Raw genomic sequence first — 72,089 nt, forward strand, 5'->3', positions numbered from 1 at the left:
TATTAACTGTAAGAAACACTCAGGACAGTATTTATAGTCGGAATCTATATAAATTTGTTGTTGAAAGGATAAGACAGCAATGCCGTTACATCCACCTATCTCAGACACTGGGTTTAATCAGTAAAAAGGCACAAGGTCAGTCATAGCAACAGCAGCAATTAATCTGTCACCTCTCTGCACAAACAATACATTTAATATGTTTACCTTTTTTTTAAATAAATGTATAAAAATAAGTCATGTTAGAAACCCCAACGTCTCACCCCTCGGGGAAAAAAAAAATAAAATTTTTTTTTTTTATATATATTATCTTTGTTTCCAAAGTAAGGGACAAGTTACTTGGCATGAGTACGTGCTAGAATACAGCTCACCATTAAACTGCTCAGGGATGGCCTGGCAGTTGGGGGAGTTCAATTCTTGGAGGTGATTGGTTAAATTAAAAGGAAGACCATAGAAAGAATATCACCCAAGCTTTAAAAAACAAACAACAAAACAAACCTCAGTTTGCTTAGAAAAAGAAAAAAAACAAAACAAACGGCAAAATAGAGAAATAGAGTAACTGGCACGTCAGACATTGTGGCTCAAATGTTGCACAACGTCACGGTTCCAGCAGTAAGTAGCATTGTCCTCCATTTTATTTTGGCACCATTATTGTGAGTATTTTTTTTTTTTTAATAGAACCCTTTTTTTATAACTGACCAGTGTTATGGCTCATCCTTGTTTCTGTAATTATGCAGTTATACCCAACCTTGTGGGTGCCATATCCAGCAATTTGAATTACTGGAAGTCTTGCGAACTCCGGAAGCAAACCTCCATAGAGAAGTACAGTAGATGGGAAAGCCAACGTCATCGATCTAGAGTATCTCTACAGTGGTTTCACTCTTCAAAATAATATCTGGCCAAGAGTAGCCCGATGCATGAGGATTCCACAGTTGCTTAGCTACAGAAAAATAAAAAACAACACACATATACACAAATAGAACAGGGCCATTTATGTTGTAGAGAGGAAGTAAAACAACAAACAAACAAACAAAAAAAAATTATATATATATATATCATGAAAAGTTCCTCCTGAACCTAAGACCATGTAACATTCCATAGGCAAGAGGTGAGATGCAACAGACCATCCCAATCATGAGAAAACAAGGTGAATAGATTTAGTTGACCCTTCAATGTACTCATTTTTGTCAATGTGCAACATCCTCAGGAGAGGCCATTAATTGCCAACTCAGACTTGGGAGAAAATTGTAAAAAATAATTTCCACCGAAGAATCACGTCATCTAATTACAGATGAAATTACTTTAATTTAGCAGCTTCCGGAAACTCTGTAGCGCACTCCACGTTGACATCCCTTTGCCAAACTGATATATCAGCATGTGCAGGAATTCAATAAAACAGCAGAAAAATTGTTCCGTACTCTGTAATCCGCTTTTGCACAGTCTATCCATATACATGTACAGTTATCTGGTCGATGGCAAAAGGATGCAGATATAGAGATGATGTGGCCAGAGATTCTTAATCCTTCTATTTGTCAAGAGGAATCGGGCCCTCTTTGTATTATAAAGGAAAAACAATTCTTAATGTGCAAATTGTGGTAGGAAGATAAGGCTTAACCAGAGGACAAGTAGCCCGAAAGTCTATCTGGGGCAATACAGTCAGATTACTCTCCTTCAGTCCTTCAGGCAACACCACGAGTTAGGTGTCTTTGGGCTTCTTGAGATCAGCAGATCTGCTGTGGGAAACAATGTCGTCTTCTCAGCTCAAAAAAAAAAAAAAGTTTCCTTAAGATCCGTCCAAGACTCACATCTTAATACACTGATTCTGTCTGCTCTTTCTTTTCTTACAACGGGGACACGGCTTCTTACCAGTCTTGCAGTACAGGTGGAATACTGCTTTACAGTCTGCGCATCTAGGAAAAAACAAAGTGTACTTAGAAGGGGTCTGTAAGCCCTGCAGTGTGTACAACAAATATTATAAACCTCTCCAACAAATCGAGGGCACCTTGAAAGGGTTAAGCACACATTCATACTGTGTTTATTTTCAAGTAATTTATATTTAATGTCTTCTAAGCTTCTGTTGACCTTAGACCTTTCTCTATCAGGACAAGCCGTGGGCAGAATGAAATGGCCTTTCCCATAAAAAGAAAAGATAAACCCACTTCTAAAATGAACAGGGCATAGATCCTTGCCACTAGCATACATTAAGATATAGATATATACACATAGAAAAAAAAAAACGAGTCTCCGAGTCAAACACAAAAATTGTGCACGTTCCCATTAAAAATAATGGGCATACGTTTGCTCATAGCCTCACCTTGTTGTTGTTTCTAGCTGGAATGGGTAGATGATCTCATCCTTGTTACAGATCATGCAGATAAAACCTTTCTGACTGCACAGAACGCACTCGAAGATATGGTCGCTGGCAAACTCCAAGACTGTTTGCATGATTCTTTCAAAAACACCAGTTGTGACCTGCAGACAAAGAACGATATCAAGGTTTGGATTGCAAATACATGGAATCCTGAGTTATATATAAATCCAGAATGGCAAAGGCATTCAGGATCCGCTCACATGGGCATAAGCACACCAAGCAAGGTCTGAGGAAATAGATACTTTGATGTGACGAGATCCTATCAACCTATAGTGTTGTAGATACCTGAAGCTTGACACCAACAAATAGACAAACGGTCACGATTATTCAATTGGTTCCCAAGGTGATTTTTACACTCCGAGACATCTGTAAGCCAATAATTTGTAATGGTACTGCCACTCTTAGGCCCCATTTAAATCAAATGAAAGGCATACTTGTGTGGCCAGGGTAGTGGGAAAAGATGCTGTATGCCAGCACAAGAGTACCCTGCACAGGGTTATCAGAGAAATGTTTTAGTCAGACTTGGTCGTTAAAGGAACACTAAAGAGACAGGTACACAAACCTATTCCTGACCCTATAGTGTTAAAACCAACATCTAGTCTCGCCCATCCCTTTGAGACACTAAATGTAGTAGTCTGCAGCTGCTGGCTCTGCCCCTGATCTGTCTGCTTGGCTGACATCAGAAGTGATTCATCATGCTTTCCCCACAGGATTGGCTGAGACTGTCAAGGAGGCAGATCAGGGGCAGAGCCAGCACAAGCCAAACACAGCCCTGGCCAATCAGCAGCTTCTCACAGAGAAACATTGAATCAATGCATCTCTATGAGGAAAGTTTAGTGCCTGCATGCAGAGGGTGGAGACATTAAAGGTCAGTCACACTGTGCAGCACTGCCCCAGGAAGCACCTACAGCAGCAATCCAAGGAGTGACCAGTGGAGTTATCACTAGGCTGTAATCTAAACACTGCATTTTCTCTGAATATACATGCATTCTCCCCCCCAAAATTAATAAATAAATCACTGCATGTTAAGATGTGCTATCCACGACAAAAATACCAAAATCCCATCTACCATACCTGCTTCAAATCCAGCATACTGTAGGTATGAATACAGTCCAAAAGGTAGTTCCGATGATTCAGCCTATAAAAAAGAAAAAGAAAACTATAAAAACTATCAAAAAAATAAATAAAGAGCTAGAATATCAGAATGTTGCCAATATCGATTGCTAAATGCACAGAGTATGACTTGTTTCTGCACGTGGTTCAGCCACATGCAATATCTTTCAAAAGCAGGTCAGCTGTTCAGGATGGAACTTGCTAAAAGGAACACTGCAATTTATTAAATGGTCACTAGGTGGTGATCAAGCACAGAGTATAAACAAGTGAAAATGTTATACATCTGAAAAAGGATGTAGGGAGGAAAAAAAAAAATAGCAGAATGAGCGGTTGCTGGCAGGCATGTGTGCAAGCTTTTTAGATGATATAAAAAGCAATTATGTGACCACACAGTTAAATAAGCAAGAATAAGACTGGGGCAGGAGATGTGAGCTCTGCTCTAATAAAATAAAAAACTAAAAAGTACTCTATTATAGATTTTGCAAAAAATATACACACTATTAAATAGCAAGCATTGTTGGGTGGCTTAAGTAACGTGTGTTGTGGGTACGACTAGACACCGGCACAAAATTGCTGATATATCTGTGTAAGCAGCGGTTAAAGCAGAAGCGCTATACATATCGATTCCATGCTCCATCACCACTTCTATAAGCAGAAGTAGTCATGGAGGTTGGAGTAACCCTTAAACCAGTGGTTCCCAAACCAGAGCTCCCCCTCACCAGTCCAGGATTTAGAAATTAACAAGTTGTGACTTAGGTATTTTTAGAAAAAAACAAAAAAAAACACCTTACCTCAACGGGGTAATCTCTACATCCTGGACTGGTGAGGGGGAGCTCTGGTTTGGGAACCCCTTCCTTAAAACCAAGGAGAACTAACCCATATCAAAACAATTTTACAAACTTTTAGAAAAGTTAATTTTTAAAAACATCTGCCCTTTACTTGCCTTTGAAGATCAAAACGTATGATGAATCAAAGTCTACCAAATCAGAGACAAGAGACTAATGTTAAGTCATCCTGTGAGATAATATCCGTCCTGGACAATCTAACTGTTCTACTCACTTGGGCCATCACTTTATATTCCTATTTTCACAAGCACTCATGAAGGTCAATATACAGACTAAGGCAAATCTCTCACCTCTTGTTCAGATGGTCTATCGCGCCACTGCGACAAGTTATCAGAAACTCCGCTAACAGCCGTAGCCGCTCTCGGTCGTATTTCAGCTCATGCATAACCCCCGTGTGGCTATAGAGCTGCTCGTTTAAGTACTGCACGTTAAATAGGGGCTCATTTTCCACCATACTCAGGAAGTTCATTGCTTGTACGGATACCTGGTGAAATAAAAAAAAAAAATATTACACATTAAGAAGGTATTAGAATGCTTTTACACAGAAAACAAAATGTAAATGTAATATGGACTGACAGTGAGAAATAAATATACCCAATGGGATGAAATAACAGTAGGGCTGCGTCACATACAAGGGAGCGACTTATTAAATGAAACCGAAAAGATATAACTGGTATGTGAGCGCTCCAATTAATTATGCAGATCTACATAAAAATCAAGATGAAAATATCAATAAACTTAAAAATGACCAATCTCGCCGAGATCACCACAATGACCACCATAAACCACAATTGAATGTACTGGGTGAGTCTTATCTGAATCAGAATACTCTACACATATATATAAGAGTATAACAAAATATAATTTATTGTATAATAAACCAATCATAAAAAATGAAACAACATCTCAAAACGTCCAGTATCAGATGTAATCGTGATGAATAGTAAGGGGCCCCTTATTCATATTCTTGTCGACAAAGGACTGATGTAAAAAATCAGAGATGTGCACATTAGCATAAAAACTATATGTGAACTCAAAAAAGTTCAAGCAGTAGGCTCCAGTCCAGTCCGTGAAAAAATATATAAGTGGATAAACGGATAGTGCCCAGACGACCAAGCCGTCTTACGGAGAGGGAGCTCAAACACCAGCCAAACACCCTGGTCAAGACTAAGAGGGAAGCGATAGGGATGGCCCCAAAGGTGAAAAATCACATCCAGATATGGAAAACTATGGGGATATCACTTCAGCAACTTACCCTATCCGTCCGACCATCATTAGTTATATCATTAGAATGCTTTTACTCTCCTATTCTCTTTATTAACCCCTTGAGGACCAAACTTCTTGAATAAAAGGGAATCATGACATGTCACACATGTCATGTGTCCTTAAGGGGTTAAAGGAACACTATAGTCACCTAAATTACTTTAGCTAAATAAAGCTGTTTTAGTGTATAGATCATTCCCCTGCAATATCACTGCTCAATTCACTGTCATTTAGGAGTTAAATCACTTTGTTTCTGTTTATGCAGCCCTAGCCACACCTTCCCTGGTTATGATTGACAGAGCCTGCATGAAAAAAAAACTGGTTTCACTTTCAAACAGATGTAATTTACCTTAAATAATTGTATTTCAATCTCTAAATTGAACTTTAATCACATACAGGAGGCTCTTGCAGGGTCTAGCAAGATATTAACATAGCAGGGGATAAGAAAATCTTAATTAAACAGAACTTGCAATAAAGAAAGCCTAAATAGGGCTCTCTTTACAGGAAGTGTTTATGGAAGGCTGTGCAAATCACATGCAGGGAGGTGTGACTAGGGTTCATAAACAAAGGGGTTTAACTCCTAAATGGCAGAGGATTGAGCAGTGAGTCTGCATGGGCATGTTCTATACACCAAAACTGCGTCATTAAGCTAAAGTTGTTCAGGTGATTATAGTGTCCCTTTAAGACACAAAGTAATATAAACCCCACAGTTGAAGAAAAATCTAAATTAAAATAAACACAATATATATTATCTTTGAAATAACGTGAACGATAGTCTGGAATAGAGAAGCAGAATGGCGACAATATATCGAACTCTAAATCTGAAAACCTTGTCTAAATTAGAAGTACTACTATTTAGTTTTTTTTTTCCCCCACAACCAAGTTTTACTAGAAAGTCACATCTCTCCACAGTAAAGGAGGAGACTATATTTAAAAGAAGAAAAATCACAACAGGACAGTCTTAAATTAGAGGGGCAAAGGTTTAATAATATCAGGAAGTATTACTTTACTGAGAGGGTAGGGGATGCATGGAATAGCCTTCCAGCTGAAGTGGTAGAGGTTAACACAGCAAAGGAGTTTAAGCATGCGTGGGATAGGCATAAGGCTATCCTAACTATTAGTAAAGGCCAGGGACTAATGAAAGTATTTTGAAATATTGGGCAGGCTAGATGGGTCGAATGGTTCTTATCTGCCGTCACATTCAATGTTTCTATCTTACCAAGGTTAAAAAATGTTTTACTAAATTACCAAATGCGGAATACAGCAGTTGTATGCAGAGATGTCATTAATGTAGCACATTGAGCTATTTAGAAAATGCAAATTTGTATATTTCTACCCATATTGTGCTTCCGCTTGGTTATCTGTTAAAAATCAGCCAAATCCCTGCAGAACTTGACTGAGTTAATTAATCTCAAATACTCAAAATGCAATGGAATTCCTTACTTCTGCAGAATTGTGCATATAACCAAGTTCTATAATGCTACACCCAATAACTGATCTCAAAATCCCTGCAAACTGTATTCTTCTCCAAGGTCAGTATTGGGGAAGGAAATTCGGCTGCCATTCAGTTTCAATTTGAATGATCTACAATAGCAGATTTATTTGACCTAATTTAGCATTTTGTTGATCGTGAATACAGTAAACTTTAGGGAAATTTTATCAACGAACGGTACAGATTGGAGCCAAATGAAAGTAGCTGAGCTTGTGATAGCAAATTTGACATGTAGCGAATATATGTTTCCAAGTATATGTTCATCTTTCCAAGAAACAAAAACAGCATTTAGAAACAAATCTTCCATTTAAATAGTTCCGGTCAAGTCATTTCTAAACGCCAACGTGCTGGCCAGCTTTTCTCCATTTTAGCTTTTTTGCATAGCACATTTTAAATTGTGTATTTAAGTCTTGGAGATCACACCATGTGTTTGCAGCATACAGGACAAATAAAATATATTTGATTAATTTCAGTTAAAAAAAAAAAAAAAAAATGAAATTCTAAGCAAATTTATGTAATTTTTCTTTATCAATCCGATGCCTGTCTTGGTTACAGAACATGAAAATATGAAATAATTATACAATAGAACATTACAGGACAATGTTCAAGAAATCTTTTTAGAAAATTTTTAAGATCTTATCAAAAAGTATTTTAAATAGCCTAAATTAATCTATTGAGGCCAGAAAATGAGCAGAATTCATTTCCAGCAGCAGGACTTTGTGCATGTGATCAGCACATATTTCGTACATGTGCCATGATGGTAGTAGAAGTCAGTCAATACAGGAATAAGAGCCACCTACCGGTCGTTCCGTGTGATCCCAGTTATGCACAATCCTAGACGGAATGATGGTCAGCTGATCATGATGACAAGACGCACAATAATAAAGACTCGAAAACTCACATAGCTTTGCCTTTCCAAATTGAAAACCAATCTTTCTTTGGCAACCTGCAGGGAGTGGAAACCAAAAATACATTTAGAATGGAAAAGAATTAGTCAATTCCTATACATCACAAAAAAAATTGGAGAAAACAAAAACAAAAAACACTTAACTAAAAAGAGAAGGTATAACAAGATAATTGTCAGTTTTAGGGGCAAAATAGCCAACTTTGACAAATTTTCAGGCTCAGTTTTACATGACCTGATACGTCAGAGGTTTACGGACCTGCACATTTGAAGTCCTGAGCATCCAGACCCCTCTCAATTGGAATGTACATCAAGTACTGGAAAAGGTGATGCTCCCTGATGTTTGATTTTATATGAAAGTTTCCATCCCCAGGTACGAAAGCAGAGTCTTCTTCCCATTCAAGATAGGCTGCTCGCACAAGCTCTCTCCAAGTCCTGGCCTCTAGGGGACTCTCTGCTTGGAGCTGCAGGGTACCTTTGGAGGTTACAAGTCGAAAGCAGGATGCACTACCCAAGCTGGCATCTGGAAGAACATCTTTAATCATCTCAATGCTATAAGATTCAAATAACGCTTTCTCTGAGGGTTTGGGTATAAAGCACCGCAAGACTCGCTCGGATAAAGAAAAAATGAACTGTGTCCACCTTTTTTGGATTTTCATGTAAAGAATAGCCTCTTTCTGTGCATCTAGCTCCACTTCAAATGGAGAAATCCAATTAAACACCTCAGATGAAGGTAGACTTTCATCAGTGGAAGATGTTCTGCTTTTTGGGAGATCTGGGGATTCTGGTCTTTTTAAAACCTCCCAAATCTCATCTTTGTTGGGTCGCAATATGTGTATAGCTTCTTCAATCCTTTCCACCCAGTCCTGTGCCTCATCTTGCGAAGAAGCCCGCAAGCATAACTTTCTACCAGGAAAATGCAACTCAAATCTCCCATCGCTTTGGGCGGGTCCCACTGATTCACACTTTAGCAGGGTACAGTTTTCTAAGCATAGCCTCTCCTCTGCACTAATAAAGATCCGAAGTTCGTAGACCGTTAGCTCACAATGGAAACTCTTGTACAAACCCAAGGCATTCCTGCGTTCCAGGTAACCCATCATCATAAGACCTTGGAAAGGGTTAGGGACACCTGTAGAAAAAGGTGCATTTTTAAACACACATTGTGCAAATTATCAGCAGAATTCAATTTGCACTAATGATTAATAGCTCAGTTCATATTTAAAAAAAAAAAAAAAAAAAAAATTATATATATATATATATATATATATATATATATACACACACACACACACACACACACACACACACATATATATATACACACACACACACACACACACACACTACTTGATATTTCCTGTACCTGGTCGCCGCCTGTGAATGACTTCAAAGGCTGCTCTGAGCTGATCATTCTCTTGATCTGAGAGCTTGATAGCCAGGTCTACCACTGGTATATCCAAGTCATCTTCTGTAATCCAACTAACGCTTTTCTGGGGACAAGTAAAGACATTTTTGTTAAATAAAACAAAAACAAAGCATAAACCAGATGCAGCTTCTAACCAAGAGAAAAGTTCTGCTTCCTATGTTCAAAGACGAGCTTTTACATATAATTTATTGAAACGCTCTTGCAATAAGTCGCTAAGGAGCTAATCAGCTCAACTGAGGAACACTCAGGTTCTGAATGGCTGCTGGTTGCATACTATTTCCGAGTAATCATCTTAATCAAGATAACTTCAGTTTAAAAATAACCCTCTATACCGAATGGTAACATTTAAAGTTAAACTTACTATAGCGTAAATAGATGAAAAGTATAATCTCTCAAACGTTCACGAGATTAAAGACACAATGCACTCCTGCAAGAACAGTGACATTTGGGCGTACACATTTTTAAAAATAAAAAGCTTTTGCACTACAAACAGGGTTTTTGCTTCACCTCTACACAACACTTGCATATAAATCTGGAAGAAAGTTTCATGTTAGAACACTCCAAGTGCTATAACCATTACTGCATGCTGTAGTGAATATTAGTCATACAGTCTTAGAACGCTTGGCTTCTTACTCAAGGTCTCCCTAGCACCTCTCGCCGCCTTCTCTGAGTAACTAGGAGAGCCGGAACCTGCTGCTACGGAGCTTTTATGGGATTGCTCAGTGTCTGAGAGCATCAGCTGATTGTCCTGCAACACCAGGTTTAGCTCGAAACGGAGAGATCACAGGTTAGAAGTCAAACCACCCTTAAAACGTTGTGTTTCCCTACAAAAGGAGGAGTGTGCCAGGGAAGCCCTGGTACAATAACCACTACATCAAACAGCAGTGCTTAACGTGCTTTGAGTGTTCCTTTAAAATATTTATGGTGTCTGACTCATGAAAAATCCAGTACTCACTGAGATTTCAGCAACAAAAGGACAAGGCTCAGGTTCGAGCAGCAAGCTCTTTCCATTGTTACAGACGGCCTCATTAGAAACGCTGATAGGATCACGGAGGGGTTTGGTGGGCAGGGCTTTCGACGCAGAGGTTTCACAAGTCGAAGGCGTTTCATTAGCACATGTAAGCGGATTTTCAGGCTGTGGCTTTAATGAAGTAGTTGACTGAAGGTTTTTGTTCTCCGCAATTTTGCTTTCACATTTCTGATAAAGTGATTTCAACTTCTCTGTGCCGATTCGGATGGTTTCATGGAAGGAACTGCTTAGCATGGGACTAAAAAAAGCTTTATCGGATCCTGGGGAAATAAGATCAATATCCCTATGGAAGAGAAAGAGAAACCACATTACATTGTTTGTCTGTCTTGAAAACCTTTTACCTTATATATTAATCATTGGTATAAATTCTAAAACCATCTTTGACCAATGCAAGCTACACTTGTATACCCATTGTACAGCACTACGGAATCTGATGGCGCTATATAAATAATAATAAAGTTTTAGTTTGGTTTTACTTTTGCCATGGAAAATAAAGACATATTTGAAAAAAATATGTAAAAAGATCCCCCCGCCTCTTACATTTACCCCACTCATTGAGCTTTCGATCACTTTTGTTTTTTCCCAATGTACAATGAAATCCACGGTACGGAGCATGCTGGCTCCCTGACATCCAATATGGGTTATTCTGATCACGTCACAGCATTGCTTGTAATCTTTGAACAAACACATGAATTCTAGCAGTGGAGAAATGCACTGAGCAAAGACGCACCGACTTTGTTGCTGGCAAAAGGAATAGGTTGAATAATCTAAAAGAACACCAACACTGGCAAGGTAAGCTCAGGTCGAAAAAAAGGAGAGGGAGAAAGTATGTTTAACATTTGCATATTACTGATGCTATTCTACTATTTGCAAGGGCAGTCTAAATCCAAAAAGCAGGTTGGTCTCCTTTGGGTCTAAAAACCGTAAACCCACCAGTGTTTTGACCTTCTCGGTACTCCGTAAGTGAAGCGGATGTCCCTGTGGGCCTTTTTGTTTATATGATCCAATAAAGTAAACTTCGTGATGACTCTGTTGCTTCTCCTAACGACCTTTTGGGGATTGTGAATCTCTGTCATATTGTCCCAATGTTGTATCCCTGTTACTCCTTTTTACAATTTTGTGTCCTGTGTGCAGCATAGCTTTATTTTTGAACATCTGTTATAAGGGATACTACAGGCACTTAATAAAACAATGTTGGTGTATATTATTACTACTGGCATTTATATAGCACAAACGTATTCTGCAGCTTTTTGCAATATTAGATCATGCCACTGTAGTCTCACTGCTCAATTCTCTGCATTTAGGAGGCAAGTTCCATTTCGTTTCTGTTTATGCAGCCCTAGCCTCACCTCCCCTGTCAGTGACTGACACAGCCTGCATGAAAAAGGATTTCTTTGTCAATAAGATCTAAGACTTGCTTTAGACGTTTTGCTCTGTAAATTGAACTATAACTACATACAGAAGGCTCCTGCAGGGAATAGGGGGATATTAACAGCAGGAGATAAGACTTTTTAAATTAAACAGAATTTGCAATAAAGGAAGTGTAAACATTAGATGACTTTACAGGAAGATTACAGGAAGTGTTTAGGAAGGCTGTGCAAGTCACATGCAGGGAGGTGTGACTAGGGTTCACAAACAAACTGAATTAACTCCTAAATGGCAGATAACGGAACAGTGAGACTACAGGATCATGATATATACAGTAACACTGCTTCCTTAAGTAAAGTGTGTTTTGGTCCCTATAATGTCCCTTTAAAGTTGGAAACTACTATTCCTTTGCAAAGTTTTTAGTGCCTACAGTGTCCTTTTAAGGCAAACTCACACCACCTTTAACTGTAGAAAGGATAATTCTAGACTACATTTCAGATGTAATGATTTAGTAAATTGTGCCACAATCCAATTCAGTCCTGGACCACCTAGGGCACATTCTATATAGGAGAAGGAGATACAAGAATCGAAATGAAAAATTGTGTTTAAGCATTGCAAAAAAAACAAAAAATATATATTTTTTTAAACTACAAACTAAGAAGTCGTATTAGGTTTATGAAAAGGGAAGTTCTCGCCATGTACATGACAAGTTACTATAATATTATGCAATATTAGCACATTCTAGATTTTTCTCATAATATTTTACATATCCCGGCTGAGTTGTTTTCGTATTCAGTTATATACTGCTGCTTAACCAACAGATGTGCTTTAGTAGAGCTTAAGCTTAAATAATGAAATATTAACAGGATTATACATTAAAATTAAAAAAAAACTAAACTTCTCAAGTCAATTTTGTACTCCGCTTGGTTACCATGGCTGTATATTTGAAACTCACTCTGAATTCCCACATTATTAAATAACCGGGTAAAATCAAGTCTGAAGTTTGAAAGAATCAAGTTTCAAGATTTTAGAAGTGGTTTCACAAAACCGTAGCTCTCCGTGGTATCAGAAAAATACTCCCCTGTCCCTCGGACACTTCACTATACGAAAATCAATACGTGGATAATGAGAATGAGGAAGTGTTAATTCCACATTATCAAGGCAGCAGAGGACGGGGAGACAAACCCCCTCCTCGCAATGGTTTGACATAAAAGCAGAATATGACATTCAGAGAATGTAGGTGACATAACCACTACACTAAGCTGTAAACAGTGGTTGTGTTGCTTACAGTTTCCCTTTAAAAAGCAAAATTTCAGTTAAAGAGACACTCCATGCACTTTTTTTGACGACAGTGTACTTTTTAATTTCTGTAATAATAAAACTACATCTGACTTTGATGAGAAGTTAACTAATGAGTAAACGGCTCTGTCATTCAGACAGCAGCATCATGTGCTTATAAGTAAGTTTGTTTTTCCATAAACAATATAGAATACATGATATCATTAGAAGATGGACAGTGAGGCTAGCAAGTCACTGTACAGGTTTAACACTGCATTGTGCATTCATTTCCTGAATACAGTTATTAAATTATTTGCACAGCCAGAGAGGAATGATTGATAAATAAAGCTAAAAATACTAACTCGAGCAATGGGTAGCATGGCCTGTGTATAAGAAATACAAATAAAAATGATCAAGATACAAACTCACTCTGACTGAGATTTTTGGGACTCGTCTGTCTCTGTTGTGTCCGCTTCACAGGAGGAGAGTTCTGGACTCCTAGGTTGTACAGGAGTTGTGCCTGCTTGTTCATTGACTTGTCCGTCAGAGCCAGCGCTGGAGGACAGTTGAGATGACGAACTGTTGGTGTCCATATTGATAGAAGAAGATTCATTGGTCTCCTTACTTTGCTGTAGCATGGAACTGTTGGTATCATCAGAGCTGGATGACTGAGACATGGAATCCAAAGATTTTCGCCTATTGAGAGTCTCGGGAGTTTCTTCCACATGTTGGACATCTTCTACCCAGAGTCCAGATAAAATAAGCGGGGTGGTTGTCCACTCACATAGAAGAGCGGATTTATAGGACAGCTTGAAAGGCAAAGCAGATAAACCCTGCAGGTAACTCAGCACCACATCACAATCTTCGGCATCCAACAGCAAAGAGCATGGTTGGTAAAAGTCCATCAGCCGACTCTTCTCTCTTCGCAATGTGATGAAATAGCATTCCACAAGACCTTCATTGAGAGCGATACGTAGCCACGAGCGACACCTACCCACATCGGTGCTCAGAAAAGGCACATTTTCAATTTCCTTAATAACATTGCTGCAGAAAAGGAAAACAGATGGCATTGAGATTAAAATTTAGGCTTGCAATAGAAATGTTGCAAGCACATCAAGGATATATGAGAAAGTCAATGGGGACAAGTCACTACAAAACCATGTGTAAAAAAAAACACAAAAAAAAACGGTTTGGTTGCATGTACTGCCTAATAGCACCATAACAACTACAAATGTGTGTAGTGGTTATGGTGTTTGGAATGAGCCATAAAGGGACACTATAGTCACCAGAAACACTAGTCCTGGTGTCGATAGTCTGTCACTGCAGGATTTTCAATGTAAACACTTCAGAGAAAAGGCAGTAGCAGTCACTCATATGGCCGCTAGAGGTGCTCCCTATCTTAGGGCATTACTGGTGTTCAGTCGTGGGGACACACTGAACGTTCCCATAGAGATGCAATGATTAAATGCATTATTATGAGGAGATGCCGATTGGTGCAGCCTCCCAATGTTTTCCTACGGGAAAACATTGTATTGGCTGAGATCATAAAGATTGACGATCTCAGCTATGGTGGCAGAGCCAGCTGCGGAGAGTCACCTTTTCAGCGCAATCGGAGAGGGGCCAGTCACCTAAACAGCCACACAAACGTTTGCATCCCTGACGCTATAGTGTTAATTTGAACAGGAAAACAAAATTATCTTCAGTGACAAATAACAAAAAAAGATTATATGGGAAGTGAAAGAAGTTGATTGCACAAATAGTTGAACCTAAAGTGGATGATCATGCAAGAGACATGCTAACATTTGACAATCTCACACAGCGAAGGCAAACAACGTACTTATCTACGTTGGTGACTGCTAACCTCCACATATTGCTGAACTGCATTTCCCATGATGCTCAGGCAGCATCATTGGCGAGACATGACTACAAAGATATCTATAACTGTTCTAAGCCCTTGCTCTAGAGGTACATGCAAGCACACACCTTACAACACTTGCGGCTCAATCTCAGACCAAGAAGCAAATGTCAGGTATTGCATAGAATGTTGCCTACATTTTTTTCACTAGAACAGTATTTGGATTACATTGAAGGGGACCTTGTCATTCACAATTTCTGTGAATGGCACTCCCAAATCAGGGTTCTTTACTATAGTGTGTACTGGGGGGTGAGGGGGGGGGATGTAAAGAATTTATAATTTTAGTTTAGTAGCTAAAGGGAAAACAGTTTTATTTTTTCCAATATGGCTGTTTATAACTTCTATAACAACTTCTAAAGTAAAAGCATGATTACTATTAGGTGACAATAATTACCAATACATTTAGTTAAAGGAACACGCCAATCACAATAACTACTACATCTCACTGCAGTTGTTATGGTGGCAGGGGTGCCCTGATGCCCTCCCAGTGTTATTAGTCAAAATGTTTAAGTATGGTTTGATAAAGAACCTGGGCCAACCTCATCCACTGCAGCGATGAACTTCGTCCAATCATGCAGGGCTCAGCCGATGCTCTCAGCCAATGAGAACGGCAACAAGCACAACCCAGGAAGATTGTCAAACTGTCCTTAAATGGTTTGACTACTCAAACTAGGAGGGTCACCGGGCCAATGGCTCCTTTAAAAATGGAGCGCGTAATACAGAACTTGTCAGAAGAAAGCAGCATTGAACCTATACCATATTTTTCAAACACTAGTTCTTTTTAACGTAGAAAAGATACAATTTATCCAGGAGCTTTTACAATAAACAGAAGAGAATGCCTTATAGTTACACAATAAAATTCTAATTTCTAAAAATGAGGAAATTCTTAAAATGCAAATGTGTGTACTCAGGCAGACAAAGTTATACTCAGTATAAAATCACAGCATTATGTTTCATAGCAGCAAATAGTCCAAGTATAAATATATAAGTCCCAAATTGGATGAATAATATATACCAGTCTTTTAGAGTGTGTATCATAAACCACCTTTGATCTGCTGGATGAAATAGCAAGATCAACTGGGGTATTTATGAATTTATATACTTTCAATACAAGAAAGATCAAGTGCAAAAGTAGAAAATTAGTGATAATTCAAAAAAATAGATCCAAAATGTCAGTAAATAAACCAAAACATAAAAATGGAAATGGAAATAAAATAAGGGCTAATTAGTATTGCTGACTAACAGCCAAAATGCTTAGTCTCTCACCGAAAAAAAAAAAAATAAAAAAATAAAAAAAAAAAAATAAAAAAAAAAAAAATAAAAAAATCTGGGCTGACAGCCTGAAAGTGATAATTGTGGCTGTAGCAATCAAAGATAAAAAATATATTGTGTTAAAGTCGTGACAGGATCCGTGTATAATCCGTGTAATGCCAATAAAAGATAAAAACTTGTAGGTGAAAAATAGAGTGTTATTTTATTTAATTAAAAAAGGTAAATCATCTAAATATAGGTGAATAAAATATTATAGAACTGATCCAAAAAAGAAGAAAGCAAAATTGGCTAAATAACCTGACTGATGATACTGGATGGCTGTGGATGATATTCGTCTTCTACCAAGTGGGTGTTGCAGCAACCGGTGAGGACGGCGTCAGCAGTCTTGGTTAGTCCACCTCCGACCTCACATCGATAGGTGAGCCATCTCGGTGATGTTAGGCAGAAACAGTAGATAGCCAACAGATGCTTTCTCCAAACAGGCCTTAGTTCTCAAACCTTTCCAATGTGGATTGTAGCCTTATTTTATTGTGTAACTATAAGGCATTCTCTTCTGTTTATTGTAAAAGCTCCTGGATAAATTGTATCTTTTCTACGTTAATCCTTGGGATTTGGTGAAACCCCACTCACTCCAGTTTTTTGAGCTTCCACGTATTACTCTGTCTTGTTCCCTCTTACTTTCTGATAGCCATTACTTTTGTCTTTCAGTTTTGTTTATTTACTAGTTCTTTTTACACTGACTTTTTTGCGTGTTCATGGATGAAACCCAACACATAGTATTTTCAGATACTTTTGGACTAGAGTTAACAAGTGAAGTATGCACCTGCACAGAGATATAAAAGCAGGGGGAGGGAGGTTTATCGAATGAGGTTGTTCACTAAAGTGAGAATTCAAAGTGAATTTAAAATTTTACGGAGAGATAGCCAAACTGGAAGCATGGCTGAATTAGAGAATTTTTCCGTTTTGGCTATTATTACCTTGACTTAATTCACTGTAAATTTGCACTTTGGTGAAGAATCAGAGATTAAGAGCTGCGGTCAAACTAGCTAATAAAGCAAGACAATAAATCGTATTTGCTTACGTCTGGGGGGGGGGGGGGTGCCTTAATCCAAATAGGTCAATAGGATACATGTTTGCATTCCTAACATTACATATAAACCTTTAAAATAATTCTAGAGGTGAAATATGAAAAGTGTCGGGGAGAGACTTAGTGTCAATTAGTAGCAATCATTACTGTGATCTGCCTGAAAAATACTTGTCAGCGAGATTTATCTCGTAACAAAGAAAACTACATTAGAATGCATCTTATCACCTCCAGCCAACACGCATGGAGATGGCTAATGATTCCAGAATAGAAAACAGCACTCGCTGCGCACACAGGCTGAACCCACTAAACTGCTTAACACAGGAATGAGGGCTTAACCCCTTAAGGACCAAACTTCTGGAATAAAAGGGAATCATGACATGCCACACACGTCATGTGTCCTTAAGGGGTTAAAGTTGTGGAAGTGGATATGCAAAGCTACTGGTTAACTTAATAACTGTATTTAAAATGCTTCTATTTCACTACTTCAAAATAAACCATACTGTCTTGTTAGCAATAATGAAAATACAAAAAAATAAAGATTGTCAAAAAAAATAAAAATGCATCTTATCGAAGGCACAGAAAGAAAAAAAAACAAACGCTTATCTTTAAAAACGACATTTCTGACAAAAATGAGGCATTATCTGTAATAAACAGACAGGAAAGATCTGCACTGAACCTTATAAAACCACTAGCATTACAATCATATAGAAAGATCACTTGATTTGTATCTAGATAACGGAATATATACATCGAATTTTAAAACCATTAAATGACTGTATAACAGCTCTTGTCATCACAGTATTTTGTCTATGATTTAGCTCTCTCATGTGTCATCAGTCATTTCCAAATTCTGGAAGAAAAAGAATTACCATGTCTTCTTTTAGACTACTCTAAGGGAAAAGGTATATTGACTGACCGATGTGTGATGCCCTTTAAAAGGGCCCAGAAAGCCGGCTGGGGTATGGGTATGTGGGTGCCTCTGTTTCTGCCACCTCGTTTAATGTACTTGGGTTTCAGTCCATGAATGAAAGCCGCTTCCAAGGCTATACAGAGGCCATTGGCATCGTCGTCTTCGCTGGTGACCACATCATCTGTTGTGATATAGCGAATCTGGAGAGACCTGATACAGCTGGATAACTTCTTGGTGATCCTCTGTGATAGACAAAGAGCAGAGAGAAAATATCATTAGACTTTAAATTATTATTAGTATATTATTTATATAGCGTCATCAGATTCCGTAGCGCTGTACAAAGGTTGGACTAACAGACATTTAATTGTAACCAGACAACTCGACGTACAGGAACAGAGACCTGCTCAATGAGCTTACATGCTGGAGGGAGTGGGGTATAGTGACACAAAGGGTAAAAGTAGGGGTACGAAGTAAGATGTTAGAAAAGTCTTCGCTTAGGGCTTAATAGGTAATTGTTGACAATTGCAGGAGAGGAGTCATGGAAGGTGGGGGATGAAAACCTGCTAACAGATTAATTGATATGCTTTCTTGAAGAAGTGAGTTTTCAATGATTTTTTTGAATGAGTGGAGACTGGGTGAAATTCTTACGGAGGAGGGAAGGGAGTTCCACAGAAGAGGTGCAGCCCTGGAAAAGTCTTGGAGGCGAGCGTTAGAGGTGGGATTACGGACAGATGATATACGTAGGTCTTTGGCAGAGCGGGCCTTGACGGGACATAACTTGTGTATGAGGGAGGATAGGTAGGTTGGAGCAGCATTATGTAGGGACTTGTAAGCAAGCACCAGAATTTTAAATTGAGCCCTATATCCAACTGGGAGCCAATGCTAAAACATGATGATTGCTCACACAGTAAAACCTTGATTAAGCACTCCTTGGAGCCCTTAAAATAGATAGACTTAGAGAGTAATTTTTTTTTTTTTTTTTTTTTTTTTTAACACGACATTCCATACTCCTCTGAGACTCAGGAACGCGGTGCTGGACATACACTTTTATTATGCCAATAGCCTGCAGCAAAATTGCTAGCAGATGTACTGTATAAGTTCAGCCAGTATAGCAGTGCATGCTCCCCTACTGCCCCAAAAAGGGAGTAAATTTGACCCCATAGTTCCTCTTTAAAGCAACATAATTGATAGTAGGAAAATCCGAGACCATCATGTGGTTATTAAAGGGATAAAGATTAAGTGAGAAATTATATATCTATATATATATCACAACCACATGCCATAGTGCTGTACAGGAGTGACAAGTAAAGTTTAACAAGCAGGAACAAGAGAGCACCCTGCTCAAGCAAGCGTGAGGTATGCAGTATTTAAAGTATGACATCTGGTATTCGTAAAATGGAAAGTGAAAATGACTTAGCGCAGGCAATGGGGACAAGTTTGGAGGATAGACAGGGTGGAGTGCTACGCTGTGTAATTGAGCTTAGACTCAATTAAACTTGTGCACAAACATTTCTTTCAAACTGGGAATCCCACGATTTACCCGGGATGTAAAGCAGGTAGGACAAGGTCTCGAATATAGTGAAAAAAAAACCATGAAATTGTAACCAACTGTTACTCCAACCATCATGATAATTTTAGCCTTTTGAAGTGGTTATGGTGATAGGAGTCTGTATGTGCCGCATTCTTAAAGGGATACTATAATGCCAGAAATACAAAGCTACATTCCTGGCACTAGAACTCCCTCTGCCGCCCCCCCCCCTCTCCCTCCCCCTCCCCCTCCCTCCCCTCTTGCCACCCCCTCTCCTTTAACCACCCTGCCCGGCAAATAAACTGTTAAAAACCCTTTACTTACCTAATCCCAATGCCAAAGTCCCTTAACAATACTCCTGCTCCGTCCCGCGATGAGTGGGCTCTAACACGCATGCGCGGCAAGTGCATTAGACCTCCCTGTACGAAAGCATTGAATCAACGCTTTCCTAATGGGAAAGATCTGACGCTGGAGGTCCTCATGCACAGCGTGACAACATCCAGCGTCAGATACCGGACCAAAGGTCCGTTTCAATCCAGGAAGCCCTCTAGTGGCTGACTTAGTGCTGCAATGTAAACAATAGTGGAAATTGTACCCAGACCACTTCAATGAGATGAAAGTCTGGTCTGAGTGCCTATAGTGTCCCTTTAGCCAGTGAAATTATGAAAATCTCTATGAGAACATTTGATTGGACCACAGACAGGGAAGGACTGATTCAGCCAGATGTCGGATGGGTAGCAGATGTTAATTTTCAAATTTTATTTTATAGAATTTTCATTTTCATTCGGTGGGAGGGAAGGAACACCACCCTTAACTAAGGATCAGTCAATTAAGTAATTAAGAAAATTAAACCAACAATAATAAAGGGTTGGAGTAACCGTTTTAAAATGATCAGAATAGAAAGTTATACTCGCACCGTTCTAGATTCGAAAAAAATACCACTTTTTGTTCAGCTGCTGGATTGTTAGAACAGTTAGAGGAGACTAATGGAGATATCAGTTGACCATTTGGTCAGACAAACAGGACAGATGGCAGTAGTTTATCTGGAAGGCTGGGGGAGGGGTGGGGGGTAGCTGTAATCACATGCAAAGAACTCAGAGGCAGGAGGAATTAAAACAAAGCAGGAAGCCTGAATAGAAAAAAAACAGCAGAACAATGGGGAGTAGATCCTTTTGTTTGCTTATGTAGAATGTCTATTTTAGAGGTGGTACTGCCAGCACTCATGTTTCACACCATTTCAGAACTAGCACATTTGCCAAGAGACATTTAAAACTCCTTCTTAAATAGTAGACGGGGTGGAGAGCTTTGTCTAATCCTGTGAAATTAACTCATTTTTAATTACACAGAACATACACACCTGGGTATACGTGTACAGAACTTTTACGATATACTACACCCTATATTAAATTACAAAACAGAGCTGGAGCTTCATTTGACGTATTTTATTCCACGACCCACAAAAGCTGTCAAGTTGTTTTTCAACATCACTACTTGGCGAAAGGCGGTGATTAGTGGATAAATCAGTAGGCCTTTATAACTGTTGCAGAATAAAATTTAGCTCTGCTAACTTATTTTGTTAAATGGCAACCAAGTCACAAGGCGTTAAAAAAAATAAAAAAAAGATACTCTTTTTAAAAACCTATTACACTGAACACTTGTTTTTACGACTTACTAATTCATGCAAATTATTTTTAACGCCTTTACAAGCACATCTTTACACATTTAAAAAAAACAAAAAACTTTTTGCAACAAAATTAGAATCAGGCTCCTGGCGTAACAAAAGGCAATTTTCACACACACAAAAAAAATATAAAAATAAAATAAAATATATATATAAAAAAGTGCATCAGCAATTCAATTCTCCAATTCGGAAGAATGAGATCAGTTTGATTTTTCCAATAAAGTGATAATAGTCAGGAATTCAAAATGAACTATAGACTATAAGACAAAACAGCAGAACAGGAAAGATTCCCCAAGAGAGCTATGTTTTAAAATTCCGTTTGAATTCCTGACAATTTACACTTTAATAATTAACACCGAGAGTGTCTCTCACTGTTTAACAACTGAGACTCCTTGTTTGCTTTAAGATTGAAAGGAACAGGTTTTAGTCAGCAGAAAAAAGGGAAAGAAATGCATGTTATTTCTTTTCACCCCTCCAGGTGAGCTGTAAAAATAAATTGCTTCCATAATAGAAGCAAAGGTCTAGTCCGGCGTGGCTTTCCCTAGCTCTTGTATTCCATTTGCACATTTGGATTCAAAATAATGTCTTGATTTTATATTGTTAGCTAAGTTTTTTTTTTTTTTTTTATTTAGAAATTTTTTTTTTTTTTTTTACAGGTTTGACATTTTAATATTAAAAAAAATAATTTAAAAAAAAAAGTGTTTTAAAATATATTAAATCATTGTACTCTTAATCTTCCTCAATAAAAACAAGTTAAAAGAAAAAAAAAAAAAATCAGCCATCAATAAATAAATATTAAATCATTTGTAAAGCTCATTCAGTAATATTAAATTGTGGCCCAAGTTTGATAACATTCCAAACTTGTTTTCCAAACTTTTTCGAGTTTGATCTGAGGTAAATCAGCAAGAAACTGAAGATGTGGTAGAAATACCATTCCAATGACACTCAGCAATTATCATAAAGGTTTGCTTCTGGCTGAGCAGCACAGGAGTTGCAGTTCAAACATAACTAAAGCAACAGACAAATGTGGAACCCACTTGTGCCATCTTGCTACAGTTTAATCTCTAATAAAATGGGCTGTCGTTAACCGCTATCTCGTTACAGTCACTGTATTAATCAGTCACAGAACTGGTTTTCCAAACGAACCATAAACATTTTCAGTTTACCTGTCTCACTTCTCGGGCTCCGGATTCATTCTCCGGAGAAAAAGGCGAATACATCTTACAGCCTTTCAGGACGAGCGGTGTTCACATGACAACTGCGAAAGCAAAAATGAGAAAAGAAACAAAATAAATATGTTAAATTAGTCATCAATAGGAAGTAACTCAGCCTATATACTTGCTGCACTAAGAACATTTCATACATTTTCAAACACAAGGTTACGGGTTTAGCAGTTTGCAATGCAATGGAGAGAACAAAGTGTGTCCAGAACACTAGTGACGAGGGGGAATGGGTGCTTGGGGCTGGATCACAGACCAAGAGAGGAGGAAGGGTTATTTTGGCTTAGAAAATCCCTGAATGCGGGGGCAGGTAGGTACTATGTATGTGAATAGCACAGGGTGTGTGCTGTAGGCATTACAATGGGAAGGAACAGAAGAGACGAAAATCGTGCATATTTCTTTCTAACAAGGACAAAGGTGGCAAACTTCTTAAAAACAGGATCTACTGCATCAGGAGACCTCACTGCTGCCTTGGGTCATGGAAGAAACTGTGCAATTTAGATGATAACACAGCCCAAAGTTCAAGCCATGGATACATACTGAAAATCATGAAAAGTGAACAATTAACCCCTTAAGGACGGAGACCATTGGACACATTCTGACCACAACAAACCCTAGAATTTTAGCTATGTCTGTTCAACCATAATTTACCCCTCATTTATTAGATATCGTTTTGTTCAGGAGAAACCGGACTTTCATTTCACCAAAAAAAAAAAAAAAAAAAAAAAAAAAAGTGTGAGAAATTAAATGTTCTTTTCCAAGTTCTGCATGGCATTTTACAATGGAATTTCATAATACGGTTAGCTTTTCCTGCAATAAAATGCTCATATTTGTATACTGTGATGTTCCATTGGTAGAACGAGGCCCCCAATGTACAGATTTCATGGGGTTTTGGAAAGTTACACGGTCAAATATGTTTTTTAATAGTACGCCATGTAATTGGTAATTTAGGAGTTAACATACCTCACTTGAATAAAAGTAGCACTGACATTGCAGATAATAGATTGCAAAAGCCATTGATAGTGCTTTATTGCACGACTGCTGCACTCTCAAGTTATGACAGACTTCAGTAACCCTTAAAGCCGCACAAACACAAACCAGTGGAGTGTTTAATAAAAAACAAACAGATTGTCAACTGAAACAGCAAAGCAACCATCCATAGACCAAGAGTACTGCACAGTAAGACGTTTCTGCAACAAGTGCTTAATAAGGCCAGGGACTAATGAGAGTATTTAGAAAATTGGGCAGACTAGATGGGCCGAATGGTTCTCATCTGCCGTCACATTCTATGTTTCATGTGGTTCGGCCACTCACGATTATCCCAGAAAGTTAAATAACCAAGTCAGTCCAGAATTTGAATAAAAGGAGAGAAAACGAATAGCAGAATGTATATATTTTTTCTTATTAAAAAAGGTTTTTGTGTTGATTAGAAAAAAAAAAAAAAAATTCAAAATAAAGTTACCCGAGCTCCAAGCCAAATCCCTATGCACATTTCAAAAAGAGTTTGTTTTTTTTATTACTTCAATGACCATTATGCAGGGGGTAGGTGCTATATATGTGAGCTTACACTTCAATTACCATTAAAGTGTAAGCTCATCTGCCACGTCAAGGCAAAACCTCTAATGGGAGTCCTACGCTAACAGTTCACATTGCATCTTTCAGCTAAAAGGGCAAAATCTCTAATGAGACATGAAGGGGTGTTTTTATGAACCCCTACACGCGGCAGCACTGCAACACGGCTGTGTAACACAAAAGCAAATACAAAATGAAGCCTTAAACTCCCACTACCCCTGGGCAGCACCAATGGCTCCAGTGCACACCAGCCCAAATACATAGAACAAAAACAAAAAAGAGTTACCTGCGCCCTACCCCAAATCAATATGCACATTTAAATAACGGGAGGTTTTTTTTTTTTAGTATTGCTCCAATGGCCATTCAAGTGATGCTTTAAAAAAAAAAAAAAATGGGCTGGTGAATACTGTAGCCATTGCTGCTGCCCAGGAGTAGTGGGAGTGTAATCAAATGGCTTTATTATGCGTGTTAGTAATTGTTTAGATTTGACAAGGGAGCTGCAAATTGTAGGGAAAAAACACAAAGCAACCTACAGCTAGGTTATCTTTCCATGGTTGGCAGTTTCACTCGATCCTCTGGAATTGCAGTGTCAATTCTCAACAATTCCTAGAAGGGTGAGCAAAGTGCACAAAACAGAGCTCCACGTGTCACACCTACAGCGGAGGGCAGTATGTCTCCATGTGGGTCATTACAGACACAAACTTGTGAAAAGAGAATTGTTTTTATGTAGAAAACAAGAGGTTTCATGGCGCTGTACAATGGCATAACTAAAAGGACACAAATCGTACCAGCACATTTGGACTTAACCCCAGAATGCCCCCACTTTGACAGATTTTGTCATTCTGAAGACTGAGACAATCAAATTCTTAAATTCTGCATGGAATTTGGATTTCTCAGCAGGCGTTTAACAGAAACATATTAGCATTCGGGCTTATATCTGGAATGTGCATCATGGTGTTTCCAAACTGCAGTTTTTAGGTCAGATTTTTCCTGGTGTCATATAATGACTTCCATTTCAAGAGTCAAATTGCACTTCCTCCTCAAGCTCATAGAATCCAATAGAACCGGTTTACCTTTCAGACAGGAGAAACTATGGGACAGGTACACCCTCTCTCAGTGCAGCCATATTTATTCTAAATTCCCAATTATAACGTCTCTGTAACTACAGACTTTACTGTATCGCCCCTAAACCAAAATATATTTAATGTATATGTAAAGAACATAAAACCTAATAAAGATTTAGTACACCATTTATTTTACATCAAGGACACTTTATCAAATAAAAGTAAACAAAATTAAAACAATTATATCGGTACAATAGCAACTGTCAAGGAGTGAAATGTCTTAGGCAAGTGGACAGTCAGTTGAATTTCATGTGTTGAAAGCAGCAAAAACAGGCAAGTGAAATGATCTGAGTGACTTTGAAAAAAAAAAAACCAAATAGTGATGTCTAGACGACTGGGTCAGAGCATCTCCAAAACGGCAAGTCTTGTGGGGTAATCCCGGTATGCAGTGGCCAGTACCTACCAAAAGTGGTCCGAGGAAGGACAACTGGTGTTTAGAGTCGCGGGCTCCCAAGGCTCATTGATGCACGAGGGAAGCGAAAGCTAGACCATCTAGGCAGATCACACAGAAGAGCTACTGTAGCTCAAATTGCTGAAAAACTATGCTGGCCATGAAAAAAGGGTGTCAGTACACACAGTGCATCGCAGTTTGTAGTGTAGCCGCAGACTGGTCAGAGTGAACATTATGACACCTGTCTACCGCTAAAAATGGTTTCAATGGCAACAAGAGCGTCAGAACTGGACCACGGAGCAATGGGAGAAAGACTGTTCCAATGGATCACGTTTAAGATCAGGTGGATGGCCGGTCAATGGAAGAAGGTTGTCTGGTTTGATGAATCATGTTTTCTTTTAGATCACGTGGGTCAGTTAGCTAGGGAAGAGATGGAAGCAGGATGGACTATGGGAAGAAGGCAGGCCTCTGAATATTGTGAGTAGTTCTACTATTATTTACACAATATTTAACTTTTGTTCATACTACACCATTGGAGTTTCTCTTTTGTTTTTTCCACATATACATTTCCAAGATACGGATATACATCTGGGACTCTACATACTTTTTAATGTACTACTAGGACCACCACCTGCATATTTGGACATTTTATATTTGGACTATTAGGTACCGCTGCTATAATATATATATATTTTTTATTTCCACTTGTTTTAGGCGCACCCTTATTCCTTCTTTTCTTTCCATTGCATTTCAAGGGGTTTAGAGGGGATTCCCCTTTTCTATAGGTGTGCTGACTTGTTATCATATTCACTGGTCTCCTATCTGCGCTGAACCTTTTTGTCTCCATATTCCCTAGAACTCAATTCGATTGGAGCATCTGTGGGATGTGTTGGAAAAACAAATCAATCCACGGAGGCCCCACCTCGCAACTTGCAAGACTTAAAAGGATCTGCTGCTAACATCTTGGTGCCAGATACCACAGGACACGTTCAGAGGTCTTGTGGAGTCCATGCCACAACGCTTTAAAGCTATTTTGGCAGCATGAGGGGAACCTACATGCTTGTGGCTAATTAGTGAACAGTTTGCCAATGTGAGTACCAAGGAAATGCTGTGTTTATACTGGGTATTATTCAAAAGAAATATTACAGGGGGTAAAGAAAATGCTTCTAACGAGGAGCATGTAATGTACAGGTATGAATAATATCCATCTCTGTAAACTCAACACGATACAATTTATAGTTTATTTTTCATTCAAAGTTATTCCTTGACCAATCATTGTGATGTGTTAAAACAACTAATATGAGTAACGTATCTTTACTAACCTTAACTGGTTCATAATTACTTCTCCAAAAAACTCCAACACTTCCCAAACAACATTTTCTATCTTGTTCTCCACAGCCTCAATATGCAGACAGCCACTTTCAGAACCCTAATCTTCATTCCCAGTTACAACAAGGAAGTCAACCAATCAGCCTTCTAATACAGATCTTTGCAACTATGGAATGACCTTCAATAAACCATCAAATCTTCCACACGTCAACCTCAGACAAGAATTTGATTTCCAAGCAAAACATTCACCACTGCTAATGGTTACCTATGTTTTGTGTATGTTAATGTCTAAACCAATTAGAACATGGTTTACAAGCCATACACTGTAAATGAGAGAAATCTCTATCTTTCCCAGAAAAACACCTTCTAAAAAATACAAATCTGAATATGCATAGTAGAAAACTGCATATTTGGTTGTGATTACAGACAGGAGTCTATACTGTGAAAACACATGAACTTAAGAAAATGCCATTCTGGGTTGTTTTTATTATGTAGCCAATATTGGTAAACAAGTGGTACTGCAGTATATGTATATGTATATGTATATGTATATGTATATGTAACACACACACACACACACACACACACACACACACACACACTATATTATTGCCCAGAGGTCATATATGGAGTTTTAGAGCACTATAGGCGTGTTGAAGATAGTCATATCTGGTATAATTGATAAGAGCTGTACTTGTAAATTAATTCCACGTACAATAAGTGCAGTGTGACAATGTCAGATAGGGTTGTGTCTGTCATTACAGAGTACAAGGAGTATACTGACAGCTAGCTCAGTATGGGTGTTGGGCTGTAATTAGTACAAGGAGTATACTGACAGCTAGCTCAGTATGGGTGCTGAGCTTTGTCTGTCAGTACCAGGAGTATACTGACAGCTAGCTCAGTATGGGTGTTGGGCTGTCATTAGTACAAGGAGAATACGGACAGCTAGCTCAGTATGGGTGTTGGGCTGTGCCTGTCATTAGTACCAGGAGTATACTGACAGCTAGCTCAGTATGGGTGCTGGGCTTTGTCTGTCATTAGTACCAGGAGTATACTGACAGCTAGCTCAGTATGGGTGTTGGGCTGTCATTAGTACAAGGAGTATACTGACAGCTAGCTCAGTATGGGTGTTGGGCTATGCCTGTCATTAGTACCAGGTGTATACTGACAGCTAGCTCAGTATGGGTGCTGGGCTTTGTCTGTAATTAGTATAAGGAGTATACTGAAAGCTAGCTCAGTATGGGTGCTGGGCTGTGTCTGTCATTAGTACAAGGAGTATACTGACAGCTAGCTCAGTATGGGTGCTGGGCTGTGCCTGTCATTAGTACAAGGAGTATACTGACAGCTAGCTCAGTATGGGTGCTGGGCTTTGTCTGTCATTAGTACAAGGAGTATACTGACAGCTAGCTCAGTATGGGTGTTGGGCTGTGCCTGTCATTAGTACCAGGAGTATACTGACAGCTAGCTCAGTATGGGTGTTGGGCTGTGCCTGTCATTAGTACCAGGAGTATACTGACAGCTAGCTCAGTATGGGTGATGGGCTTTGTTTGTCATAAGTACAAGGAGTATACTGACAGCTAGCTCAGTATGGGTGCTGGGCTTTGTCTGTAATTAGTACAAGGAGTATACTGACAGCGAGCTCAGTATGGGTGATGGGCTTTGTTTGTTATAAGTACAAGGAGTATACTGACAGCTAGCTCAGTATGGGTGCTGGGCTGTGCCTGTCATTAGTACAAGGAGAATACGGACAGCTAGCTCAGTATGGGTGTTGGGCTTTGTCTGTAATTAGTACAAGGAGTATACTGACAGCTAGCTCAGTATGGGTGCTGGGCTTTGTCTGTCATTAGTACAAGGAGTATACTGACAGCTAGCTCAGTATGGGTGTTGGGCTGTCATAAGTACAAGGAGTATACTGACGGCTAGCTCAGTATGGGTGCTGGGCTTTGTCTGTCATTAGTACAAGGAGTATACTGACAGCTAGCTCAGTATGGGTGCTGGGCTGTCATTAGTACAAGGAGTATACTGACAGCTAGCTCAGTATGGGTGCTGGGCTGTCATTAGTACAAGGAGTATACTGACAGCTAGCTCAGTATGGGTGCTGGGCTGTGCCTGTCATTAGTACAAGGAGAATACGGACAGCTAGCTCAGTATGGGTGCTGGGCTTTGTCTGTCATTAGTACCAGGAGTATACTGACAGCTAGCTCAGTATGGGTGCTGGGCTTTGTCTGTCATTAGTACAAGGAGTATACTGACAGCTAGCTCAGTATGGGTGCTGGGCTGTGCCTGTCATTAGTACCAGGAGTATACTGACAGCTAGCTCAGTATGGGTGCTGGGCTTTGTCTGTAATTAGTACAAGGAGTATACTGACAGCTAGCTCAGTATGGGTGCTGGGCTTTGTCTGTCATTAGTACAAGGAGTATACTGACAGCTAGCTCAGTATGGGTGTTGGGCTGTCATAAGTACAAGGAGTATACTGACGGCTAGCTCAGTATGGGTGCTGGGCTTTGTCTGTCATTAGTACAAGGAGTATACTGACAGCTAGCTCAGTATGGGTGCTGGGCTGTCATTAGTACAAGGAGTATACTGACAGCTAGCTCAGTATGGGTGCTGGGCTGTCATTAGTACAAGGAGTATACTGACAGCTAGCTCAGTATGGGTGTTGGGCTGTCATAAGTACAAGGAGTATACTGACAGCTAGCTCAGTATGGGTGTTGGGCTGTCATAAGTACAAGGAGTATACTGACAGCTAGCTCAGTATCGGTGTTGGGCTGGCATTGGTACAAGGAGTATACTGACAGCTAGCTCAGTATGGGTGTGGGGCTGCCATTAGTACAAGGAGTATACTGACAGTTAGTAGAGTATGGGTTGGGCTGTGTCTGTCAATACTGAGTACCAGGAGTATACTGACAGCTAGTACAGTATAGGTGTTGGGCTGCCATTAGTACAAGGAGTATACTGACAGCTAGCTCAGTATGGGTGTTGGGCTTTGTCGGTCAATACTGAGTACCAGGAGTATACTGACAGCCAGTACAGTATGAGTGTTGGGCTGTCATTAGTACTAGGCGTATACTGACAGCTAGCTCAGTATGGGCTTTGTCGGTCAATACTGAGTACCAGGAGTATACTGACAGCCAGTACAGTATGGGTGTTGGGCTGTCATTAGTACTAGGAGTATACTGACAGCCAGTACAGTATGGGTGTTGGGCTGTCATTAATACTAGCAGTATACTGACAGCTAGCTCAGTATGGGTGTTGGGCTGTCATTAGTACTAAGCGTATACTGAAAGCTAGCTCAGTATGGGTGTTGGGCTGTCATTAGTACTAAGCGTATACTGAAAGCTAGCTCAGTATGGGTGTTGGGCTGTCATTAGTACTAGGAGTATACTGACAGCTAGTACAGTATGGGTGTTGGGCTGTCATTAGTACTAGGAGTATACTGACAGCTAGCTCAGTATGGGTGTTGGGGAATGACAGATAGGGCTGTGCCTGTCATTATGGAGTAATAGGACGAAGTATACTGACCGTTCAGTATGGGTGTTGGCAGTATGCTGGTTACAGGATGGTATGCTCGGTATGTGGGTTTATGTGACTTCACTCACAAGGAATGTAAATTAATAATCAGCGCACACAGAATAATAATAATAATAATAATAATAACAACAATAACAACAACAACAGCATAAATAATAAAAAAAATAATAATAAAAATATCAATAACAACACAGTGTGTAGAGTGGGGGGCAGAGTGTAGGGGGGGCAGAGTGTAGGGGGGGCAGAGTGTAGGGGGGGCAGAGTGTAGGGGGGGGAAGAGTGTAGGGGGGGGCAGAGTGTAGGGGGGGGCAGAGTGTAGGGGGGGGCAGAGTGTAGGGGGGGGCAGAGTGTAGGGGGGGGCAGAGTGTAGGGGGGGGCAGAGTGTAGGGGGGGCAGAGTGTAGGGGGGGGCAGAGTGGTGGGGGGGGCAGAGTGGTGGGGGGGGGCAGAGTGGTGGGGGGGGCAGAGTGGTGGGGGGGGCAGAGTGGTGGGGGGGGCAGAGTGGTGGGGGGGGCAGTGTGTAGGGGGGGCAGTGTGTAGGGGGGGCAGTGTGTAGGGGGGGCAGTGTGTAGGGGGGGGCAGTGTGTAGGGGGGGGCAGTGTGAGGGGGGGCAGTGTGAGGGGGGGGCAGTGTGAGGGGGGGGGCAGTGTGAGGGGGGGGGCAGTGTGTAGGGGGGGGCAGTGTGTAGGGGGGGGCAGTGTGTAGGGGGGGGCAGTGTGTAGGGGGGGGCAGTGTGTAGGGGGGGGCAGTGTGTAGGGGGGGGCAGTGTGTAGGGGGGGCAGTGTGTAGGGGGGGGCAGTGTGTAGGGGGGGGCAGTGTGTAGGGGGGGGCAGTGTGTAGGGGGGGGCAGTGTGTAGGGGGGGGCAGTGTGTAGGGGGGGCAGTGTGTAGGGGGGGGCAGTGTGTAGGGGGGGGGCAGTGTGTAGGGGGGGGCAGTGTGTAGGGGGGGGGCAGTGTGTAGGGGGGGGGCAGTGTGTAGGGGGGGGCAGTGTGTAGGGGGGGGCAGTGTGTAGGGGGGGCAGTGTGTAGGGGGGGGCAGTGTGTAGGGGGGGGCAGTGTGTAGGGGGGGGCAGTGTGTAGGGGGGGGCAGTGTGTAGGGGGGGGGCAGTGTGTAGGGGGGGGGCAGTGTGTAGGGGGGGGGCAGTGTGTAGGGGGGGGCAGTGTGTAGGGGGGGGGCAGTGTGTAGGGGGGGGGCAGTGTGTAGGGGGGGGGCAGTGTGTAGGGGGGGGGCAGTGTGTAGGGGGGGGCAGAGTGTGGGGGGGGCAGAGTGTAGGGGGGGCAGAGTGTAGGGGGGGGCAGAGTGTAGGGGGGGCAGAGTGTAGGGGGGGGGCAGAGTGTAGGGGGGGCAGAGTGTAGGGGGGGGCAGAGTGTAGGGGGGGCAGAGTGTAGGGGGGGCAGAGTGTAGGGGGGGCAGAGTGTAGGGGGGGCAGAGTGTAGGGGGGGGGCAGAGTGTAGGGGGGGGCAGAGTGTAGGGGGGGGCAGAGTGTAGGGGGGGGCAGAGTGTAGGGGGGGCAGAGTGTAGGGGGGGCAGAGTGTAGGGGGGGGGCAGAGTGTAGGGGGGGCAGAGTGTAGGGGGGGCAGAGTGTAGGGGGGGCAGAGTGTAGGGGGGGCAGAGTGTAGGGGGGGGCAGTGTGTAGGGGGGGGCAGTGTGTAGGGGGGGCAGTGTGTAGGGGGGGCAGTGTGTAGGGGGGGGCAGTGTGTAGGGGGGGGCAGTGTGTAGGGGGGGCAGTGTGTGGGGGGGGGCAGTGTGTAGGGGGGGGGCAGTGTGTAGGGGGGGGGCAGTGTGTAGGGGGGGGCAGTGTGTAGGGGGGGGGCAGTGTGTAGGGGGGGGCAGTGTGTAGGGGGGGGCAGTGTGTAGGGGGGGGCAGTGTGTAGGGGGGGGCAGTGTGTAGGGGGGGGCAGTGTGTAGGGGGGGGCAGTGTGTAGGGGGGGCAGTGTGTAGGGGGGGGCAGTGTGTAGGGGGGGGCAGTGTGTAGGGGGGGGCAGTGTGTAGGGGGGGGCAGTGTGTAGGGGGGGGCAGTGTGTAGGGGGGGGCAGTGTGTAGGGGGGGGCAGTGTGTAGGGGGGGGCAGTGTGTAGGGGGGGGCAGTGTGTAGGGGGGGGCAGTGTGTAGGGGGGGGCAGTGTGTAGGGGGGGGCAGTGTGTAGGGGGGGCAGTGTGTAGGGGGGGCAGTGTGTAGGGGGGGGCAGTGTGTAGGGGGGGGCAGTGTGTAGGGGGGGGCAGTGTGTAGGGGGGGGCAGTGTGTAGGGGGGGGCAGTGTGTAGGGGGGGGCAGTGTGTAGGGGGGGGCAGTGTGTAGGGGGGGCAGTGTGTAGGGGGGGCAGTGTGTAGGGGGGGCAGTGTGTAGGGGGGGCAGTGTGTAGGGGGGGGCAGTGTGTAGGGGGGGCAGTGTGTAGGGGGGGCAGTGTGTAGGGGGGGCAGTGTGTAGGGGGGGGGCAGTGTGTAGGGGGGGGCAGTGTGTAGGGGGGGCAGTGTGTAGGGGGGGCAGTGTGTAGGGGGGGCGCAGTGTGTAGGGGGGGGCAGTGTGTAGGGGGGGGCAGTGTGTAGGGGGGGGCAGTGTGTAGGGGGGGGCAGTGTGTAGGGGGGGCGCAGTGTGTAGGGGGGCGCAGTGTGTAGGGGGGCGCAGTGTGTAGGGGGGCGCAGTGTGTAGGGGGGCGCAGTGTGTAGGGGGGCGCAGTGTGTAGGGGGGCGCAGTGTGTAGGGGGGCGCAGTGTGTAGGGGGGCGCAGTGTGTAGGGGGGCGCAGTGTGTAGGGGGGCGCAGTGTGTAGGGGGGCGCAGTGTGTAGGGGGGCGCAGTGTGTAGGGGGGCGCAGTGTGTAGGGGGGCGCAGTGTGTAGGGGGGCGCAGTGTGTAGGGGGGCGCAGTGTGTAGGGGGGCGCAGTGTGTAGGGGGGCGCAGTGTGTAGGGGGGCGCAGTGTGTAGGGGGGCGCAGTGTGTAGGGGGGCGCAGTGTGTAGGGGGGCGCAGTGTGTAGGGGGCGCAGTGTGTAGGGGGGCGCAGTGTGTAGGGGGGGCAGTGTGTAGGGGGGGCAGTGTGTAGGGGGGGCAGTGTGTAGGGGGGGCAGTGTGTAGGGGGGGCAGTGTGTAGGGGGGGCAGTGTGTAGGGGGGGCAGTGTGTAGGGGGGGCAGTGTGTAGGGGGGGCAGTGTGTAGGGGGGGCAGTGTGTAGGGGGGGCAGTGTGTAGGGGGGGCAGTGTGTAGGGGGGGCAGTGTGTAGGGGGGGCAGTGTGTAGGGGGGGCAGTGTGTAGGGGGGGCAGTGTGTAGGGGGGGCAGTGTGTAGGGGGGGCAGTGTGTAGGGGGGGCAGTGTGTAGGGGGGGCAGTGTGTAGGGGGGGCAGTGTGTAGGGGGGGCAGTGTGTAGGGGGGGCAGTGTGTAGGGGGGGCAGTGTGTAGGGGGGGCAGTGTGTAGGGGGGGCAGTGTGTAGGGGGGGCAGTGTGTAGGGGGGGCAGTGTGTAGGGGGGGCAGTGTGTAGGGGGGGCAGTGTGTAGGGGGGGGGCAGTGTGTAGGGGGGGGGCAGTGTGTAGGGGGGGGCAGTGTGTAGGGGGGGCAGTGTGTAGGGGGGCAGTGTGTAGGGGGGCAGTGTGTAGGGGGGCAGTGTGTAGGGGGGGCAGTGTGTAGGGGGGGCAGTGTGTAGGGGGGGCAGTGTGTAGGGGGGGGCAGTGTGTAGGGGGGGCAGTGTGTAGGGGGGGCAGTGTGTAGGGGGGGGCAGTGTGTAGGGGGGGGCAGTGTGTAGGGGGGGGCAGTGTGTAGGGGGGGCAGTGTGTAGGGGGGGGCAGTGTGTAGGGGGGGGCAGTGTGTAGGGGGGGGCAGTGTGTAGGGGGGGGCAGTGTGTAGGGGGGGGCAGTGTGTAGGGGGGGGCAGTGTGTAGGGGGGAGGCTGTGTGTAGGGGGGAGGCTGTGTGTAGGGGGGAGGCTGTGTGTAGGGGGGAGGCTGTGTGTAGGGGGGAGGCTGTGTGTAGGGGGGAGGCTGTGTGTAGGGGGGAGGCTGTGTGTAGGGGGAGGCTGTGTGTAGGGGAGGCTGTGTGTAGGGGGGGCAGTGTGTAGAGGGGGGGCAGTGTGTAGAGGGGGGGCAGTGTGTAGAGGGGGGGCAGTGTGTAGAGGGGGGGCAGTGTGTAGGGGGGGCAGTGTGTAGGGGGGGCAGTGTGTAGGGGGGGCAGTGTGTAGGGGGGGCAGTGTGTAGGGGGGGCAGTGTGTAGGAGGGGGCAGTGTGTAGGGGGGGGCAGTGTGTAGGGGGGGGCAGTGTGTGGGGGGGGGCAGTGTGTGGGGGGGGCAGTGTGTAGGGGGGGGCAGTGTGTAGGGGGGGCAGTGTGTAGGGGGGGGCAGTGTGTAGTGGGGGGCAGTGTGTAGGGGGGGGGGGGGCTGTGCTCGGTGTTTATATCTGGGAGGAGGTGGTGTGAGGGTACCTGGGTGCTGCTGTCGGGGTACCAGGATGTGGGATAGTAAGATCGGATACGGTACCGGCAGTGAGTCCAGGGCTGGGCTCGGTACCCGCGGTAGATCCTGGTACTGGGTGTGTCTGGGCTCGGTTCGCTCCTCCCGGCGATGCTGGTACCGGTTCGGTCGGCTCCTATTTCCCGAGGACCCAGATACACTAACAAGCTCCCTGACACAGCGAGCAGTTTTTTTTTCCCCGGTCACGTGACTTTACTTCCGCCGACGCGAAAAGGCGGAGCCATGTGCTGTCACGTGACCCACTCCTGTCTGCTCTGGCACGTGCACCTGTTACAAGGGAAATTGGTCTCTGTAATAGGAGTTACTAATATTATATACAGTCAGTACATAATACACTATATCATTATTATTATCTATATTATATCATTATATATACTGCACTATGCTATAATACAGGGTCATATATAATATGATATACTGTATACTATAATATACTGTACTACATACCACCCAAGTGTTCCTATTTAGGAGAGACAGTCCCTATTTTACTGAGTGTATAACAGAGCCCCACAGCAATAATACTCTCAGTAATGTGTCTGAGTGTATAACTGAGCTCCACAGTAATAATACTCCCAGTAATGTGTCTGAGTGTATCACAGAGCTCCACAGCAATAAAACTCCCAGTAAAGTGTCTGAGTGTATAACAGAGTTCCACAGTAATAATACTCCCAGTAATGTGTCTGAGTGTATAACAGAGCCCCACAGCAATAATACTCCCAGTAATGTGTCTGAGTGTATAACAGAGCTCCACAGCAATAATACTCCCAGTAATGTGTCTGAGTGTATCACAGAGCTCCACAGCAATAAAACTCCCAGTAAAGTGTCTGAGTGTATAACAGAGCTCCACAGCAATAATACTCCCAGTAATGTGTCTGAGTGTATAACAGAGCCCCACAGCAATAATACTCCCAGTAATGTGTCTGAGTGTATAACAGAGCTCCACAGCAATAATACTCCCAGTAATGTGTCTGAGTGTATAACAGAGCTCCACAGCAATAATACTCCCAGTAATGTGCCTGAGTGTATAACAGAGCTCCACAGTAATAATACTCCCAGTAATGTGCCTGAGTGTATAACAGAGCCCCACTGCAATAATACTCCCAGTAATGTGTCTGAGTGTATAACAGAGCCCCACAGCAATAATACTCCCAGTAATGTGTCTGAGTGAATAACAGAGCTCCACAGCAATAATACTCCCAGTAAGGTGTCTGAGTGTATAACAGAGCTCCACAGCAATAATACTCCCAGTAAGGTGTCTGAGTGTATAACAGAGCTCCACAGTAATAATACTCCCAGTAATGTGTCTGAGTGTATAACAGAGCCCCACAGCAATAATACTCCCAGTAATGTGTCTGAATGAATAACAGAGCTCCACAGCAATAATACTCCCAGTAATGTGTCTGAGCGTATAACAGAGCCCCACAGCAATAATACTCCCAGTATTGTGTCTGATTGTATAACAGAGCTCCACAGCAATAACACTCCCAGTAATGTGTCTGAGTGTATAACAGAGCTCCACAGCAATAATACTCCCAGTAATGTCTGAGTGTATAACAGAGCTTCACAGCAACAATACTCCCAGTAATGTGTCTGAGTGTATAACAGAGCTCCACAGCAATAATACTCCCAGTAATGTGTCTGAGTGTATAACAGAACTTCACAGCAATAATACTCCCAGTAATGTGTCTGAGTGTATAACCGAGCTCCACAGCAATAATACTCCCAGTAATGTGTCTAAGTGTATAACAGAGCTCCACGGCAATAATACTCCCAGTAATGAGCTCCACAGCAATAATACTCCCAGTGATGTGTCTTTAAACAACAATAAATGTGTTTACGAACCAGTCTGTGTAAATAAGATACATTGTGCTTGTTATAGATTACATTTTAGTTGTATAAATTGTTATGAGTAAGTTACCTAAAATTTCACAGAACAGCGCTTCCCCTGACCAGGCCCCCAACTCACACCCTTAAAATTAAAATGTCCCTCTAGGAATAGGAACAACAAATAAATATATTAAAAAAACAACATCATGTAGCACTGTTTAGTGGGGTAGACTTATAAATCAATCTCAGAGAATCTTGATGCCTGATTGACAATCAGCATAAATATTGGTACAAGACTATAAACAAAATATAAGAAATATAGTAAAAGAACGTTCTTTATCCCATACAAACACAAATGTATCTTCGTATATTCTACATCTAATATTTTGTTTATTAGGACTGGGGAATCCGGCGAGAAGCAAACCCTCCACTGTGTTAAGTACCCGTTTCCAACAGTTTGTGAGTGTTTGAGGTTGCGGTGTATATGTTTGTCTTACCATAATATACTATATTGTACAGTTCTGTATTATAAGTTGAATTGTTTATAGAATGCAACACAAGACAATGCTATATGCTATGATATACTGTATAGTACTATAATAATGGATCGTGTATGGCATGCAACACAGTATAATATACTCTACTGTACTATACAATCAGGACACTTACTAATGGCGAATTCAGGGGAAAACAAGGTATTTTAACCATCTCAGTCAATGTAGTCTGGAGGCTGGTTCAAAACCAGCAATTCACAAGTGTGAATCCCAGAGGGTCTATTAACCAGCAGTGATACAAGATTGTTGCCCTTTTAATGTCTACATCAGAGACAATTAAAAGGACAGTATAGTCACCAAAATAACTTTGGCTTAATAAAGAGGTCTTAGTGTATATATCATGCCCCTGCAGTCTTACTGCTTAAATTCTATGCAATTTAGGAGTTAAATCGCTTTGTTTACGCAGCCCTAATCACACCTCCCTGCATGTGACTTAGCACAGCCTTCCTAAACACTTCCTATAAACAGACATCTAATGTTTAAACTTTCTTTATTGCACAGTCTGTCATTGAAGTGGTCTGGGTGCTGTCTTCACACTTAGTGCTGCAATGTACTGCAATGCTAGGTCTGCCTCCAGTGGCTGTCTAATCCAAACTGACTTTTGGTCCGTTATCTGATGCTGGATGTCCTCACGGACCTCCAGCGTCAGACTTTCCCCATAGGAATGCATTGAATAATGCTTTCCTATGGGGAGGTCTAATGCGCATGTGACCATTGCCGCAGGTCTCCCCCGCTGGTTGACATCGTCGGTGACCGGCCGCCCAGCAGCACCACTGGACCCCAGGGAATCCCCTCAGCTCTTCCAAAGGCTGGGTGATTAAATTTTTTTTAAAAAATAAGTGTTTGTGTGTGTGTTAGTGTTAGAGTGTGTATGTTAGTGTTGGAGTGTGTGTTAGTGTAAGAGTGTATGTGTGTGTTTTAGTGTTAGAGTGTATGTGTGTGTTAGTGTTAGAGTGTGTGTTAGTGTTAGAGTGTGTGTGTCTGCTAGTGAGTGTCAGTGAGTGTGTTAGTTTGTGTGTGCCTGTTATTGAGTGTGTGTCTGCTAGTGAGTGTGTTAGTTTGTGTGTGTGTGAGTGTGTGTGTGTCAGTGAGTGTGTTACTGTGTGTGTCTGTTACTGAGTGTGTTTGTGTGTGTCTGTTAGTGAGTCTGTTTGATGTCTGTTAGTGAGTCTGTGTTTGTCAGTGAGAGTGTATGTTTTGTGAGTGTGTATGTGTGTCTGTCTGTCAGTGAGTATGTATGTACATCGCTGAGTGTGTCTCTGTCAGTAAATGTGTGTGTCTGTTAGCTAGTGTGTATGCATCTGTTCGTGAGAGTGTGTGTGTTTAAAACCCCTTCAGCACTTACCTTTCTCCAGCGCCGGACTCCTTTGGTGCTGTTGATCCCTCCGCCCCGTTCCGCCTCTCAGCTCTGAATGCGAATGCGCGCGCATTTAAACCGCCCAATGCTTTCCTATGGACGTCCAGCGTCTTCTCACTGTGATTTTCACAGTGAGAATCGCGGAAGCGCCTCTAGCGGCTGTCAGTGAGACAGCCACTAGAGGCTGGATTAACCCTCAGTGAAACATAGCAGTTTCTCTGAAACTGCTATGTTTTCAGCTGCAGGGTTAAAACTAGAGGTACCTGGCACCCAGACCACTTCATTGAGCTGATGTGATCTGAGTGTCTGTAGTGGTCCTTTAAGTGTGTGTGCATCTGCATGCACTGGCGTACATACCGCGGTTGCAGGAGTCGCAGCCCTGCGACCAGGTGCCCGCCGCCATTAGATGCGGCCCTGGCCCAGCAGAGTAAGCACGGGGAGATGGGGGCCCACGGATCAATTTTCGCACCGGGGCCCCATGGGTCGTGTGTACGCCACTGCCTGGAGTGACGGTCACTGACGGGCCCGGTTGCAGCTGCGACCGTGGTATGTACGCCACTGGGTGTGGCTAGGGCTGCTTAAACAAAAAGCATAGTTGCCAACTGTCCAGTTTGTGCTAGGACAGTCCCGGCGGGCAATTTACTCGCAGGGCTATGTACTTTTATTATTTTCCCTTTCGACTGTAACAGCCTGTTACAGTCTGAGGGATTCAGGAGATAGATGCTGAGGGCTAGATAGAAGTGCTGGAGGGCTGTAGAGAGCTGTTGGGGGCTAGATAGAGGTGTTGGGGGGCTCTGGAGAGCTGCTTGGGTTTGCTGGGGGCACTCAGAGTTGGTTCCCTGACACACGGGCTCCTGCTCTGCCCTGCGGATGCAGGCTCAGCTCCCCGTCATAAGCTCCACCCATGCACACAAGTCTTACCTCTCAACATCTCCCACCATGTCTGTAGTGAACTTGTATGTGTCAGTGAGCTTGTCTGTAGTGAGCTTGTGACAACTCACCACCACCAGCATCCCTCCTACACACAGCACTCCTGACACAAAGCACCCCAGCACACACACATCACCTTCACATACACACACACACACACACACACAGCACCCCTCACACACACAGTAACAGTCACACACACACAGCACCCATCACACACTGCACCCCTCACACACACTGCACCCTCATGCATACACAGCACCCCTCACGCACACACAGAACCCATCACTCACTGCACCCCCCCACACACAGCACCTCTCTCTCTCACACACACAGCACCCCTGACACACAAAGCACCCCTGACACACAAAGCACCCCTGACACACACAGCACCCTCAAACACAGCACCTCTGACACACATACACAGCACCCCTCACACACACATTGAGCACCCCTCACACACACAGCACCCATCACAAACTGCCTCTCTTTACACACACACACACACACACACTGCACCCCTTACACACACACACACTGCACCTCTCACATACACACACATAACCTTCACATACACACACACACACACACACACACAGCACCCCTCACACACAGTAACAGTCACACACACACAGTACCCATCACACACTGCACCCCTCACACACACTCACACACTGCACCCTCATGCACACACAGCACCCCTCACGCACACACAGCACCCATCACACACTGCACCCCCGCACACACAGCACCTCTCTCTCACACACAGCATCCCTGAAACACAAAGCACCCCTGACACACAAAGCACCCCTGACACACACAGCACCCTCAAACACAGCACCCCTCACACACTAAGCACCCCTCACACACACAGCACACGTCACAAACTGCCTCCCTTCACACACACACACACACACACACTGCACCCCTCACACACACAAACCCTGCAGCTCTCACATACACACTGCACCGCTAACACATAACACACACACAGCACCCCTAAACAAAACACATACACTGCACCCCTCACTGCAGTCTGTGTGTATTCAGCAGTCTGTGTGTATTCAGCAGTGTGTGTGTGTGTGTGTATTCAGCTGTGTGTGTGTGTATAAAGTAGCCTGTGTGTATTTAGCAGTCTCTCTGTGTGTGTTTAGCAGTGTGTGTATTCAGCAGTCTGTATGTATTCAGCAGTCTGTGTGTATTCAGCAGCCTGTGTGCACTCAGCAGTCTGTGTATGTATTCAGCATTCTGTGTGTATTCAGCAGTCTCTGTGTGTGTTTGTGTATTCAGTGTAGTCTGTATGTATTCAGCAGCCTGTGTGCATTCAGCAGTCTGTGTGTGTATTCAGTATTCTGTGTGTATTCAACAGTCTATGTGTGCGTGTATTCAGGGCCGGTGCAAGGATTTTTGGGTACATAGGCGAAGATGCATTTTTCCGCCCCCCCCTCTAAAATTAATATCTTCACCTATGTGCCTCCTAACCAGCCCCTCCCTCTTGCCTGTCCCTTAGTGTTCCTCTCCCCTCCCCCTTCTTTTCCCTGTCCCTTGGTGTTTCTCTCCCCCCCCCCCCTCTCTGTCCCTTAGTGCACCCCCCACCCTCTTAGCGGTCACACTCCCCTTCCTGGTGTGCCTCCTACCTGTCTTGCAGCGTTGCGGAGCAGATCCTCTACAAGAACTTCAGTTTTCTGTACCTGGCTGGACTGACAGGAAGTCCTCTCTCAGTAAACACTTCCTGTCAGTCTGGCCGGGTACAGGAAACAGAAGCTCCTGTACTGCGCTCCGCTCCGCCACGCTACACTCAGTGGTGTATACACACTAACAGCCACACACACTCAATGACAAACACACAGACGTCACTGACAGACACAGACTCACTGATCTGACACACACTCATTCATTGACAGACACACACTCAATCACAAACATACTCTCACTGATTTGACAGACACTCACAAACACACACTGATAGACACTCACACTGACAAAACACCCTCATACACTGACATACACACACAGACACATACACACACACTCACAGACAAACACAGACACACACACTCACACACACACACACACACACACACACACACACACTCACAGACACATACACATACACACACTCACACTCACAGACAAACACATACACACACTCACAGACACATACACAGACACACTCACACATACACACACTCACAGACAAACACATACACAGACACACACTCACAGACACATACACAGACATATACACACACAGACAAACACACTAACAGACAAACACATACACACACAGACACATACACAGACACACACTCACAGACAAACACATACACAGACACTCACAGACAAACACACTCACAGATACACACACTCACAGACAAACACATACACACACTCACAGACACATACACAGATACACACTCACACATGCACACTCACAGACAAACACATACACAGACACACACTCACAGACACATACACAGACACATACACACACACTCACAGACAAACACATACACACACAGACACATACACAGACACACACTTACAGACAAACACATACACAGACAAACACATACACAGACACTCACAGACAAACACACTCACAGACAAACACACTCACAGACAAACACATACACACACTCACAGACAAACACATACACACACAGACACGCTCACAGACAAACACATACACAGACAAACACATACACAGACACTCACAGACAAACACATACACAGACAAACACATACACAGACACACACTCACAGACACATACACAGACACATACACACACTCACAGACAAACACACTCACAGACAAACACATACACACACTCACAGACAAACACATACACACACAGACACATACACAGACACACACTTACAGACAAACACATACACAGACAAACACATACACAGACACTCACAGACAAACACACTCACAGACAAACACACTCACAGACAAACACATACACACACTCACAGACAAACACATACACACACAGACACATACACAGACACACGCTCACAGACAAACACATACACAGACAAACACATACACAGACACTCACAGACAAATACATACACAGACACACACATACACAGACACACACTCACAGACAAACACACACTCACACATACACTTTCAGACACACACAAATTATTAATAATATCCACCCAGCCTCCCTACCTGGAGAGCTGGCGTGGATCCGTCCCTGGGGTCCAGTGGGGCTTCAGTGCGGCGGGCGGCAGTGTTCTAATGAGAGGCGGCGAGGGAGCTCTAACCTGTCTGCTCTGCTCCCTCGCGGGCTGTCTACTGATGCCGGGAGCCAGAATATGACGTCATATTCCGGCTCCCGCAGTATCAGCAAACGGCGCGCGAGGGAGCAGAGCAGACAGGTTAGAGCTCCCTCGCCGCCTTTCATTAGAACACTGCTGCCCGCTGGGGTCCAGAAGGTGACCGGGCAGGAGGGAGCGCTTCCCTCCTGCCGGTCACTGAAATCTTGCGCCCCCAGAGCCGGTGCGCCCTAAGGCAGCCGCCTGTGCCGCCTTATGGACGCGCCGGCCCTGTGTGTATTCAGTGTATGGTGTGTATGCACTTTGTATGTGTGTGTGTGTATTCAGCAGCCTGTGTGCATTCAGCAGTCTGTGTGTGTATACTCAGCAGTCTGTGTGTGTGTACTCGGCAGTCTGTGTGTGTATTTAGCAGCCGGTGTGCGCGTGTATTCAGCAATCAGTGTATGCGTGTATTCAGCAGTATGTGTGTGAATGTGTTCAGCAGTCCGTGACTGTATGCAGCAGTGTGTGTGAATTCAGCAGTATGCATGTGTGCGTGTGTGTGTATATACAAAGTAGCCTGTGTATATTCTGCAGTCTCTCTTTGTTCAGCAGTGTATGTATTCAGCAGTCTGTGTGTGTATTCAGCAGCCTGTGTGTATTCAGCAGTCTCTGTGTTTGTGTGTATTCAGCAGTCTCTGTGTGTGTTTTCAGCAGTCTGTGTGTTTGTTTGTGTGTGTGTATTTAGTGTACTGTGTGTATACACTCTGTATGTGTGTGTGTGTATGTATTCACTATTGTGAGGTGTGAGGTCTGTGGCGGTAGGAGGGCAAATTAATAAATATAAACTTTATTTATTTTTTATTAAAAATAAAAATGATATTCCCCCTCCCTGCTTACCTTTGCCTGGGAGGGAGGAAGCCCTGGTGGTTCCAGTGGTGAGAGCGAACTCTAGCAGCCTCAGGAGCTGCTAGAGTTCACTCTTGCGAGATTCGGAGCGTTTCTGTGATAACCACGGCAACGTTCCGAGTTCACGAGAGGGGAACCCAGCGGAGCTGCAGGTTAGAGCTCTCCCGGGTCCTCTCTCCCTCCCCTGCCGGCTGTCAGCAAAGTGCTAGCGGGCCGGAGAGGGAGATCTCTGATCTCCCCTCTGGTCCTGCAGAACCGGCAGAGGAGAGCACAGTTTCCGGTGCTATCATCATAGCACCGGGAAAATAACTTGCGGTTCCTCTGTTTGCTCATTGCGGCGCCCCAGGGCGCTGATCTAGACAAAATATGTGAAGCTTATGGTACATATGGGGGTTTAATATGGTTGAAGTACACTGAGAAGTTACTGAAACGATTGTCAGCTAATCCAGGTATGCGGCGGGACCAAAGGGACCTTCCGTTATGGATGAAGATCAATAAGATCATGATGCAGATAGTGGCGTCCATTCAGTCCCGGGTATTTGGTACAATTTGGTATTAAGTTTTTCTGTTGTTTATGCCTCTGCAGCTTGTTTGCTGTGTCCAGAAAATTTACGGTACTTTCATGAGAAGTATCATATTTCTTCCCTTCTAGAAGTTCATGTTGTGAATAACCCCTTCTTACAGGTTTATTTAATAAAGTGCATTCAAAGACTATTTCAAATTTAAGGTCAGAGTATCCTAACTGAAAGCAAAGGGAGTTTCTTTTCAAGTTTGGCTATTTTGACATTATTATGAGTTTTTCAGTTGTTTATGCCTCAGCAACTTTTTTGTTGTGTTTAGAAAACTCACGGTACTTTCACAGAGAAGTATTATATTTCTGCTCTTAGGAATTCAAAGGGACGCTATAGGCACCCAAATCACTACAACTCATTGTTAACTCAGCGTTTACTAACTGCAATAATTACCTTTATGGGTTCACTTCACCTCTAGTGACTGTCTACCAGACAACCACTAGAGGGACTTCAAGGTCGTTAGGGGACTTTTGGTTGCCCAACTTGACGCTGGACGTCCTCATGCTATGCTATGCATGAGGACGTCCACCGTCACTAGAAACCCCATAGGAAGGGCTTGTATAATGCTTTCCTATGGGGCTGTTCTAATGCAAGCGCAGCCATTGCTGTGCATGTGCATTAGGTCTCCCCTCTCGTAACCTTAGCAGAGGAGGAGCAAAGGCGGACCTGGTCCCTGAGCCAGCGCCAATGGACATTGCAGCTGGACTCAGGTAAGCGACAGAAAGGGGGGGGTGGAAAGGGCAATATGGAGAGCTATGTGAGTGTTACAGGAAGAGTAATACCCACAAAGCTCTGAGGTTTTCATAGCTGGAACGGAACGGAGGTGAGGTGAGTAAATCTCTATATGTTACATTGAAAATATCATGTATCTTTGTAATATATGATGCATTCAATGTATATGGGGTGATTTAAGGCAAGTTACATTTTCCATTACAGGCTGTTTAAGCTTAGAGCTATGAGCAGGGAAAGTGACAGACAGCGAATAACTATCTGTAAGGATCCACGTCTTGTTTGTGTGTGTTTAGTTTTTCAGTCGTGTCTGACTCTCCGTGACCATGTGGACCATAGCACGCAAGGTACATCTGTCAGTCACTGCCCCACTGAGCTCCAACAACTTCATGTTCGTGGCCAGGGCCGGATTTAGATGAAAAGAGGCCCTAGGCTATTCCACTTATGAGGCCCTTTCACCTCCCATTTTTAAGGTTGTAAATTACATGAGAGACAATAAAATACATCATTACTGTGATATATATCAATATGTTAAATGAAACATGTTGTGATTGGTACTAACCTTTATAAAAAAATGTGGCACGGATAATAAACTAAAAAAAAGTCGAGATGAGGGGGGGGTGTGATTGTGAGAGGGAGAGGGTGGTGAGGAGAAGGGGGGGTGATTGTGAGAGGGGGGGGTGATTGTGAGAGGGAGGGGGTGATTGTGAGAGGGAGGGGGTGATGAGGAGAGGGGGGTGATTGTGAGAGGGAGGGGGGTGATGAGGAGAGGGGGGATGATTGTGAGAGGGAGGGGGGTGATGAGGAGAGGGGGGTGATTGTGAGAGGGAGGGGGGTGATGAGGAGAGGGGGGTGATTGTGAGAGGGGGGTGATTGTAAGAGGGAGGGGGTGATGAGGAGAGGGGGGTGATGAGGAGAGGGGGGTGATTGTAAGAGGGAGGGGGGTGATGAGGAGGGGGGTGATTGTGAGAGGGAGGGGGGTGATGAGGAGAGGGGGGATGATTGTGAGAGGGAGGGGGTGATGAGGAGAGGGGGGTGATTGTTAGAGGGAGGGGGTGATGAGGAGAGGAGGGTGATTGTGAGAGGGAGGGGGTGATGAGGAGAGGGGGGTGATTGTTAGAGGGAGGGGGTGATGAGGAGAGGAGGGTGATTGTGAGAGGGGGAGTGATTGTGAGAGGGAGGGGTGATGAGGAGAGGGGGGGTGATTGTGAGATGGAGGGGGGTGATGAGGAGATGGGGTGATTGTGAGAGGGGGGTGATTGTGAGAGGGAGGGGGTGATGATGAGAGGGGGTGATGAGGAGAGGGGGGTGATTGTAAGAGGGAGGGGGGTGATGAGGAGAGGGGGGGTGATTGAGAGAGGGAGGGGGGTGATGAGGAGAGGGGGGGTGATTGTAGGAGGGAGGGTGATGATGAGGAGAGGGGGTGATTGTGAGAGGGGGGTGATTGTAAGAGGGAGGGGGGTGATGAGGAGAGGGGGGTGATTGTGAGAGGGGGGTGATTGTAAGAGGGAGGGGGTGATGAGGAGAGGGGGGGTGATTGTGAGAGGGAGGGGGTGATAAAGAGAGGAGGGGGGGTGACTACAAAAATTACCTTAAATCCCTGGTGGTTCAGTGGGGGCTGCCTTATGGTCCGGTGGGGTCCCTGGTGGTCCAGTGGCCCTCATTTCCGGTCTGCAGCTCTGCAGAGCTGCAGACCATGGATCTCGCGAGACCCAATCAGAGCGTTGCTGTGGTAACCCGCGGCAACGCTCTGATTGGGCAGTGCACGCGAGATCCATGGTCTGCAGCTCTGCACATTGCTGAGCTGCAGACCACCAGTCTCGGCGATCGCGGCAGGAGGGGCATTGCAGTCTGCCCCGGGCATCCCCCTAGTAAGTGGCACCCGGGGCGGACCACCCCTCCACCCCCCCCCCCCTTAGTACGCCACTGGTCATATCATATGCGTAGAATTTCTCCTTATTTTCGGTTCAGTGTTTTAGTGTTCACTGTTTTTAGAATAGTGTAATTTTAATTTTGCTAACAATTTGAATGTAGGCCCCTCTTGATCTTGAGGCCCTAGGCTGAAGCCTAGTTAGCCTGTAGGAAAATCCGGCCCTGTTCGTGGCTTCAGTGACCTCATCTATCCATCTCTGTCTCTGTCGTCCCTTTCTTTGTGTGCCTTCAATCTTTCCCAGAGTCTTCTCTAGAGAATCATGCCTTCTTATTATATGGCGAAAATATTTGAGCTTCACCCTCATGATCATAACTTCCATTGAACAGTTTGTCTTGATTTCCTGTAGTACGGATTTATTGGATCTTCTTGCAATCCAAGGGATTCTAAGCAGTTTTCGCCAATACCACAGTTCAAAGGCATCAATTCTACGATTCTCAGCCTTCTTTATAGTTCAGCTCTCACGTCCATATGTTACTACTGGGAATACCATAGTTCGGACTATGCGGACCTTTGTTGATATTGTAATATCTTTAGTTTTTACCAGCTTGTCCAAGCTTGCCATAGCTTTCCTCCCCAGAAACAAACGTCTTTTAATTTCATGACTGCAGTCACCATCTGAAGAGATCTTGGATCCCAGGAAAATAAAATCTGTCACTGCCTCCACTTCTTCCCCATCTATTTCCCAGGAACTGAGATTGCTGTTTGCCATGATCTTAGTCTTTTTAACATTGAGCAGCAAGCCAGCTTTTGCACTCTCTTCTTTTACCCTCATCAATAAATCTTTTAGTTCTTCCTCACTTTCAGCCATCAGAGTAGTATCATCTGCGTATCTGAGGTTGTTGATATTTCTTCCAGCAATAATGATTCTGGCTTTGGATTCATCCAGCCCAGCCTTGTGTATTATGTATTCTGCATATAAGTTGAATAAATAAGGTGACAATATACAAACTTGTCGCACTCCTTTCACAATCTTGAACCATTCTGTTGTCCCATGTTCGGTTCTGACTGTGGCTTCTTGGTCCACATACAGATTCCTCAAGAGGCGGATGAGATTATCTGGTACTCCCATCTCTTTAAGAACTTGCCACATGTTGTTGTGATCCACACAGTCAAAGGCTTTAGAATAGTCTATGAAGCAGAAGTAGATGTTTTTCTGGAACTCTCTCGCTTTCTCTGTTACCCATCGTACATTGGCAATTTGATCTCTTGTGCCTTGTCCTCTGCAGAATCCAGGTAGTACATCTGGTAATTCCCGGTCCATATATTGTTTGAGTCGAGCTTGTAGGATCTTAAACATTACCTTGCTGGCATGTGAAATTAGTGCAATTGTTCGATAATTGGAGCACTCTATGGCATTGGCTTTTTTTGTGATTGAGATGTAGACGGACCTTTTCCAGTCTTTTGGCCACTGTTGAGTTTTCCAAATTTGTTGGCATAAGGCAAGCAGAATTTTCACAGCATCATCTTGCAAAATTCTGAATAGTTCAATTGGGATTTCATCAACTCCTGCAGCCTTGTTATCTGCAAGGCATTCTAGGGTCCATATCACTTCGCTCTCCAAGATTTCTGGTTCCAGCTCATTGGACCAACTATTGAGGTCATTACTGCTGTTAAGATCCTTCCTGTATAGATCTTCAGTGTATTCCTGCCATCTCTTCTTTATCTGATCTTCTTCTGTTAAGTTCCTGCCATTTTTGTCTTTTATCACACCCACTTTGGCATGAAAGGTAACTTTTAGATCCCCTATTTTCTTGAATAGATCTCTTGACTTTCCCATTCTGTTATCTTCTTCTATCTCTTTACATTGCTCATTGTAGAATGTCTCGTTGTCTCTTCTTGCTATCCTTTGGAATTCTGCATTCAGTTAGACACATTTTTTGATCTCAACTACCTTTCGCTCCACGTCATGGCATACGCTTATCTTCTAATCCATGCCTTATACTGACTGCATTCACTCCTTGAAAAGCAGGAGGGGTGATAACTTATTTTTGTGAGGATATTGTTTCACTATTTAGACAACTTGCTTCTGAACGGTGTACCTTCCTCTTCCACTCCACCAATGATGGGAGGCAATATATTGCATGAGCCCTACGGGCCATATTGCAGCCACAAAATAATTTGCATGGTGTTGGTCAAATGAATCAGCACCATGGGGAAGAAAGTTAAATGAGTAGGGGCAGGTTCAGTGTAGGACATCTTTTCATCTCCCTGCTTGCTTGTGCGGCAGCTAATACTCCAGTGCATTAGGGTGTGCACTGGCAAACCCTGCACACCCTGTGCGCATGCCTTTAGTGTACACTGATCTCTCATTCGCTGATCTGAATATGTACGCAAAACTTCTAATAAAGGGCATTATTTCGTGGAAAAGGGGGCATGGCCATGGGACATGTTTACACTGCAGAAAGCTGCAAAACGTTTAAGTAAAATTAAGGAAATAGAGACTGGATATAAAAACAGCGTGGATGACAATGAGGTGACGCTGTAAGGCCAAAACTCAATTAAATGTATTGCAGTTGTGTTGCTTCCTGGCGTTTTCCCATACAGAGATTCTAGCAAAAGTACTCACTGGTAGTTAGTGACTGTTACCTGCTTGGAACATTTTAAATATATATTACCATGAGGACTCACTGTTAGAGGCTGTAAGGATATCCCCCTTTGAGCATTCACAGCCAATTTATCACTCAGACCTTGTTTCCCCGAAAATAAGACATCCTCCGAAAATAAGCCTTAGTTGCTAGTTCGCTAATCTATGTTTGGGGAATTTTCCCCAAACATAGGTTTGCAGGATTCCATTTGCTAGTAAACTAATCTATGTTCGAGAAAGTTTCTTCGAACATAGATTCGCGGAATTCCATGTCCTAGAGAACTGGTCTATGTTCGGGGGAATGACCCCAAACGTAGACCTGCTTTCTAGTACATGCTTGCTACTGTTTTTCCCCGAAATAACACATCCCCCTTTAAATAAGCCCTAGTGCACTTTTTTGTGGAAAAATTATTATAAGACCAATCTTATTTTCGGGGGAAAGACGGAAGCTGACTTTAAAGAGACACTATAAGCATAGTCTTTGAAGACTGGAGATAGTGTTCCTGTAACCCTTGGTCCTGCAATGTAAAACATTGCAGTTTTAGAGAAAGCAGACAACTTCTAGAGGCACTTCCTGCAGTTGCACAGAGTTTGGGAGGCTGGGAGCAGAGGGACACTGTGGTGTTAGTGTTACTTGAACATCATATTGATTTGAATGACTACCATAGCTGCTACATATATGGTAGCTGTGAAAATATAGACTTTTTGGGCACATTAAAACCAACAAGGACTTAAATGAGATTTAGAAATTGTGTAGACGTGACAAGAGTATTTCAAATGGTTGAAATAGAAAAACTATCCAATTAAGCTATTTTTTTTATCCACTTTGTCAGTTTGGGCCCGATATTCCCAATTAGAAACATCGAATGTTACGTTAGATAAGAACCATTCGGCCCATCTAGTCTGCCCAATACTTCAAAATACTTTCATTAATCCCTGGCCTTATCTTATAGTTAGGATAGCCTTATGCCTATCCCACGCATGCTTAAACTCCTTCACTGTGTTAACCTCTACCACTTCAGCTGTAAGGCTATTCCATGCATCCACTACCCTCTCAGTAAAGTAATACTTCCTGATATTATTTTTAAACCTTTGCCCCTCTAATTTAAGACTATGTCCTCTTGTTGTGGTAGTTTTTCTTCTTTTAAATATAGTCTCCTCCTTTACTGTGTTGATTCCCTTTATGTATTTAAATGTTTCTATCATATGCCCCCTGTCTTGTCTTTCCTTCAAGTCATACATGTAAATTCTCCATAATTATCGGTTCAGTAAAAATCTTCAGCACTGAACGGACTGCTTGTCGCTTGAACTTACAATCTAATCTAATTGAGTAAAAAATAGATGATCTGATAAATTCTCCACTTCAGCTATAGTCACAGCTATGTCTAAATTACCTTGAATTTCGCCGTTGAGATTTCAGCTCACTAGGGAGGCGAGGAAACATCAGAAAGTCAAAGACTCAATTTTAAATGATGTTGAACAATTCATCATTTGTATAGGTTTATGGTGGCAGGATTCTGGAATCTCTCTGTAAAGCTGCTGCTGTGTGACGTGGGAGTGAATAATATTTCCCCACTGACAGGTAAGATAAAAGTCTGTAACCCGAGATCTGAAAGCTGGTCCTGCGGCTGCATGGCTGCACTTCCTAGAACTTCGTTGACAGCTTTACTTCCCAACATGTTCCTTTACGGGACAGCTTCCCCATTTGTAATGTCAGTGTTATGTTAGAATGTCACTACCTTGACCCTTGTACGTGCATGTAAATGTTTCCGAGCCACACTTTCATGGAGCAATATTAGTATGATTGCAATTAAAGGGGATCTGTTACCTTCCAGGATTTATTCTGTTACGCATCCCCTATCTTTAACTGAAATGTGTTTGTTAGGTCTTAAACGTAATTGTAAAAATCCATACTGATGTATTTAGCTTTTATGAAAGCTACATTTTAAGGCCTCATTCGCTGTACTACAGACTAGAAGTCGTTCGTTTGCAGCACATTTAGAGGGAGCATGAGATGCCAAGCATGCAGGCCGATAGGATTGAGATTTGTTCTGTTAAATCTCTTATTTACATAAAAAAAGAATAGAGAGCTCCACTTAAATAGCTTAAGTTATAAATGAGTTACAGTGTTTAGACCAATGGTGCAATTTCCAACGATTCCTCTTTAAAGGGACACTATAGTCACCAGAACAACTACAGCTTACTGATGCAATCCAGTATAGGGCCGGTATAAACATTTCCCAGAGTAGATTTTTATTCGCTTTTTAATTGTTTAATTAAACCAATGAATTGTGATAGCAAAAGGAGCTATCGATCTTGGGATTATAATTAACATCTATGTGCAAAGAAAGAAACATAACTGGCTGTAAAAGCCATAACGTCTTTCAAAAGAAGGCTTTGTGGGTTATGTTTTTGTAGTAATGGAAAGTGAGGTCTGCAGTAGTTTGAGGGTTAATTACCGAAGACAATGATTACATGATGACAACTGTTTTCCGAGAACAATATCATGTGAGCTACTGACTTTTCTGCCAGCTGACTGTGCAAGGGGAACAGAATATCTTAACTCCAGACCTCTCTGACACAGGGTAAACTCACAGTCCCCAGGCACAAACCAAGCACCCGTAGCTTCTGTTATGCTATCATTATTTATTTGCTTCCTAAATCAGACCTACTTGTATCATTTCTCAGAATAAAAAAAAGAACAGACACATCACAAAAGACTGAATCACAAGACAGAACAATTAAACATTGTAACCATGTAAGAATAATAGGAAAGGACACTCCCTGTACAAAACAAATGGATCTACAATCACCTTTTTCATACCCGATCTGAAAAGTTAAAAATCTATCATACCTAGAAAAAAATAATAAACCTCAAATGGCGCTAATGGCAGGAGAGAGTGTCACTTTTGAGCAACAGATAATTGAAGATAATAAAAAAAAATCTGGTCTTAACACAATCTTATTATTCTTATTAGTCCAAATATGGATAAAATTGCAACAGATTAGTATATGCAAGATAGATCTATGGGAGTCAAACTCCTATGACTTTCAGCCAAGCGCAAAAATCCACAAAAAATAAAAACGAATATATAAACTTTCTCCGAACGAGTATGTAGAAAATCCTATTATTGTCAGACAAGTCCGAATAAAAATAAAACTGCTACAAACTTGTATATACAGGATTTGTCTATAGGATTCCAATTCCTTTCACTCTCAGCCAAGTGAAGAAAAAAACCCAAGAAAGCATAAACACATGAAATATAAAACCTAAAAGTCTTCTCCAATAATCTCATAGCATAGTTCTTGCGTTAGTTTATTTTAACAGACAGTGGGAAAAAAACAGGTAAGAAACACATCTCACAGTCAAGCATACTTGCTTGGTTGCGGAGTGATGCGCCTGGTCTCAATGGGAACTCTGCTTCCTTTGAGCTGCTAGCCTTGTAGTGAAGAGATTTTCCTTTTTCCAATGCTGAGGCTCCCTCGGCGCTGCTTACCTCTCAGTCTAGCAGGCTTCCCCAAACTCCGGCCCTCCAGATTTGGCTGAACTACAACTCCCATGATTCTCTGCCTGTCTACTTCATTCATAGAATCATGGGAGTTGCAGTTCTGCAACATCTGGAGGGCCTGAGTTTAGGGAAGCCTGGCCTACGGCGACATCATAAAGAAGGCAAGAACTCCTCTGCCAAAGTCCGATCTAACGCTTGGCACGCGCATTCAAATTTCCACGTAGGAAAACATGGAATCAGCGCTTTCCTATGGAGTTCCACGTTGTATTCGGTCAGTACAGCAGAATAAACTCTGCTTTACACTGGAGGTATATTGAAGATGACAGGAACACTGCACCCAGACCATTTTATTAAGATGAAGTGTTCTGAATGACTATAGTGTCCCTTTAAAAAGAACTCTACCTGCGCCATCTAGTGGTAAACATCCGTTAAACAAAACATAGAAAGTATACAATAACTATTAAAAGATTGACATGTAAGTGTAAAAAGTGCTAAATGTTTCTGATATTTTTAATTATGTAATGACGTACATACAAGACAAAGTAAAGTGCTAAAAGTTCCATAAAGATCTATTATGTATGATAAACGTGTGACAATCAAGTATTTTAAATTATTAAAGTGCTAAAACGTGCCATAAAGTGCACCAATCACAGTAAACACGTGATAAATATGACCTAAAGGAGTTCCTTTTTAATAAATGTACACAGTGCAATATAAGGTAAGACTTTACGGTGTCTGGGAAATATTTCTGTAGCATTAAATTGCCATTTACCCATATTGATAAACTGCTGATAACAATGGCAACATATTTGTAACTCTATTGATTAACGGCATTAAAAGGTGAATCATTATGACATACCAACACAAACTGCCAATTGAAAGACCTAAATGATAGGAATTAAAACAGATAGTACAATCCACTAAATCAGATAAATGAAGACACATCATATTCATTTACAGGGAGTGCAGAATTATTAGGCAAATGAGTATTTTGACCACATCATCCTCTTTATGCATGTTGTCTTACCCCAAGCTGTATAGGCTCGAAAGCCTACTACCAATTAAGCATATTAGGTGATGTGCATCTCTGTAATGAGAAGGGGTGTGGTCTAATGACATCAACACCCTATATCAGGTGTGCATAATTATTAGGCAACTTCCTTTCCTTTGGCAAAATGGGTCAAAAGAAGGACTTGACAGGCTCAGAAAAGTCAAAAATAGTGAGATATCTTGCAGAGGGATGCAGCACCCTTAAAATTGCAAAGCTTCTGAAGCGTGATCATCGAACAATCAAGCGTTTCATTCAAAATAGTCAACAGGGTCGCAAGAAGCGTGTGGAAAAACCAAGGCGCAAAATAACTGCCCATGAACTGAGAAAAGTCAAGTGTGCAGCTGCCAAGATGCCACTTGCCACCAGTTTGGCCATATTTCAGAGCTGCAACATCACTGGAGTGCCCAAAAGCACAAGGTGTGCAATACTCAGAGACATGGCCAAGGTAAGAAAGGCTGAAAGACGACCACCACTGAACAAGACACACAAGCTGAAACGTCAAGACTGGGCCAAGAAATATCTCAAGACTGATTTTTCTAAGGTTTTATGGACTGATGAAATGAGAGTGAGTCTTGATGGGCCAGATGGATGGGCCCGTGGCTGGATTGGTAAAGGGCAGAGAGCTCCAGTCCGACTCAGACACCAGCAAGGTGGAGGTGGAGTACTGGTTTGGGCTGGTATCATCAAAGATGAACTTGTGGGGCCTTTTCGGGTTGAGGATGGAGTCAAGCTCATCTCCCAGTCCTACTGCCAGTTTCTGGAAGACACCTTCTTCAAGCAGTGGTACAGGAAGAAGTCTGCATCCTTCAAGAAAAACATGATTTTCATGCAGGACAATGCTCCATCACACGCGTCCAAGTACTCCACAGCGTGGCTGGCAAGAAAGGGTATAAAAGAAGAAAATCTAATGACATGGCCTCCTTGTTCACCTGATCTGAACCCCATTGAGAACCTGTGGTCCATCATCAAATGTGAGATTTACAAGGAGGGAAAACAGTACACCTCTCTGAACAGTGTCTGGGAGGCTGTGGTTGCTTCTGCACGCAATGTTGATCAAAACACTGACAGAATCCATGGATGGCAGGCTTTTGAGTGTCCTTGCAAAGAAAGGTGGCTATATTGGTCACTGATTTGTTTTTGTTTTGTTTTTGAATGTCAGAAATGTATATTTGTGAATGTTGAGATGTTATATTGGTTTCACTGGTAAAAATAAATAATTGAAATGGGTATATATACCTCCCCTTCACTCCCCCCCTACTACCCCTGACCGCACGACACCCCCTGCCAGAGTGACAATGCCGAGCACGAGAACCACCTGTGACACCTGACACACAAGACTCCCTCACACACCTGACTGAGGCCGACACAAGCCACACGCCAGGTAACGAACGGGGGTCCTGTCAGGGAAGCAAAGCAAACACACACTACAGAACCCTGGCGATAGACCCCTTACCACACACCACGGACCAACCTGCTACCTGAGGTCCCCAATACCCATGACCCCACGCTACAGGTGACTGTAACTGAAGGGATACCTCGACCCACATCTCCCTGCTGCCCACACGCCGCCCTCCCTCCTCCAGAGCAGACCCTGTGTTCCAAACATGGAACATCAGAACACCACATACCCCACCTTATGGGGCATCACCCACCGCAACAAACCTCTATCACACACCATACCGCACCAATACCCACTCCTACGCAGATGACATCCTCACCACAAGCAGTCAGAGGCAAACAGACGTCGGACCCTATACATACACTGCGAGGTGACATACTATTGTAAAACCTCAAACGAGCGTCAGCCCCGAATGTCACAGACATAGTAATACCCTCTGTATGACTCACTGTAACATGCAATTGTAAAGTCTACTGCTATTTGGGAGGCACATGATAGCCTTCATTAATGTATATACAACTTACGCAAAAACAGGCATCGCTCCTCATTATACGTAATTGCTACAAGCTCACTAGATAAAAAGCTTCTGGTCCTTATCCTTATCCTCGCTACTCCCAAGCTAAACTCATCAATGTTTCTATGAACCAAGCAACTCACTAAACTATGTACAAATTTCTTTCCTACCACAAATATGCTCGTACACTTGTAACTAATGCGCTTGTTAAGGCTGTTGTGGCCATACAAAAAAATGTTGTGATCTTTCATGCACCATAAAAATAAAAAAATATTGGAATAAAAAAAAAAGAAAGAAATGGGTATATATTTGTTTTTTTGTTAAGTTGCCTAATAATTATGCACAGTAATAGTCACCTGCACACACAGATACCCCCCTAAAATAGCTAAAACTAAAAACAAACTAAAAACTACTTCCAAAAATATTCAGCTTTGATATTAATGAGTTTTTTGGGTTCATTGAGAACATGGTTGTTGTTCAATAATAAAATTAATCCTCAAAAATACAACTTGCCTAATAATTCTGCACTCCCTGTATGTTCAATCCTTTGTTTATATTACTTTCTCTCCCACCCCCCCCCTGTTTGGCTTTCTGAAAATGATCTGGGACCGGTAAGTGTGGTAAGCCTGTTCTAATAGTCGATTTATGCTTTGAAAATATATATATATATATTTTTATTCTCTTCTTTGTTAAAAGTCTTTCATTAATTACTTGGTTTGACATTCATAGATTACGCCTCTTTCCAAAATTTTCAGGAGAGAAAGCAATACATTAACACGACAGAGATGCTAAAGAAATATGAGTGTTCTTGATGCACAGAAGTATGCATATGTATCGGGGTCAAAATAATGTGTGTAGTGGTTATGGTGCGCAGAGTGTTCTTTTAAATATATTCTAATAAGTGTCGAAATTTCCCTGATCACATTGCTTGGAAGGTAGTGGTTAGGGTTAGGAAGTGCCCTCACTCTGTCCCAAAGTAATTTGGTAAACCATTCTGCAAAGGTTCAATAACTTACTTGGATCCCACTTGGTGCCTGAGGCCACGGCCCCTTCTTATGTGATTTTCCTGAAGGAGAATCCAGTTAGGTCCACTGAGCTAGCAAACCCAAAGTAGAATGCAGATGTAGCAAGAGCTGCTCCCCACAAGGGTACTCCAGACAGGGAAGGCGAATCCCTGAAGTTCACTTGCAAAAGCGGAAAATCCAGGGCTCACCAGGTGGTCTCCTAGTTAGGAAGTCTTTATTGAAGGAACAAGGTACATACATGTTTTGGCTCCTGTATTGAGCCTTTCTCAAGCCAAGAATCCTACTACTGAGCTAAGCAGGGCCAATCTCATCGGCTTAGAGTGTAAGCTTAAAGCTCTCAGATAATGATTGTGGTCCTGAATTGGCAGTGGTTAACTAATTAAGACCTGCAGAAGGAGACCTGATGTTGCTAGATCATCTGAGCAACTCGTTTATGTTTTCAAACCATTCTAAAATGGATTGACAAATGACGCTGTAATAGCACTAGAGCGCTCCTGGCACCATAACCACTATAGCAAACTGTAGCAGCTACGATGCTTGGAGTTTTGTTTTCATGAATTGCCATTAAAGGGATACTGTAGTGCCAGGAACACAAAGCTGTAGTACTGGCACTATCGCTTCCTCGGCCTCCCCCCTCCCTCGCGCCTCCTGTGCGTTAAATAAAGTGTTAAAAATACTTTATTTACTTACCTAATCCCTTGGGACTGGATCAACGATCCACCCCCTCGAACGTCTCTAGTCGATCGGATGCTAATGCGAATGCGCAGGAACTGCCACGCACACATTAGACCTCCCAGTAGGAAAGCATTGAATCAATGCTTTCCTATGCGGAAAAATCTGATGCTTGGTGTCCTCAGAGCTTGAGGACGTCCAGAATCAGATACCGGACCAAAGGCCCGTTTCGATCCAGAAACCTCCACCAGTGGCTGTCTAGTAGACAGCCACAGGAGGCAGATTTAGTGCTGCAATTTAAACATTGCAGTTTCTCTGGAATTGTAGTGTTTTACATTGCAGCACTAAGTGCAAAAGGGACACTGAACCCAGACCATGTCAATGAGCTGAAGTGGTCTGAATGCCTATAGTGTCCCTTTAATTTTAGTGGTAGCAATTGATTTCAAATTTTAGGCTCTCATTAATGTGTATGGGAGTAATAGTGCATTGTACAATTATTCACAAATGGCTTTTCTACTGTATTTACTTAATAAAAATGCATTTTAAGTCGATGGTATCCCTTTCATCAATTTCAACTTGTATTTGCCTAATAAATTTAATTGCTTTGAAGATGTTAAATAAATATTTACAGAGATTATAACATTTCTGCAAAATGACCACTAGAGGGAGTCAAGACATAATTTTCAAGATGAAAAGTAGACATATGCATTCGCTCTGGTAGTTATGATGTGAGGACACCCTAGCATGGTTCCCTGGTTTAGCAACGATTTGCCCCTTTACCTGGGTCCCTGTCAGGATTCAATGCTTCCTTTTGGTCCAGGGATGCGCTTCCGGCTTCTTCAGAGACTCCGAAACTGGAAATCGTGGCCATCACCATTCATTACTAACATTCCATGTAAGAATGTTTTCACTTTAGTAAATTACTCTGTAAGTTCCAGTAAAAATTCTCCCATATACGTGTTTGATATTAAACATGCATTCATTTTTTTTGTATCTTGTAAACTTCACTTTTTGTAATTTTTTTTCCATTCATTTTCTTAATATTTATTTAATAAGAATCATTAAAAAGCCACTTTGAATTCCTAAGATTTATCACTTTAGTGAACAACCCTGTTTGTGAATAGAGTAAACATTACTATAATCTGACTCAACTTTGCGCCACACACCCAGTGATACTGATAGCTGTGAATCTTTGCATCATGCCAAATATTCAGTGAAAACTCGTTTTGGATTCGATAGTAAGGAATTCAGTACATGATGGGACAGCAGCACCCATATTGTTAGTCATTCTTATTACCCTAGGGCCTCCTTTTGTTGAATGTTTCGATTCCTTTTTACATGGCAAGGCTTTTCTCTGTATAAATTTGTTTTTTCAATGAAAACAAATATATACTAAAGATGTAGTGGGGGCAGGACCGGTGCTAGGATTTTTAGTTACACAGGCGAAGATGCATTTTTGCGCCCCCCACCTACCTTAAAAAAAAAAATGCATCTTCACCTGTGTGTCTTTCCTCCCAAGCCACGGGCACACAGGCATCATTTTTCAGTCACACAGTCAAAGTCATGCAGGTACACTGTCATACAAACACAGAAATAATCATACAGAGACATACAGACACATACTGTCAGAGACATACAGGCAGAGACATGCAGGCACATAAAGACATACATACATACATACAGAGGCATACCATCATACAGACACATACATACATACAGGCATACAGAAACATACATACATACAGAGACATACAGGCATACAGAAACATACATACATAAAGACATACACGCATACAGAGACATGCATGCATACAGAGACATACCGTCATACAGACACATACATATATATACACAGGCATACAGACACATACAGGCATACAGACACATACATACAAAGATATAAAAACAAAGTGGAAAACCGCGCCAAAATAGTGTAAAAGATAAATCTGAAGTGATTATGGTATATACATACATACAGAAAATCCTGTGGTATAGGAATGTATATAACCCTCAAAAGAAAAAAATACAAAACAATAATAGTGCAATACGTCAATAGTATAAGTACATAAATAAACTGTTAAAAGACTAACTCACACTTTGCAGAGCTACTAAGAGCTCTGCCGTACAGCGCCTGGACGGTACAATCCCCATCTTGGGATATAAGGATGATGGTACAGTGCGGTATCCGATTCTTCACAGTCGTGTATATAGAAAAATAACAATAAAATCCAATGGTACAGTATGTACAATAAAAAGATGGTATATAAATAAAAAAAAGGTATCCTACTTACAATTTCCAGAGGGAATTGGGAAGTGGGAATTCCTGCTGGTTCACTGCTGCCCTATACATAGTTATCTTAGTGAGCGCCTATTTTTCTCCTTTTCTGACATACATACAAAGATATACAGGCATACAGATACATATATACGTACATACAGAGACATACAGGCATACAGAAACATACATACATACAAGACATACAGTTATACAGATACATACAAACATACATACATACATACAGAGGCATACCGCCATACAGACACATACATACAGAAACATGTATACAGAGACATACAGGCATACAGAGACACATACATACATACGCACATACAGAGACATAAAGGCATACGGTTACACACATACATACAGAGACATACATACATACATAGAGAGACAAACATACATACATAGAGACATACATACATACATACATACATACATACAGAGACATACATACATACATACAGAGACATACATACATACATACATACAGAGACATACATACATACATAATTACATACTTACATCTGTTAAATCTTGTCCCTGGGGTGCATACTGTCCAGATCTGTGGAGTCCCGGCCAGCAGCCCAGCCCCATCACTGGGCGCCAGCCGTGCTGTGTGGTACACAGGGAGCAGGGATATGATGTAATTCATATCCCCGCCCCCTCCACACAGCCTGCGGCAGACACCAGGGTAGGAGGTGGGCGGGCAGTAGGAGGCTAGGCTCTGCAGGCGGAAAGATCTGGGCTGCACTCGGCCACGCTACAAGTAGTAACCGGCTGGAGGGGAGCGCAGTGCTCTTCCCTCCTTCCGGTCAGCCTGATGTTGCGCCCCCAGGGCCGGTGCACCCTAAGGCGGTCGCCTGGGTCGCTTTATGGTAGCGCCAGCCCTGGTGGGGGGAGGCTGGAAGGGGAAGAAGGGAATTAGTTTAACCCCATAAGGACCAAACTTCTGGAATAAAAGGGAATCATGACATGTCACACATGTCATGTGTTTTTAAGGGGTTAATCTGGATTTGTTAATTTTGTTTAATTTTAATTTGATTTGAAATTTGGAAATGATCAATTCAGACGAAACAAAGTTTATCAATGTTGTTTTTGTTAATTTCCAGAATCCGGATGCCTATTATTCCCGATGAGAAATTAATGAAGGTGACAATCACAAAGTTACAAACTACCAATTTAGGGAGTTATCTTTTAAACTGCTGAAAGATCAAAATTAAGAAAAGCCCTTTTATTAATTCTGCTCTATTAGGTGTTTAGTGGATAACTCCCTAGTTTCCAATCCCTTTTAAAATGAATGCATCTGAAACAAATCAATTTGTTCTGCATCCATTCATTTTAGTTTTGTTTTTGTGTTGTGGTGATTTAGAAATCACCGGATCGGGAGGTGTGGGGCCTGCGACTCATGGCAGCTGGTCGCATCTTGCAGGAGATCTTCACCGAGCTCTTACTTTAAGTGATTTGCAAAGATTCCCACAGCTCACAATCAACACAGAAAACTGTATTAATACCTGCTATTAACACTGACAGCAACGATGCGGACTGGTTTTTGCTCAGGCTGACTCTCAAATAACTGACGGAGCTGTTGAGGCCTAGTGCAGACATCAAGTGGAAGAGACGACCGATCTCCTGTCCCTGCGACTCACCGCCATCTTGCACAATCCCACTGCGTCCCGTCCCCCCCGGGACGGCGAGGGTTATCCCAGTCCCCACTGTACAGTCTGATCGAAAATTGGGTCCTAGCATCCTCAGTGGCAGTGCCCTGTAACGATCCACAACAAGCTTGATGGAGGAGGCTCTAGCTCACCGCAGACTGACCCTGGCATCGTACGCACAGCACCAGCGTGATTTTCAAGAGAGCATTGGGAATAAGCTAAAGGCAGTCTTCTCGGGTTGAGTGGCAGTGTGGCTGCATCATCATACTGCCATAACACATTTGTCCTGGAACTCAGCTCCCTGTCATTTATTGTTATATGCTCTGATTTATTCTGTTTTTCAACATAATAAGCTGGGAAGTAGAATCAAACACAATCAGGGTTATTAAGTTACGTGTGAATTGTCAGGAATTGAAAGTGAATTTCACATTTAAGGGCAACATAGCTGAACTGAGAGTTGGCTGTACTACCAGTTTGAGTAACCTAGTACATAACCCTGACATTTTCTGTCTCTCCTCTCTACCAAGTAGTGCCCTGACTGTGCCTCCAGCTCCACTGAACTGGATTGTGATGTCAATTGCGATATGTTTAATATATATAAATATTTTTTTTAAATGGAGCATTGGATGAAAAAAAAGGTTAACACAAGTTATTGTCTGTTTTCAATGTTATCTGCAATAAAGGGATTTTTAGAGTTGATAGATTATTATTATTATTATATTTATATAGCGCCAACAAATTCCGTAGCGCTTTACAGTGGGTGGACTAACAAACATGTAATTTTATAGCATGACAGGAGGCTTCATATTTGCTTAAGTCTCTCTTTACTAGAACTCCACAGCAGCACATTAACACAGAGAGAAAAACACCAGAGACAAAAACATAAGGTATCCATAAAAGGCTCCTCCCAACCAACATTCCCTCTTTCTTTGCTGCTCCGCAGACAGTACAGGTCAGAGTACCACAGCCTCCTATTATTTTATGGATGCTTGTGTGTTTTACTGTATATAACTTGTAATTGTTCTTGGGCATTGCATTACAGTTTTACTGTATTTATTTTCTATTTGTTTATGTACTTTTTACATATCTTTTGGGGATATTTATTTGCAGTTTTAGCTTATTTCTGCTTTGCCTTTTTCTTCTCTTGAGTTTTTTTTTGTGCTCGCGGTCGCCGAGAAGCGGTCTTCTGACCGCCTCGCGTGCCGACCGCCGGGACCGCGGGGTAAGACTCCGGCGGCCCCTTGTGTTCCTGGTATTGATTCCGGCCCGCCAGCTTCGTCCGCTGAACGGGAATCCTCGATTGGCTCCCTGCCCTACCCACGTTCCCGCTCGCCGTTTCGTTGTTTCACCCAAGCGGCGTGGGGACAGAGCAGGGAGCTCTTCTGTTTTGCTGCGGGAGCCTCTGCTCCCGACTGCACTTTCCCCCGCGACCACGTGGTCGGACACGGGGGTGCGCGGCTCGTTCCTGGGTGAAGGCCCTGAACCTCGCTCCCGGAAAGGCAAGGCTCCAGTGAAGCGACAAGGTTTGAGGTTATCAACTTCGCCGCCCAGGCGCCGCCGTCTATCGGGCGCAAGGGAGGAGGCCTCCTTACCCCCCCTACTATGGCCGTGCTGGATGAGTGGCGGGCAGACCAGTCTCGCTCAGAAGAAGAGGATGATTGGGAGGAGGACCGTGGGGATGGTCCCGGTTGGCGCTGGGAGGATGAAGACGCGACGGAGGCCCCCAGGGCGATGCTGGGGGATGATACCTTTCTGGACGCTACAGGAGAGCCTCTGTTTGACCCTCGGTCTATACGACACCCCAGATCCTCGGAATGGTCACTGCCCGACCACCTGGCACAATTCGTGCACTACTGGGTCTGCAGACCCCTTGAAGGGGAGGTCCGCAAGAAGTTGCGGGCGGAATGCCCCAGACCCGTTCTGCCAGACAAGGTGGCAGCAACCCCTGATTTTGACCCCCTGGTAGCCATGTATTTGACCCGTACGAGTCGGGACCCCAAGAAAGGGTGGAGTATAGCCTTCGTTCAGCGCAGGACAAACAGCTGGATATGCTGGGCCCCCTGTGCAGGATGTTGGCCCTGGCAGACGCAGCCTTCACTGAAGGTACGAAACTGGGCCCGGCCACCATGAGGGATTGGGCGCTTTGTTCCATTTGCCAGCTAGGCAACGCCAATGTGGCCCTTTGCACGGAGCGCAGAAAGACAGCTCTGTTCCGTATGGACAACAAACTGTCGGAGCTGGGGTCCAAAGAATTGGGCCCCCTGGCTAAAGGCCTGCTGCTCGGGGAACCTTTCATTAAGGAGCTGCATAAGCACGTCAATCTGTTTACCTCCCTGGATAAAGCTCAATCCTCCATAAAGAAGGTATTTCGAAGATAAACAACTGTCTAAGCGCCCTAACTAAACTACTAATCTCAGAAAAGCGACTGTATAAGCGCCCTAACTAAACTACTAAGCTTAGAAAAGCGACTGTATAAGCGCCCTAACTAAACTACTGACAATTATAGTCCCCCAGCTTGCGCCTAGCTTGTATTAATATATATGCATATCTCTCATTTATTAACGGTTTAGACATAAACCTGTTTGCTAATTTACCTTTTAAAAAAATGTGCAATGTTAATCTCTACTGCCATATGTTATCTTATGTATATCACCGAGTTGCACCTGCTGTTGTGGCAGTGCTAAACCACGTGTTTCACCTTTGCACAAATAAAATAAAGAATTAAAAAAAAAAAAAGAAGGTATTTCGCCCACAGTCATCCCGGGTTTTTGGACGGGCTGGACGACAGCGGGGTCGTGTCTCCAGCCGCGGCTGGTCTTCGGGCCACCAAAGATCCCGTGGTCCATCCTTCTTTCCATCGTACCAATACAGAACCCCCTATACTCAGAGGGCGGATAGAGGTCGGGGGTACCGTGCCAGGGGACGAACAAGATTCCCTACAGGTGAGTCCAACTCCTGCCACTTTCGATCTCCCCCTATTGCATGCGGGCAGACTGTTTTACTGCAGGGACAGGTTGCGGGAGGTGTCTTCAGATGTATGGGTCCTACGAACGGTGCGGGGTTATGTCATAGATTTCCACTCCTCTCCATCGCAGGTTGGGCCTCCAAGGGTCACCATCATCGCAAGAGAACAACAGTCCTTGATAGATGCGGAAATTCAGGCTCTGTTCGCCAAAGGCGCGGTCCAACGGGCTCCAGATTTGGAGGGCTTCTTCAGCTCGATTTTCCTCATGAAGAAAAAAGAATTCCGCCCAGTAATCAATTTGCGGGAATTGAACGCCTTCGTGGTCTATCACCACTTCAAGATGGAGGGCATTCATCTTCTTCGAGACCTTCTCCGGCCAGGAGACTGGTTCACAAGGTTAGACCTGAAGGACGCTTACCTTTCTGTCCCGGTGGACAAGGACTGTCGCAGATTCCTCCGCTTCGTCTGGAAAGGCGTTTCATGCCAATTCACATGCCTTCCTTTCGGCCTCAGCTCGGCCCCTTGGTGCTTCACCAAGCTCCTGAAGCCAGTGGTCGCCCGATTCAGGCCAGAGGGCGTCAGTTGCATAATATATTTGGACGACTTGCTGATCTTCTGCGTTTGTGGTCAATCTGAAGAAATCGGTCTTGGAGCCTTCCCAGACGGTGGAGTTCTTGGGCTTCGAAATCGATGCGAAGGAATGCATTCTACGCCTGCCCCTGGCCAAGATAGCGAACATTCGGAAGGAGATAAGATGAATTTTACGGCAAGACCGGATTCCCCTTCGAATGTTGACTCGCGTGGTGGGTCTCCTCTCTGCCTCGATACAGGCAATCTACCCGGGCCCACTGCATTACAAGGCCATGCAACGGCTGAAGGCTCACTTCCTACGCAAGAGACCCTCTTACGACCAGTTGATCTCCCTGTCTCCGGACGTGAAAACCGAACTGCGCTGGTGGCTCCTGCATATGTCCGCCTGGAACGGCAAAGCGATATTCGGACCTACCCCGGATTTCGTGCTGGAATCGGTTGCGAGTCTTGGGGCTGAGGTGCCACGTGCGCGACCTGGTCCATGGGGGGCCCATGGTCGGACAAGGAATCGGAATTCCACATCAATTGTCTGGAGTTGATTGCGGTTTTCGTTTGCGATTCGGAGCCTGGCAAACCACCTGTCGGACTGCTGCGTCCTCCTTCGGATGGACAATGTCTCAGCGGTACAATACATCAACCGCTTCGGGGTCGCTCGGTCTCGAGCACTATCGGAGGTGACAAAGGAGATTTACAGTTTCTGTTTCCAATGCAACATCACCTTACAAGCGGAATATCTTCCGGGAGAGTCGAACCTGACGGCGGACTGGTTCTCCAGACATTGGAGGGATGCCAGCAACTGGAAACTTCTTCGGCCCATCTTTCTCGAACTCAGGTGTCAGAGGGGTCCATTCACAGTGGATCTATTCGCATCCAGGATGAATCACCAGACCCAGACGTACTTCAGCGTGCGCAGCGGTGGACGCTTTTCTCCAGGTGTTGCCTTCGCAGGGAGCGTATGCGTTTCCTCCGTTCGCTATGATTCCCAGGGTGTTGCTACAAGTTCGACGTCAACGTGTGTCCTTAGTGTTGCTGACTCCGCTGTGGCAGAGTCAAGCTTGGTTCCCGGATCTCTCCTATCGGGACCCTCTTCTCTTACCGTCCTCTCGAATGCTCCTCTCGGACTCTCGGGGCAACCCTCATCCCCTAGTGAGGGACGGCCACCTGCACTTGGTGGCCTGAACTCTTTCAGGGGTACCTGGAATGTTGAGGCATTATCGCAATCGGCTAGAGACCTCCTCTGGGATTCCTGGGCTCCCGGAATGGGGTTCAGAATGGGGTTCCTGGTGTCGTTGGTGCTTGGAACGGGATATCGATCCCTTTACAGGCCCTGTAACTAGTGTGCTGAATTGCTTGTCTCATCTCTTTGTCTTGGGTCGGTCGTACCGCTCGGTTAACGTGACTAGGTCAGCTATCTCAGCGGCGCATGTCCCGCTTAGAGGTTTTCCCATCGGCCAGGATCCGCTAGTCTGCAGACTTCTGCGTGGGATGAGGCTTGTGTGTCCTCCGGCACCTAAGTATTCCTCCCTCTGGGATGTGCGTATGGTTTTAGCGTTCCTTCGGGAATGGCCAGATAACCAGGACCTTTCCCTTCGCCAGCTTTCGGCAAAATTTGCCCTCTTGTTGTGTTTGGTCTCATTCAGACGTGTTTCGGATGTCCGGGCCTTCGATGTCGATGCTTTCACGTTCTCTCCAGAGGGGGTCTCCTTCAAGGTGGTTACGCGTACCAAGTCGGATTCGACGGCTGTGTCGTATCCTTACTTCAGGGATTCGCCTAAACTTTGTGTAATGAAGATACTGGCTCGTTGCGGTTAGACACTGAAGACACTGGCTCGTAGCGGTTACCGCTCCATTTCGCTCTTCTCATTCTGGCCAGTTGTTGATTTCGTATGTCAGACCCCACAAGCCGGTCTCGTCCCCTACCCTAGCTCGGTGGATAAGATGGCTATTGACACTGGCGGGGGTGAATGCGACCTTCGGAGGGCATTTGGTTAGGGGCGCCGCGGCTTCTGGAGCTTTCATGGCAGGCGCTTCCCTTCAGGACTTTTTGCATTCGGCGGACTGGTCCCGTGAAGATACCTTTCGCCGATTCTATTTTAGACCGTCGGTTCATGCTTCTTTTGCTTTGCTGTCGGAGCATTAAAACGCCAAATATGAAGCCTCCTGTCATGCTATAAAATTGTAGATTATACTAGCTTTAGTGTAACTATAATCTTAATTTTATTAATGACAGGAGGCGAATATTTCCCACCCAGTTTTGTTTCCCCCTCCCCTTGTTTGGATGGATTGCTTTGCTTGAATTTCTGCTGAATTGTCTGGCCGCCTGGGCTAGAGTTGGTAGTCTGGGGTGATGTCTGGGGAAGTTGGGGGAGGTGTCTGGTATATTGTATTGCCGGTAGTTGATGATGGATTTCATGTCTTTTATACTATCAGTACTGGATCGTCGGATTTATGTTTTATCAGTACATTTCGTTCACTAATCAATGTTTTTCGACTCTGTTTATTTCGTTTCAGTTTAATGGTTCGACTACAGTTCATGGAATCGACTGTTTGGCAGGATGAAGACCAAGATCCTATCCACTATTCAAAGTTTTCTTCCAGATGGCATTTTTTGTTATGTTATGTTTTCCTTTAATTAGTTTATTGTCTTTGTTTTCTGTATCTCTGTGTCGCAGCGTGAAAGAGGAAATGGTTGGTTGGGAGGAGCCTTTTATGGATACCTTATGTTTTTGTCTTTGGTGTTTTTCTCTCTATGTTAATGTGCTGCTGTGGAGTTCTAGTAAAGAGAGACTTAAGCAAATATTCTCCTCCTGTCATTAATAAAATTAAGATTATAGGTACACTAAAGCTAGCATAATCTACAATTGTAACCAGACAAATTTGAAGCACAGAAACAGGGATTGAGGGCCCTTCTCAATGAGTTTACATGCTAGAGGGAGTTGGGTAAAGTGACACAAAAGGTATGGGATGTGTTAGGGAAATAGATTGCAAGAATAGTATTCAATGAAGACTTAGTATAAGACAAAGCTTATAATAATGGCTGACATCTCGCCCTTGAGTCTCGTTACTGTCTAATTTGGACTACACACTAAGAGCTTGTTTACTCTTTTAGGACCTTTTTCCTAATACTCAACCTTTATTTTCCTCTGTCACCCGCCTCCTATCCTTTCGATTTATATATCTGATGTTACATATTGGAATTGAGCATTCCCTGTTCTTTATTACTATTTATTATTTTTTTTTATTATTTTTTATTTTGGGGGATTTATATATCTGCTGCTACATATTTGAGTGGAGTATTCCCTGCTTGTATACTTTCCAAATTTAGGAAACTCCACTCTAGTAGCGCCATTTAGGTAACTAGCCCCCTTTTGCTTGGCAGTCATTCTTTAGCTTCAGGTTTTGAGTCTATTCCTTATCCAACAGAAGGGCGGTAATATCTAGTGGCTTAACTTTATGCTGCCAGTATTTAACGGTTTATGGATATCCTCATCTGTCTTTTAACCTAGGCGGTCCTAGGCTCTGTGACCCTTAACCCAGGGGTCGTTAGAGACTGATTTAGAGGGAGGTGAGGACTGGTTGCTACCCACCCATTCCGTCATAAGTACATCTGAGCTAGTTCCCCTGTGCATCACCAGTACTTTTATTCACAGGACCCGTTGTGACAGAGGACCTATGTACTTTATCTTTGTTTATTTAGCATTCAAGCTCCATTTTGCAGGTAATTTGATTAGCTATACCTACTATGAAAGGTTAACTTAGCTTTAGTGATGTATAAGGGTAATTTCTACTTGTCCACTCACTAACTGTTAGATATAGCCAGTGTTCACATTGCTATACTTAGCTAAAGAATAGCACGTTCTCTTATGGCTCTACAATATTCTATGCACTACATCTGACTGAGTGCATAGCTCCAGCTGTTACTTATTCTCATGTACATCCCTGTAATTGGGAAGACCATTTACTACTGTGTTGCAGTAGCATATACATATTACAACCAGCTAGTTAAAGTAGCTACCGGGATTGTTACTCTCTCTCCTGTTAAGGACTCTCTTGTCCGCTACATGTAGCCATAATAAAAGTAGTCTTTTTAACTTCATTTATCACTTGGAAATCACTGGGTGTTTTTTTTTTTTTTTACTGATTTGTATATATATATATTTGTTCTGTTTATTAATAAAATGTAATTATTTTTGTGTGCAAGCCCTGATATTGATATCTACATACGAGGTCATTTTGGTGGGGAGTTCGACTCCTTATTTGACGAGGTCTTTATCCTCCCCATATATTTCTTATTTCTTTTATTCATATTAAATTATGTTTAATATACACATATCCGATGTGTCATGAAAGCCCTGTTTCTCCTGAACAAAATGATATATGATAAGTGTGGGTGAACATACGATGAACGATGTGAATTACGCCTGAGCAGACATATAGCGCAAATTCAAGGTTTTGTTTACGTTTTGTTTTGATCACAACTTGTACAACTGCCTCAGTCCTTAAGGGGTTATTAGGAGAACAAAATAAATTTAAAAAAATAAACGTAATTGAAGAATGATTCAACTCGCATGTCTACTGAATTAATTAAGGATCTCGTAAACATGTGTTAAAGGACTTCGTGGAATTTTTCATGAATTACATCTTGTTTGAGTCATACCGTTCAAAGGGAAGTTCTATCAAAAGGGATAAATGCTTTTAAAAAAAAGTGAGTGAAATTAAAAATGCCTGGAATTTAAATTCCCCTCTGTCTCACCTGCCAGGTGACACAGATACATTATATATTTAGTGCCAACTATTGCTTGCAAACTGTTTTTTATTATTGCTACTGATGATTTATTTATGTGATTTGGCAGCGCCTCAATTGTTAGTCACTTAGATTACTGTGAATGTTTCTGGTTTTCGTGGGAGAGAAGATAAAAAAAATTACTAACTAATTACTAAAAACAGTACTAATCGAAAATGTTACATAATGATAGAGACAAACTCACTAGTACACACTGAAGCACATAATCCCCTTTGCACAGCTTTAGCCTCAGTGAGATCTCACCTAGTTCTATACAGGTAAGTGTACATACCTCCCAGCATTTTAAATGGACAAAGAGGGACACTTTGATTTTAGAGGTGTTAGTGGGAGTGTGGCCAGTAGCGGAGCTGTTCTGAGAAACTTTGGGGTTACTTACTAATAACAATGTGTACAACTAAAATGTCATTTTGAAGAAGAACAATGTATCTTATTTACACAGACTGGTTTCTAAACACAGTTGTTGTTGTTTAAAGAGACACTATAGTCACCAAAATAACTAAGCTTAATGTTCTGGTGAGTAGGGCCTGCTGACATTTTCATGTAAACACTTCCTTTTCAGAGAAAAGGCAGTGTGTACATTGCTGTGCAGGGACACCTCTAGTGGCAGTCACTCAGACCGCCTCTAGAGGTACTTTGTGGGTCAGTTCTGCTCAATGTGCAGCACTGACGTTCAGCGTCCCCAAGCTCAGAGTGGAAGCACTGAACATTCCCCATAGAGATGTATTGATTCAATGTATCTCTATGAGGTGATGCTGATTGGCGCAGTGCCACGTTTTGCTGCGCAATAGCCTTGCAATGCTTTCCTATGGGAAAGCATTGGATTGGCTGAGATCATCACTTGTGATGGTCTTCGCCAAGGAGGCAGATCTAGGGTGGGAGCAGAGGCAGTGCCAGCGAACCTGCACAGAGCTGGTATGAAGGTAAGCTTATTAACTTTTAAGGGGAGTAAACATTGGCCAGTCACCTAAAAAGTGTTTTTAACACTATAGAGGAAGGAATACATGTTTATGTTCCTCTTAAATAGGGATACTTGGGAAGTGTAGCAGATGTATTTAAAGGGGAGGGGGTCGCGTCTCAGGTTTTCAACAGTATGTTTACTTATTCACTGCCTTTAACACATTTTTGCACGAGGGCTGAACAATTGAGAAATCTGCAGCACACTACCCTGGCACTGGGCGACTCCATCTTGTCTCGCTGTCAGTCATTATTATAGGCTTTGTCTTATACTAAGTCTTCATTGAATACTATTCTACCAATCTACTGCCCTAATACTTCCCTTACCTTTTTTGTCACTTTACCCCACTACCTCCCGCATGTAAGCTCATTGGGCAGGGCTCTCAACCCCTCTGTTCCTGTGTGACCAACTTGTCTGGTTACAACTACATGTCTGTTTGTCCACCCATTGTAAGAGCTGTGACAATGTAAGAATTATCCACTTGCGTTCTCATTTAATGCTGTGATAATTCCCTAATGTAGAGATTTTGTCATCCACCCTGAAGATTCTATGGCCAAGATAATTAAATCCAAATATTAAAATTCTTTTTGAAGATCGGTGGTTTCCAAACGGATACAATGAACTATGTAATTCTGTTTATCGAAATGGACATTTTTACAAATAACGAGATAAATATAAAAAAAAAACATTGATTTTAAGCAGGTTCTGAATTCCTTCTATACCTTCTTCTTTCTTTATACAGAGGTAGCATCTGTATATTCTGGTATACTGGTCTAGTAGACGGATGAAAGAATTGAAGACTTCACTTTTTCATGTTACTTCAGTTTATATCTCATTCAACGTTTACAGTGTTGTTTACTTAAAGGACACTATAGGCACCCAGACCACTTCAGTTAATTGAATA

General features: G+C 43.6%; 1 protein-coding gene across 3 annotated transcripts; it reads right to left on the bottom strand.

Annotated features, from left to right (window-relative positions):
* Positions 1 to 314: 314 nt before the first annotated feature.
* On the bottom strand, positions 315 to 35,260 carry PLEKHM1 (pleckstrin homology and RUN domain containing M1). 3 transcript variants are annotated; one of them, XM_063459432.1, is made up of 12 exons: positions 35,100 to 35,260; positions 22,647 to 22,738; positions 18,278 to 18,513; positions 13,517 to 14,131; positions 10,367 to 10,724; positions 9,349 to 9,475; positions 8,245 to 9,114; positions 7,882 to 8,027; positions 4,617 to 4,810; positions 3,443 to 3,506; positions 2,312 to 2,469; positions 315 to 1,907 (listed from the first exon to the last, which is right to left on the bottom strand). In XM_063459432.1, the coding sequence occupies exons 2-12, from the start codon at positions 22,698 to 22,700 to the stop codon at positions 1,799 to 1,801; spliced, it is 2,931 nt and encodes a 976-aa protein (XP_063315502.1). In that variant the 5' UTR covers positions 22,701 to 22,738; positions 35,100 to 35,260; the 3' UTR covers positions 315 to 1,798. The 3 variants fall into 3 exon arrangements, with proteins under 3 accessions (XP_063315502.1, XP_063315499.1, XP_063315500.1); XM_063459429.1 differs by having other exon boundaries at positions 35,045 to 35,260; XM_063459430.1 differs by lacking the exon at positions 35,100 to 35,260 and adding an exon at positions 22,844 to 22,871.
* Between the last annotated feature and the right edge of the window lie 36,829 nt (positions 35,261 to 72,089).

Source organism: Pelobates fuscus, chromosome 6 (assembly GCF_036172605.1).
Source record: "Pelobates fuscus isolate aPelFus1 chromosome 6, aPelFus1.pri, whole genome shotgun sequence".
NCBI classification, from domain to species: Eukaryota; Metazoa; Chordata; class Amphibia; order Anura; family Pelobatidae; genus Pelobates; species Pelobates fuscus.

Bases quoted from the DNA above. Each gene is read 5' to 3' on its own strand.
- PLEKHM1 (XM_063459432.1), bottom strand. From the start codon at position 22,700: ATGTATTCGCCTTTTTCTCCGGAGAATGAATCCGGAGCCCGAGAAGTG. The intron at 8,028-8,244 runs GTCCGTAAACCT...CACTCCCTGCAG, and splicing joins TCAGGACTTCAAATGTGCAG to GTTGCCAAAGAAAGATTGGT. The intron at 1,908-2,311 runs GTGAGGCTATGA...GTTTTTTCCTAG, and splicing joins CAGCTAGAAACAACAACAAG to ATGCGCAGACTGTAAAGCAG.